The 57323-nt window shown below is 43.2% G+C and overlaps 1 protein-coding gene across 1 annotated transcript; it reads left to right on the forward strand.

Annotated features, from left to right (window-relative positions):
- Window positions 1-8178: 8178 nt before the first annotated feature.
- LOC310924323 (poliovirus receptor homolog) lies at window positions 8179-52813 on the forward strand (the record flags this gene model as incomplete). The annotated part of the gene is made up of 7 exons (XM_083886028.1): window positions 8179-8272; window positions 41336-41445; window positions 42308-42557; window positions 43403-43696; window positions 43807-43924; window positions 44419-44567; window positions 52227-52813. Exons 1-7 carry the CDS (start codon window positions 8209-8211, stop codon window positions 52811-52813), a joined length of 1572 nt encoding a protein of 523 aa, XP_083742154.1. The 5' UTR covers window positions 8179-8208.
- Between the last annotated feature and the right edge of the window lie 4510 nt (window positions 52814-57323).

The raw sequence follows: 57323 nt of genomic DNA on the forward strand, positions 1-57323 counted from the left end.
GACGGAGACTGTTGATGAGAAAGGACAAAGGACATCAGTGGATCGGTAGATAAGCGCTAAACGGAGGAAGGAAGGTAAAGTTGGGGTGAATTCCAATTCCTCGCTTAACCCTCAATCTCAAAAAGTGCTGTCCCGATTCTCAGAAAGTTGAGGGGCAAGTTTAAGGGCTGTATCGCCCTCAAGGTTGAGATTTTCCGAGACCACCCTTGGAAGCAAGGGCTACCCAGAATGCATTGCGTGTTTTGACATAACAAAGATGGCGCCTAAAGCAGCGGAACGAGTACGAAACTAAAATAATACATTGTATTATCTTAGTTTAGGCCCATATTATGGATTACTGACGTCATTGTTGCGTAACATTTATTTTTATTTTAACATCTTTTGTCAATAGTCGGCCGGTGCGGACAAGCGATGGTTTGCTATGGTTTACTTTTCAATAAGTCGTGGTGTGTGGTAACTGTCAGCTGAATATTTGTATGAGTATCATCTTATAACTAACTGACAACCTAATAACTTGACTGACAAACGGATCGTAATAAATAATCCTGACGTAAATGTGTTCTTCTTCTTCTTCTTTTTTGGAGTTGACAGACTGGACGCAGCTTTCGCGTTATTCTGCCCCCTACAGTCTGAAGACGTATCTGCATTTAAGGGGTGTCCCATTTCTAAGTGACAAAATAACCCTCAACACTTGGTTTTGAGGGCCAGTTAAGATTAAGTGTTGAGCTTGAGGGTTAAGATAGGAATTGGAGTTGGTCCTATATTTTCTACCTGTAAGGATCGCTAGGAGGATAATCCTCTCTTTCAGTTTCCTCTCCTGCTGCTTGATCAAACACGAGTAGAGACCTCCGTCCTCCATTTTGGGGGAAAACATCAGCGAGAAAACCCCAGTGTCCTGAAAGTTTGGGTCAGTCAGTCGCATGGATGCCTTCGAGGCGCCACCAGAGAACTCCTTCCTTTCATCAGCTGAGAGAACCAATTTCCATTCGCTGGCACCATGAAGTGACTTTACCATCCAGTTTATGGACACAGCTCCTCTCACTGTTGTATCAGCACAGACCAAGGTAACGGGCAAAGCCTCTCGAACCACCACAACATCATTCCATTCTAAAGTAGAGAGAACACAAAAGTTATGGATTCTAGAATGTGAAGTATTTTGTTGAGAAGAATTGTATTGCTTCACAGGGTCTGTTTTCAAATGAAGGATGCGTTAACGCCATCTCTGTTCACGAAGGCCAAACAGGGGCAGACTAATAATGTGACTGTTAGAGCAGCATTGAATCCTCTTCAAGCGATATTCACATGCTCATGTGGACATTACAAGAGTTATCTGGCGTCATAATTGTTCCCTTTCATTTGCACAGGCCACAAAAAGATCCCTCCTTTGAGCAGTTTTGATATGAATGATGTGAGACAAAAACACAGTCCTGTATTTATGTAAAAAATGTCTTCTGGAGTTCAGCTGAGGCTCATTTTTTGGCCTTTAACATTCAAAGTGAGTGTTATCAGATATCTTATTCCTGTTTTTTGCCAAATTCCATTTTTATTTCCCTGGACAGCCTTTTCATGCTAAGATGCACCAGATGGACAAGTAACAGAGAGTGAAGCATTCGCAAGGATGTAACTGTAAGCACTTGATTTATCTAACAAAAAACATATATATGTGTGTACATATATATGTATATATATATATATATATTAACTTTTGCTCTCTTTTTTCACGTGTTTACATTAAAGTCCATCCATCTTCTACCACTTTATCCTCCACATGAGGGTCCATGGTCAATCTAGAGCAGGGGTGTCAAATAAATGTTCTCTGAGGGCCACGTCAGTGTAATAGTTGCCCTCAAAGGGCCAGATGTAAGTGTAAGACAGAATAAATGTAACTAAATGTAAACACACCCTCAGAAAAAGACTTTTGAAGCACGGGTGATTTCTTCAGCCACAATAAAGGCTTTTGTGAACACATTCTGCTGCGATCGCAGTTTGCCTTTTAAAGAGACACTGTGTAGTATTTATGGGTTTATATGACACAAAATCCACTTTTTTATACATATTATTTGCTCCTGCATTGTCTAGTCGCTGTATAATAGTTTTTGTTTCATTTTCGTAGTGTTTCAAAAAGTCATGTAAAATAACATGGTCGCGGGCCGCGGTTGCATAGCCACTGTTAGCAGCGAGACGCCATGTTTCTACCGGAGCCTGTAAGGACAAACGCGAGAGAACAAATCAAGCGTCTCTTTACTTGTAGCTGAAGTCCCGCCTCCACTCTCTCCGCTTCGTCTGCTACGGCCGCGGTAGCTCCGCCCTCTCCCTCAACTCACGAACCTCATCTGCTGACACGGAGAAAGACGACGAGGACGACATTTGACCAGCTGAGGATACCGTAGCGCTCAGGGAAGGGAGGGGGTGAGCAGAGGAGCAGTTCTTTGTTGTAAATTTTAGCCTCTCCTCTAGATGGCACTATAAACTACTTACTTCACCTTGAATTCTTTGACAATTTGCTGTTTTTCTTGAAGGCTAACTTTGCCATACTTGGCTCCTTGTTTGGTGTCAAACCGCCCGACGTAGATCGTACTCTTTGACGACCCACGCCTCATAACACAAAAGACATACCAACATACCGACATGCCGGGATGCCGTCGCTTCACGGGTACCACAATCGCCATGTGTTGTGGGAAATGTAAGTTTATGGTCAACACACGCCTTAAAGCAGCATAGACCCTGCGGGCCACATAAAATGATGTGGCGGGCCACATCTGGCCCCCGGGCCTCGAGTTTGACACGTGATCTAGAGCAGGGCTCTCAAACTCAAATGACCTGGGGGCCAATGCACATCTATTGTGGTCAAGAGGGGGCCGGCCTAGACAACAAAAAGTGGGAAAACTGGACTGTGTGGACAACTGTAATTAAAATTCGTACCAGGAGCCGTCTCGGCCAATGCCATTCCTAATTATGACCAAATGTCTTATTATTACTGTTATAAAAAAAATTGCTAGCTAACAATGTGATAGAATATAATATATTATATTAAAGAATATAATATATTCTATTCTATTCTATACACCTCACTGGCAGCTGTGCCTCAGTTGTTTAAAAGACGGTGAAGTTGTGGGCCATGTTTTCATAATAACATGATATTAATAAGTGGGGGGGGGCCGTTTGTAATCGAATGGGGGGCCGCATGTGGCCCCCGGGCCGCCAGTTTGAGACCCCTGATCTAGAGTGTCCAATTTACTTTATCCTCATTGTTTCAGAAAGGCCTGCATTAAAGTCATTAAAGAAAAAAAAACAGGAAAAGGTCTTTGCAGAGAAGAATAAAAATCACTAACCGTTTTCTTTAGCTTCCTCCATAAAATGATGTAAATGTTCGTGTTTGATCGTTTGAATCTGAGAAACGGGTTCATTCATGCTTGCTAATCTAAACCTGCCATTAGCTGCGCAATTATCCCCCCCTTTTCCCGTAATAGCAGTAAAAATAAAATTACAGAACGCATTTCATACCTGTGTCGCCGACACGAGAGGAATGCACCACGTAAGAAGAAGAAGAAACGAGGATAAAGGTGAGAAACCCAGTCTCCATCACACATTTAGACCAGCACCAGCTGTCTCTCCAGCACTGTGACCTTTCTAACATCTCTCCAGTGAACAAAGTATTGTTAATTTTCCTACAGTATTACCACTGTCCTTGACTGACGCGTTAACACATTTGTCGCACTTTCAGCCCAACAGGATGTGACTCGACAGACACTGGGATAATCAGCAGGAAAAGCCTGTTGGTTTTGTTGCCGTGAGTGTGTGAGTGAGGCTGATAAACTACATCTACCAAACGCTTCACAGATGAAATTCTGGACGATTTGCTACCGAAACGTCTGACCCTGACGTTTATTCTCACAAAAGCACGGGGCATGTATTCCTGTATATGACACTGTGAGAGTGAAATTGAGAAAAGGATGTGATTAGTAGAAAGACGAGGATTGAAGGGAGATGAAAAGCCGAGAAATAAAGACTTTGGGTTAGTGTGGGTGCACAGTAACCCCTAGGCAACTTGTCTTTACATCCCATAAACGTCTTTAATTAAGCTAAAGGTATTATCAGCTCCTCTGAGCATCATTACAGATTTTTCCATAATTACCATTGGGTGAATGGAGGCGGTGAAGAGGGACAACGAAGGGAAGATAGAGAGAGAGAGAGAGCAGCTATGTACAGTGGGTGTCTAATGACAGGGAAAGGGAAAAAAAAAAATGGAGAGCAGAGATGTGAAGGGAGAGGTGCTCACACAGATGAGAAAACCCAAGGAAAGGGGAAAAAGTAGGATTTAGTATTGCAGGGGAACAGACGAGGAGGGAGGGCGACTTCAAAGAAGCCTGTGGCTGGTGACACGGAGTGCGGCGCTGATCTCTGCGGCCCCTCCTCCACGGGTAAATAATCACCATAAGCCCTGGCTCTGCCTAATGAATCCACTGCCAATGAGCTAATATCTGTTAACTGTGTGCTTCATTATCACTGCCACAGACCCCCCCGGAGAGCACGAGGATGGAGGACAGGATGAATAGCAGTGAGGAGTGAAGGACAACTGGACAAAGGAAATCGAATGACACGGGTAGAAGGATGGAGGGAGGGCTGAGGGAAGGAAGGAAGGAAGGAAGGAAAGTGAAGTGTAAATGAAGGAAAAGTCTAAAGAGTGTGATGTGCTTTAAGTTAAGTGGGTGGTAGGTGGAAAGTGGAAGGTGTGAAGGTCGATTTGCTATGGCTATGAAAAATGGATGAAGGAAAAGGAATGAAATTCTCTTTTTTTTGGTGTTCCACTTTTATTTAAAGCTCCTTATTCTGCCATGAACATACCATGGTACAGTTTAGTTCAGTGCAGGGGTGTCAAACTCATTCCACATCAGCATCATGGTTACCCTCAAAGGGCCAGATGTAACTGTCATACAGAATAAATGTAACTAAATGTAACCAAATATAATGTATAAAAAAGGTAACTCCTGTGTAACATGTTGCTAAATAACTTTCTGTATTTATTACTTATTCAATTTCACTCGTCGCATCGACAATACACTAGTCTAGATCTAGTGGCGGTGCCGTCACTTTGCTGGTAACGCAATCGCAATGCATTGTGGGAAATGTAGTTTATGGTCAACGCACGCCTTAAAGCAGCATAGACCTATTTAAACACAGATTTTTAAGACCAATTAATCACTCGCGGGGCCACATAAAATGACGTGGCGGGCCACATCCGGCCCCCGGGCCTTGAGTTTGACACGTGTGGTTTAGTGTGTATGGGTGGTCCCTCCCTGCACATTCATTGCGGCTGCAAATTAAGATGTGGCGACGTCAAGCGCTGATGGAATCTGAAGTTTTATTTGCAATGCAGATTCACGCAGGGAATATATATATATATATATATATATAAAAAACACACACACACACACACAGCCTACGCATTTCATTTAATTTGACTCTGATCGTCATTGTGTTTCCAGCTCTTCAGAATTGTACAGTGTTAGAAAGAGACATTTGCATGTGGAAACAGAGCTGAGGGAACGCAGTTTAAACTGTGGATGTAATTACACTGGCTGTAAAACACTTGGGTGCAGGGATTAGACCTCTAAACCAGATAACGCCTCAGCCGCGTTTACACCCCACGTTCCAGTAAATGTGGCAAAAATGAATTGCATTTTGCAAAACAAATCTTATCTGAAGAATCTTATCACCAGCGAGTCTGCAAATAGACCTGACGTTAATGACGGTATAGAGGACGGACCTGTACAGCACTTTGCTTCTTCAGTCACTGCTGTTTGTTTGTTTTCATCCATGCTGTTTGTATTTGTGTGAAATCTACTACTAGGCTACTGATGGAGAATCATTGGGAATTAGAGGTCAGTCTTTCCAACTATAGTGTTCCTGTTATTATTATTTTTTATTAGTAGTAGAATCGTGATTATTGATTCATTATTATTCAACCATTCATCTCCAATTTCATCTCGTGATGGCGGCAACACATTTGGCTTATTCTTTCTGATTTTGTATCCTGTTTCAATACATACATATTATATTATAATGTGATATTTAACATTTTCATATCATAGGAAATGAATGGAGATCCCCAACAGGAAAGCTGAATCAAGCACAGATCCCAGCAAGAAAATGTGAGTGAGCTCATCTCTTTTCAGTGTACACAAACCAACAGCAGAGGGCGCAAGACTCATCTGTTTCCACGTAATATACCCACCAGAGACTGTGGCTTTATTTATTTTTTTACTGTGAGTTAGATTAATTGGATATAACCTATATATGTATTGATTTTTCTTTCTTTCTCTCTCTTTTTTTTAATGTTCGATTCTGCTTTTTTTGTAGAGACTACACTGACTTTATTACTATACACCTGTTCAGCTCCTAGTTGAATGCACACAGGCACGTACAGTATAGACGAGGCACAGACGAGCTGCGGAAGTTCAAACCAAACCACCAGAATGGGGAAGCTTATTTTATAAGTCTGGGTATTTCACAGAAACTGCTGATCCTCTTGTTTTTCAACAAATACACAAATACAGGATCTCCAGGGTTTACAAGGAATAATCTGAAAAAGAGAAATCTCTGAGAGTGGGCAAACATATATATATATATATATATATATATATATATATATATATATATATATATATATATATATATATATATATATATCAGAGGTGGAAAAAGTACAAAAAATATTGTAGTCAAGTAAAAGTACCAATATTTTGATGAAATATTACTCAAGTAGAAGTAAAAAGTAGTTCATTTGAAATGTACTTTAAGTAAAAGTTACTTATTTACTTTGCGCAAAACTATTTTGGAGCTAATCACATCATCATTTGTCTGGTTCTGGTGTATATTTTTTTATTTTTTACTCAGTAACGGATGGGATTTATAAAGTAAAGTAAAGTACAATACTTGAGTCAATACGTACTCAAGTAAAATACAAAATCCTGATTTCAAAGGTGCCATATGTAAGAATGTGGCCAAAAACAGTTACTACACTCAAATTCAAAACACCGAGGTCTTTTAGGTTTCGTTTTCTGACGTGCCTGGCAACCCGTGGTTGCTCGGCAGCTGGGACTCTACTGACTGCAATGATTGGTAGACGGCGGTAGGTGGCGCCACATGACGCCAAAACATGATTTCAATAAAACATAAACATGATTTGCAGTCTGCAAAATATTTTTTTTTTAATGCAAATATTTTGTCTGTACTGTTGTTGTTGGTGAGTTCAGTTTGTTATATGAACATTATTCCTGAGTCTCTGTGACATATTAGGTGACATAAAGGTGCATATTACATAATGCACCTTTAAATTGTACTTAAAAAATACAAAATACACACAAAAAAAAGTATTCAATACAGTAACTTGAGTAAATGTATTTCGTTACTATCCACCTCTGACAGTTATAGATTTATAAAGATGACTTCAAGGTGTTACTGGCATTAATTCCCCCCCACCCCCTCACTGCTGTAAGTGGATGGGGGACTAAAACTGGGTCACGTGAGGACTTTCCTGAATATGAAGTCATTCCTCTTGAAATATATTTGTTTATTTTTAAATTCATGAAATAAATCTAGAATCAAAGTTAAAAAAACAAACAAACCTGCTGAGCGCTTCAACAAGTTGTTCCCGGCGAAACCCCCCTCTATTCAAATAACTGTTTTTTCTAGGTGGTGGGGGGGGGGGGGTTGTGACGCCTCTCACCCTGATGACGTCACGCTCTCTATCTTTCTCGCGCGCACACACACACACACACACACAAGTCGGGCTGCCTCGCGCTCACAGGAACTAGTTGGAGCAGAGTGAGAGAGGCAACAGCAGCACACACACACACACACTCACACACTCACAGAGCAGCAGCAGCAGCAGCAGCGCGAGGTAGTTGGTTTACACCTGTGCGCCGCCGGAAACACTTCAACAGGATTTTCTTTTTTAAAAAATCCACTTGAGTCCGCGTTAAAGGCGCAGTGTGGGACAGTTGAAGCAAAAAAAGAGGCTGTGTCGGACCCCTGTTTTGACACACAAGTTATTGTTTTGCCTGGTAAGACTATAAGTTTTTTTTATTTTTTTTGTTGTTTTTTACAACGGAGCTGAGAAGGCACCTGAAGCCGTTGTTTGAATCTCGCGTCGGTATCAGAGGACACAGACGGACGGTGGTTCCAACCGGAGCAGCGGAGTCAACCATGGCGAGACATGACGCCCGGAATCGGATCTTTGGACTGCTCTGCCTGGTGTCGTCGATTCTCGGTAAGACAACGTCACCGGTCATCATTTAAGTGTTCAGTAAAAAAAAAAAAAACTAAAAACAACTTCCAGCCAATTATTTGTGGTTAATTTTAAGCCCTGAGCTTTAATAATTCACGAGGTGACTCATTTAAATCTTCGTCGCCACCACCTGTCAGGGCGGCGACAGGAGCAGGAAACGCAGCAGGTGACTGACACGGTGCTCTATGTGTTTTTTTTACTCTTTAAATGTGACAGAAAGACGTTTTTTGTGAGTAATTTTCACAACATAGAGTGAGTTTTGGTCTCACACTCCCGATATTCTTCCCCACTCCAGCCTTATCGATGTTTAGTCCGAGTTTCGGTCGGTGACTCAACAACGCCTTTAGCCTAGCTAAGGTGTGGCTCTGCTCTGGAGCTAGGTGTCTTTTTTTCCCCCAGGTGTTTTGGTTTCAGTGTGCTGACTGTTCCAGAGTGTATTCTCTGCTGTTTCCCCCTCAAAGCCTCTCCTCTCCTCCTCCTCCTCCTCCTCCTCCTCCTCCTCCTCCTCCTCACTCCCTGCTCCTTTTCTATCCTCTGTCCTCACATCATCCTTTATTAGTTACACTTCACTTGACAAAAATGGGTCTTGAGAGACTGTTAATGCGCATAGAGAGCAACGAGGGGGCGTTTCTCACATTTAATAACTTCGTTATATTTTCAATTCAGTTAACCCACGACCACGTACACCTGTACTGTCAATTAAGGGTGAATTCCAATTCCTCGCTTAACCCTCAATCTCAAAAATGTGCGCTCCCTCTAGTGCAAGTGCTGTCCTGATTCTCAGAAAAATTAAGTTGAGGGCCAAGTTTAAGGGCTGTATCGCCCTCAATATTGAGATTTTCCGAGGGCTACCCAGAATGCATTGCACGTTTTCACATAACAAAGATGGCGCCGAAAGCAGCGAAACGAGTAGGCTACAAATTTAGTATTTTCTTTGTTAATAGAGATATAAAAATGATGAAAACCATTGTATTATCTTAGTTTAGGCCCATATTATGGATTACTGACGTCATTGTTGCGTAACATTTATTTTTATTTTACCATCTTTTGTCAATAGTCGGCCGGTGCGGACAAGCGATCGTTTGCTATGGTTTACTTTTCAATAAGTCGTGGTGTGTGGTAACTGTCAGCTGAATATGTCCGTGCTTGTGGTATTTGTATGAGTACCAGCAACTGACAACCTAATAACTTGACTGACAAACGGATCGTGATAAATAATGTGTTCTTCTTCTTTTTGGAGTTGACAGACTGGACGCAGCATTTGCGTTATTCTGCCCCCTACAGTCTGAAGACGTATCTGCATTTAAGGGGTGTCCCATTTCTAAGTGACAAAATAACCCTCAACACTTGGTTTTGGGGGCCAGTTAAGATTAAGGGTTGAGCTTGAGGGTTAAGACAGGAATTGGAATTGGCCCTAATACTTTAAACAGGGGTAACATCCCCACCTGTTTCCTTGGCAACAAGTGTTAACACAAGTTAATTATTCAAGTGTTTTCCAGTCCACTTGAGGTCAGGTTGCTTATACAGGAACTAAAGTCACACTAGGTCAGTTTCCCATCAATGCATATATTTGATTTACTCTAAAATAAGACCTTAATAAATGAATTCAAGTTTTTTTTTCAACCCTTTAACAGGGTATCTGCGGGGTATTTATTTTATTTATATTACTATACACCTGTTCAGCTCCTAGTTGAATGCAGTATGCTGTATTTGTGTATGTAGCAGTTTCTGTGAAATACCCAGACTTATAAAAAAAGCTTCCCCATTCTGGTGGTTTGGTTTGAACTTCCGCAGCTCGTCTGTGCCTTGTCTACGTGCATGTTTATATTTGAAATCATGTTTTGGCATGTGGCGTCACCTACTGCCGTCATCAGAAAACGGAACCTCAGTATTTTCAATTTGAATGTAGTTACCGTTTTTGGCCACATTCTTACATATGGCACATTTAAATACAATTTTGAAAGGTCTTAAAAAATCTATTAACATTACTTTTATTTAAAACATCCATCCGTCTCGCTTTGAAATGTTTCTATTTTTGAGGATGCGATAACATAACTACAACATGGAACTAAAGTAGTGCAAACGGCATAAAAGTCCAATCACTACTGGAACCTTTTGTCATCAAAAAGTGCCTTCCTCAGGCCTTTGCACATCACCTCACGGTGATAAATGGTCCCAAATTTCAAATAATTCTGCTGTGCATTGTGACCACACCCTCACTTTTGACTTTTGACTGTGAAGCAAATTAAAGTATCTGAACTAGAAAATAAATGCATGGGTGGTTTATTTAGTGTCCGTGAGCTGGTTTTCAGTCATTTTTACTGAAAAGAAGAAAAAGTAACGGTACAGTCAACACTGTAGAAGAGAGGATCATTTGCTTGGTTCAGAAGCTTCCACTTTATCACTTCACTGCTTCAGATGGATTTTGGGATGTCTGCCAGACAGTTTGGAGAATTGAGAATGGTCCGTCCTGCCTGTATGCAAACAGTCCCACTTCTGTGGTTTGCTTATTTTAATATTTTTAAATGTCATCAGTATCTCAGTATGAAAAAAATAAATAAAGCTGCAATACAACCCAGGTGCTGCGGAGAGAGCTCACATTGGCTTAATAGAGCTTTGAAAAATGTAAACGCAACAAAAAGTGTCTGGTGTGTAAAGGCCTTTATCCTTGTTCTGTGTTGACCCAGACTTTACATTTCGCATCACATCCTGTGTGAACTATCTAACCAATATTCTCAATATTCTGGTTGGAAACGCACAGCAACGTGCAAAGGGAACCAGGTTGGTGAGAAGGCCCAGAAATGGCAGAAATATGTCTGGCATGCAGTTAACCTATTAACATATGAATGTGTGTGGCATGAAACCAGTTCAACATCACCCCCCCCCCTCCGGTTCTGTGATAGGACAGCTATTTGTTTTGTGCTGGAATTGGGGCAAAAATGTAGGACTAGATCTAACACTCCAGTGCAGCTACAGTAAGATAAAAAAATGTTTTCAATCGTGCGCCGTAATGTAGTCAGCTGTGGTGGTGTTTTAATCACGACTTATGAGCACAGTCACTCTTGTGACTTATTCATGCATTTGACAGAGCATGAAGTGCTCTCAAGGGATGGAGAAAAGTGGGGAGAAAAAAACAGAATGAAAGATTTCACATATTTATGAGTGAGGAAAAAGGACTAGTCTTTAATTTGAGCATTTTGTTTTTTTATTTTACTAAACATTTGCCCCTTGTTTGGGGGGAGCTAATAGTTAAGGTATGTAACTAATGCTGCAACCACTGCAGGAACAAAAGTTTTCTACATGTTTCCCATTACCAGTCAGGCGTTGACAGCACTTGCCTCGACCTCCCGTCCTCATTCTCATTCTCGGAGTGAAATTACTTGTGTAACGCTGCAAAGTTTTCAATTTACTATGCCCTAGCTTTAATGTAAAAATAATCGATATTGAGATTGATGGGGATTTTAATCAAGGCAGATGTCTTCAATTACACATGTATCTTAACAGAGGACGGCCAAAGGGGGTCTAATTTAATCTCCGAACATACACTGTGTAACCAACCCCCCACCCACAAGTTAGGTTTGTGGGAGACCATAGATGTGGGTCAGGAAGGCTTGGCCCATTACCATGGAGATGTTTTTTATTAGAGGAAGGGTGGGCTTATGTGCGGGGGAGTTTGGGTGGGGGTACGAGGCGGTGCAGTATTGTCTTCATGGCTGAGAATGCAGTGAGTGTGCAGGGGGTGAGTCGCCGGCTGCCTGAGAAACTGTTGAGCATGCAGGGTCACAGCCGGGGGAGCGCGCTGCTGCTGCTGCTGCTGCTGCTGCTGCTTCCTTTTTGCTCACAAATAAACATTTCACAAATAAACATCTCCTTCAGATGCAGGAGCCTCTCTCGGTGGCTCTTATCAGTTTTGAGGAAACAGGTGGCTTTTCTGCTGCAGCTTACCGCAGTACGCAGGGATGTGGCTGAGTTTTGGGATTGGCTTAAAAAAACCAAACAGACAGCAACTGATTAAGACAGGCAATGCCCCACCTCCCCTCGCTCACACCACTCGACAGAACTCCGTCTCTCCCGCCAACCCTTGCTCCCTCCCCCACCTCTACTGTCGAGCACATACAGGAGTTCTTGTTCTCGTCTCTTTGTATTTTCACCTATCTTTCAATCTCCTGTCTGCACTGTTGTTTGACTGACGTACTCATTGGGTTATTCCAACGGGCTTCCTCCCCCGACACTCGGGCTCTGTTTGGACTCAAGGCTGTGGCTGCTTATGACAGAAACATCATGCAAACAGACGGGAAAATAAACCACTTGAGAACCTCACCACGGTCTGTCACCAAGGCTGTAGGATTTCTTGTCCTGGTCCTGTTGAGATGGCGTGTTTTGCATCCCCACGCGAGTTTAGAATAGCTAATGTTGTATTGATGTGAAAAGCTAGGAAATTTCCAGCATCTTTAACTCTTATACAAACACGCACATCCAAATGATTTTGCTGTTGCCATTTCCTCACAAATGATGATACCCTGCGAGAGCATTGCATTTCTGCCAAGCTGGTGGCCATTTATCACACCAGGAAAAAAAAAGCTCTTGGACTTGGTCTATAAAGAACAAAAATAGATGATGGATTATGAGTGGACTATTTTTCCGTGCTGAATAATAATAGTAAAAAAATAAAATAAAAGAAAGAGTATCTCGTTAGTCCCCTTGGTGTGAGCGGCTTCGGTGTTAGTTTAGCTTTTGCGCTAATGGCTGTCACAGTCATGTCCTATCATTATGTAAATGAGCTGTCCTCACCCCTTTTCTGTGGCCCTGTAAATGTCAGATGGATTTTGAAAAGGTCAGGTAGGCCTACGTGTTGGTAAGGACGTCTCGTTTTATGTTAGATGAGCACTATTACTTACTTACTTACTAAGAAGCCTTCCTGTTTAAATGACACATCAGTTATCTCCTCCCCTTATAATCAAGATGAAGAGTTCATTGATTCAGACAAGTATGTTCAAAATGATCGTTTAATGGGGATGTGAGCAATTCCAATCGAGGCCCAGTTATTTTTGAATAACTACACTTTTGAAGCAAATATTTAAGAACTTAAGAGATTTAAGCTTAGTAACAGCCTATTAAAGAGCAGTTCAGCAGAAGGTACTTTTGATGTCAGAAGCTACATTCACTGACCACTTTATTAGGTACACAGGACACCTAGTTGACAAGTGTGTAATCAGTGTGGTCTTTTGCCGCTGTAGTCGGCCTGCTTCAAGTTTTGACACGTTTTATGTGCATTCATAGATGGTCTTCTGCATACTTTGGTTCCTATGAGTTGTTATTTGAGCAACTGTGAACCAGTCTGGCCATTTTCTTCTGACCTCTGCTATCAACAGGGATCATTTCTGTAAACCAATAGTCTCTGAATTGATCAGACCAGCTTTTCTGGCATCAACAACCATGCCAGATTCAAAGTCACCAGAAATCACTTTCCTCTCCCATTCTGATGCTCTCTTTGAACTCGACCAGATACCTTGTTTACCATGTCTACATGCTTAACTGTATTGAGTTTAACTACTATATTTGCCTTGACAATCATTTAAACTACCGTGCCCAGTAAAGAGGGAGGGTGTTTTTTTTCTGATTAAATTCAAATGAAAGGTTTAAGATATACTAATACTACAATAGTAAATGTGTGTGTATAGTGAATACTTTGGTCCAAAAATACAAAGGATGCATTAGGCCCTTTGTGGACTTGGTAAATATTATCTGACAGTACAGATGACTCAGAGGCGAGGGGGTTGATGAGCACGAGTCACTGCATTTTATTGTGTTTTTGGCTGCAGTATTGGACCACAAATGCACACACATGCACGGCTGGTGATGAATAAGGGAAGCAGCCTAAGGCCAAGCCTTTAAGTCAGATGACATTCCAATAATAGGGAGGGATCCGTCATGTCAAGGAATGACAGCGCATGTGTGTGAGTTGCTGTTTTCTTCAGGAAGTGGTGTGTTATCATCCTTATCAGCAACCCCGTTATCTTCCACACATCACATCTGAGGACACTCTTTTTCACTCCCTGTTCATTTAACTGTCTGTGTGAGGAAGCTTTTCCCGAAAACTTGTGCATAGTGATAATGCCATTGCTATTAAAAGAGAACCAAAGCCCAGGGAAGTTGTGTGATGGTTGGTTGTGTGAAATATGCCCTGCTGCTCCTCATAGCTCCACCTACACATGCATGCTGGGTGGATGGCGGCCTGTGTTGAGGTCACACAGAGAGCCCCCCATAGAGATGTTTGTGTTTCACTTTCAGGGTTACCAGACTCCCGGAGTCGCTGCCATCTGATCTGAAAGAAAATGAATAGCGACCCTCCTCTAAGAAGAAACGCCAAATATAATTAATATAAATATTGCAGTAGAGGGGTTTCCAAAAAACACAACTCCACTGGGGTTGATGATATTCTTGGCAGAGTTGTTGGGTTAAACTTTATCTGCATTACATCAAATCTCCGTGCTTTAGCTCATACGTTTATATCAGTTCACTGCAAGAGGCCGTTCCATAATGTTCTGTAACCACCCACATGCTCCTCCATAATGGAGAGTTTTAAGACTGTACTTTTGCTGGCATCTTTCATATGAATGCTAAAAGGCACGTTGTCACACACATTTCCACGCCATTAGACAAGATGCCTTTTGCCAAATCTGCATTTCTCTATGTCTAACGAACCCCAGATGGAATTCAAGTAAAATGCAGGTCATACCCATTCCAGCTCAGTCAGTGTGGAGAATGAGTGGTAGCTCCAATTGAGGAGCCATTGAAAGGCAGCCAAACTCTTTAAAACAGAAATCCCCTTAATTAACAGGACTTGGAAGATGGGTGTCTCTGTGACCCCCCTCTGCAGTAAAGTCACTGAGGAGGAGCAGAGGACTGAATGGGGGCACATATGCCCGACAATTTCAAATTCCACACAGAGGCACCTTGGCAGAATGGATGAAAGAGAATTTTTCAGAAAATTGTTAGGGAGTGAACCGGCAAGGCCAAGAATTATCAGCTCATTTGTAATTAAGTTGCACCTCCCTCCTCCTCGTCTTCTAGCGCTCTTCAAGCATGACGCACATATTTAACAGTCAAAGATCCTCCCACTGTGGTCCATAGAAGAACTGCTTACACTAGCCCTTTTCTTTTGCTTTTACTTATATGACCTGTACCCTTTCTCTTTGTCATCTTTTGCCCTCCTTCTTTGTCACCATCTCTTCATTTCACAAATTCTCCTCTTGTTGCACTTAGCAGATCTGAGCACATAAACACTGAGGCCCTTGACGGTGCCCCCCCCCCACCCCCCCATCCTCACCACACATGCACACAGCCGTTCATTAGCAGTCACCTTAATGTGTCTAAATGTAGTTTGCGAGGTGGAAGGTGGTTTGCGTTATTGATCCGTTATTGAATGGTGGATGATGCAGTGCCCTTATGTGATATTGAAAACATTTAGGCCTTGCTCTGTCGGCATGACAGCACCATGAAACATTGCTCTCTCCCCTCCTCCTCTGCTAATCCCAGCCTGTGTCCTCTCTGCTGACCCATTACTAGCATTGCTGTCTCTTTTCATGCATGTTTGTCCTTCTTTTATCAATATGTGTAGCCCTGCAACGCCTTGGCTGTTTTTCCTGCCTGTAAACATTTACTTCCCCACATGCTGTAGATGTGCTGCATCTTCATCGCGTCCGACTTTATCAAGGTCATGTCAAATTCACACTTATCAGCGGCGGTGGACCGGCTAGCTACAGGAGGAAATTGAATTTGGTGTGACGGGGTCTTGTGAGAACCCCGGAGTCGAGCTCCTCAAAAAACCTTCTGCTCACCAACTGCTTTCAATTCAGCCAGCTTTCCCTCTCTGTCTCAGGAGATTTATCTGATGAGAGGGTGAAATTACATACTGTAATGAAACGAGAACAAACTGAAACCATAGAAATAAGAAAACATACTACGCCATCACTGAGATGATGTACGACAGGTTTATTTGTCAGTCAAGCACACAGATCATGTTCACGCGTTTCACAGGACCGTCTGTGTTGTTTTGATCCGAGAACTCTTATCGTGTCCCTGATATCAGCACTTCTTGTCGTTTCGCTTGTTTGTTTAAAAATGTGCTGCCATGCTACGCCGATAAACGAGCGGCACAGTCGTCATTAGTCCCAAGAGCCTTGAAATGGCAGGAGCAGATAAATCCTCCCTAGAAGCAAAAGGTATGTTGAGGTCAAACGGAGGCAGCGGGTTTATTCAGTTATCAGCTCGGTGTTTAGTCAACAGGGTGTGCAAGAGTTTGTTTGGTGTTGCTCCTCAGGGAGAGCAGCTCCTCCTCTGTTGGAGCAATTTGTCTCATTCATCTGCCTAACTGATTGCCTTCTCTTTAATCGGCCACTTGCTCCTCACTGCCCCGTCACATTTGTGGCTTCACTTCCACTTCTCCAACTTCATCCATTCTTCCTTTGCTCTCTCCGTCTTTCTCCTTCTCCTTCCTTTACTAATGCTTCCAACTCTTCCTCTTCTCTGCAATTTGCTGCCCATAATTGATCCATCTGTTCAGTAAACCACTACATCTCTTTTCCTCTTCTCATCCCGCTCTTTGTTCCCCCATCGCTCTTTCCCCCCCCCCCCCCAACCACGAATCCCTCGTTTCTGCTTCTGTAATTGGATCGTCTTACTCGCTCTTTTCTCCCAATCTCCTTCCCTGTCTTTTTCCTTATTCAACCTTCTTCTTCTCCCCCGTCCCACCATCCAATTCTCCAGTTGTCTCTTCCACCCACGTCAGTCCCAGAGTTTCACTTTAAGCCTATCCAAACTGCCTGTGTTACTTTTGTTACTCTTATTTGCTCCCCGTCCCTCACTTTACTTATTACCTCATACCTCCTTTACAGCCTCCACCCTCTCTATAGACATGTTGACTGCAGGCGTCTGAGCTCCCTACCTCCCATAATTAGGTCTTCTGTTTGTTTCTTCTTCCACACATCATTCATTCTCTCTCTCACGTCGCTCCTGCCTTCAACCTCTTTCTTTTTTTAATGGCAAAGAACACCTCCCACTCCAGCCTGGTGGGCATCTTTTGAAGGTTAAGTTGGTGTGACACTTTTACTGTGTTTCACCCCACCTTACCCCCTCCCCCAATTATCTCACCCTCGCCCAGCCTGTGAGAATGACACACATCACTGTCACTCTTTTGCACGCTATAACAAAAAAAAAAAAAAACATAGACGAGGAGAACAAATTGTACACATGTTGTGGACGGCACGTACAAAGTTCTCAGGGACGTTTGGCTGATTTGATGGTTGAATCACTTGATTACTGTACAGAGTACAGGAAAGGGGAAGTGACAGAGCAAAGTAAGTAAGCGAGAGTGGAAAGACTGGCGAAATGAAAACAGATGCAGGATTTTTTTCCCCCCTCTCAGCAGAGCTAACCTGTCATGCAGTCGTGGGATCAGGCTGATGATGTCCACTCCCCTGCTGTTAGATGCTGTCACACACCCGTCTCCCCTGCAGGTACTGACGAGGCCAATAATAAAGCTCCGCTCGTCTAACAAGAATTTCACACTGAAGTAGAAAAGGGATTACATTTGATGAGTTGATTCTTAGTGTACAGTGTAATACAATCCAATAGTGCTGCTGATGCATGTATAGAATCAACATAACATCATGTTACTAACTAAATAACTGTAAAAATAATTATTATAAAATTCAGCCTGTATATGCCAATCAGCGTTGTTTGAGTTAAAGGTGCATGATGTAATAAATCTAAAGCTACTCGCCATAAAATCCTCCTAATATGTCACGAGACTCACCAACAACAACAGTACAGCCAAGATATTTACATTAAAAAAATCTTTTGCAGACTGCAAATCATGTTTATGTTTCGAAATCATGTTTTGGCATGTGGCGCCACCTCCCGCCGTCTACCAATCATTGCAGTCAGCAGAGTTTTAGCTGCCGAGCAACCACGGGTTGCCAGTTATGTCAGAAAACGAAACCTAAAAGACCTCGGTATTTTGAATTTGAATGTAGTAACCGTTTTTGGCCACATTCTCAAACCCAGGAACCCGGGTCTTCTTGCTGCAAAGGCAAGAGTGCTAACCACTACACCAACCGTGGGCCCTTAGTTCTAATCGATAACTTAATTTAAAGAAACTTAAACATCTGTTAAAGAAAATTTAAATAAATAAATAACCTCTTATTTTTGACTCTGAAGTCTAAGTTACTCATTTTATAGCACTTCTGCAGCCAAATACCCTTCAAGAAGCACACTATGGCAGTAAAACACGCATTCAGCCGCACCTCTCTCACTGGAGCAAACGGTGCACCCACGTTATTTTGATCTGGACGTCTGTTTTCACTTCTCTGTACATTGCAAGTGTGCAGAGAACGTGGGACTGCAGCAACCTTGGGATGTTGTGTTAGGTCAGTCAGTAAGGCGGTCAGCTGGCTGCTGCTAGACAAAATGATGCACTTGGTGTCACTGAACACAGAGACACTATTGTTCTCCGCCTGAGTTTAGAGACCCTCCTCCTCCCTTCCTTCCCCCAGACTCTTCCTCATAATCCAGGTGAGCCGAGGGAGACCACTGAAAAGGACATCTATTGTGCTCCCTCCCCCTTCCCTTTCGCCCCCCCCCCCCCCCTGCACCACACCTGTATCAATGGACAGGCCTGCCTTTCAGTAGTGGCCCCAGAGGAAAGTGTCCCTGTAATAAGAGATGATTTGATACTTTGCCTTGAAATGGAAGCTGGTGGAGAGGCTTTTTTGTTGTTATGTGGATGGACCAGTGCTGTGGTGCCGTTTTAAAATGTTTTACTGCCATGGTGTGCTTCTTGAAGGGTATTTGGCTGCAGAAGGTTTGCATTTTGCATTGTGATGTTAATGTGTCACCGTTTAGTTAATTGCTGTTAAGGATTTAACAGTTTAAGAATTTATTCATTCATTAACTGACATCTGTTTTCTTTCTCCTGTGTCATTTTTCTGGACCTCACATATTCTTTACTGATGACCTATAGCAGACATCGAGGCACACATCAACCCAGAACACTGATGTAAAAAGTTCTGCTCAGATAACTCGTGAGCATGTGCAGTTAATGTGCAATGTTTTAAATTCAAACTAAGAAAGGTTTCTATCATTTATTGTTGACCATCAATCTTATTATTAATTTAACTAAGGAAAATGCACAAAATTTTCAACCCCAAATTTTGCATGACCTATGCAATATGTATGTTTTCTTGCATACGTGTGTGGCTACTTGCCATTTTGTCCTTCTATCTTGGCCTGTTAAAGAAGAGCCAGGAGGGAGGAGAATCAGAGAGGGAGTGATAAGTGAGTTAAGAAGAGTGAGACGGACCATCTTCTCTGCTGACTAGCACTTGTCACCGAGGCTCTCGGGTTGTGGGCTCGCTCCCTCGGGTAGCTGGGTGCCATCTCCTGAATCCTCCTTTTAAAAAAAAAAAAAAAAAAGCTTTTAAAGGACACACTTTAACCGCATACTTCTGTCCTTTTACTCCGTTCATATTCTTTCCTCTTCACACATCAAGCTGGCGGCTGATTTGTGCACCAGTGATTCATGAATTTATCTCTGGCACGGCACAGTCACGCAGGGTGCACACATGAGTGTGAATAAGTGTGTGTGTGTGTGTGTGCGTGCGTGTGTGTGTGTGTGTGTTTTGGGTGTGTGAATTCTGAGCAACAGAAGAAGGCAGGATGCTGGAGGGAAAGGTAGAAAGGGAGAAGGGAGAGGGAATGTGCCGTGATGCCAGCCTTGATTAGAGCAGCAACACTTGCCGTTTAAACACACATTTAAATAGACACAGCCTTAGGAAGATTGGGGGGTGGGAGACTGAGGTGAGGAAAAGGATGTGGTTCCTCTCAAGCAAGTGCTTTCAGTTGTTCCGGTTTTAAATAGAAGTCCCTCAGGCTCCACCTTTTAACTTTCCCTTGTTCGTTTGTTTATCTTTTTTTGTCTTCTTCTCCATTTTGTTCTCAACTTTTGACATGAAATTGCTCTATCTGGCATAGATTATTGATGTCTGCCGTAGATGTTTTTCTTCTCTTTCCTTCTTCCATGAATTCTTCTTCACAACCCTGCTTGTTTGGCTGTCATCCCTGTGCCAGTCAGTTCCCTTCCTCTCATCCAATATATCTCCCCTCCTCATTCTTTCCAGATGACTCTGTTCCCTCTGTCTCTCCCGTCATCACACCAGCCCCCCCCCCTCACCCCCAGTCCTCCTTTTCCTCTCTGAACCTGATTTGGCCTGTTTGTCTCAGTTTTGAGTGACCTGCTTTGATTTTCCTCTTCGTCTTCTCCTTGTCCTTTGCTCCTCCTCTGTTCTTTTTCTTGTTTATTTACATGGAAAGAGATGGCGGTTGAGCTGTCAGGGTAGATTGATGGATGGGGAGAGGCCATGGGTGAGGGGATCTGGGTTGCTGATGGACGCTCCTGTCAATCAGGATACTACTTAAAGTATTGGCTGTTTCATTATTGTAAAAAGGTCCTTCCCTGGAGGACTTGTCAGTTACATTAAGGCACTCACCTCGGAGTGCCCATTTTTCTCACTGTTGGTGTCCTTTTGGTAGCCATAGATCTGACATTATTTCCGTGATGCAGCTATCGAGCTAAAAGTAAAACATTCTTTCAACGCACATTTCAGAACATACTACAGCCAGCAGAGACGATACCAAATTGCATCTCTGCCCTTGAAAAAAGCTCGTCCCTTGTTGATGACATAATTGAGCAATGTCAACATGTGACAAACCGAGCTTAGCTTCATCACATGAATTAATATGATCTGTGTAGGAGGGGAGCCTATTCATGATTTTCAAGTGCTTGTAGCCACTCTGTCGTTTTTTGCTCATCTTGGGAAGCAATCACACGATGGAGAAGCCATGAAGACTAATGTTAACTTGTCTTTTTCTGCCAGTAGTTAAGACTCCATTGGCATCATATTCTTTTGTCAAGTATAATGAATACACTTGCGTTTTTACATGGCCATTTAAAGGTGACCCTGCCTTAATTGCCCTAAAAAAATATTCAGATACCAGCATTGATACCATACTTGCACTGTATTCCATTCTAAGTATATATTTAATTGTTAATTCTCTATTAGGTTAGATTGTAGCGGATTTTAATGTCACATTGGTTTGAATATCATAAAAAAATATATGTTTAACATATTTTTCTTGTACTGTATATTATGTGTAAATGTATTGGATCTAATTTCTAACTTTTAAACATGAACAAATGTCCATTTCAAGCCAGTACCAAATGAGGACACATAATACTGATTAGGCTTATAAGCTCTACTTGACTGTCTCAGTATAGCAGTGTTTTGTTCTCGTGTTGCATATGACATTCCTGCGCTGCACACTGGAAATTATTAATTTTTTGGGATTTCTTTTTTTGAGTTGGAATATGGCTCAAAAACATCAAGAAACGCCCATTAAGAAGTGGATTCTATGGCTACAAACACCTGTGTGTTGAGCAGTTTGATGAAATAAATGCTTATTGCACCTGTGTAGTGAAGGAGAGGGGCATCATTTAGGCATAGATCTTTGGCAGAGATTCTGATAATTACTCAATTCTTTAGGGTGGGTTGGCAGACATCACACACTGGAGCTTTGAATCTTAAGTTCCTGTCCATCTAAGATCTGGTAATGGAACATGTGTTCTTGAAAACTAAAAAGGAAATTAATAACAAAATGTAATTATTTTTTTGTTGTGTAAAACAAGAATACAATCCATGACTGTTAACAAAGCCACTTCAGTTTTAAATACATTCTCCCGGTAGTACTTTTACTTTCTTTTGAGTTAATATTGAAGTAAAGAGTGGAGTGTGAGTTCGGCAGTGCTGCCTCCAGCTGTGCTATACATCATCAACACCAAAGCTATGTCAACACACCCAGTTTTTAACCTAAGATGATTACAGAACATACATCTTGGAAAAGTACAGCAGCACTTCCAAGGTGATAAAAGAGTGAAAAAAAGTTAACGTCAGCTCCAGTTATTTTTCACATCTCAATTTGAGCCAATAAACACAAGATGCTTTTTGCAAAGCAGTGGCATCGCACCTTTTTTTCCTCAGTTTATTTTTGCCATAAGGAGGTAACAAAACCAGCCATGCACTAAGCCGTACAATATTTGTGCCATGTCCTTATATTATTATATATTATATGTGTCAGAAATACCAATAGCTGACTTCAAGTCAATGTGCCAAATCAAAGTTTCTGTGTTTGCTCTGTCGATGCGATACAACAGGAAAAGTAAGGAGCTTTCTTTTGACACGAGTACATTTTGCAAGACATGATTCACATTATTTCAACAGTTTGTAGAATAAGCTGCGAATCATTTGATTCTAAAGTCAAAGGAAGTGATGATGAAAATAATCATTAAATGAAGCCTGAGACTGTAAATGTTTTCATAATGTATGTATTGAAATTGTATACATTCCGATAGTGGAGTCACCCGACCGAACATTGAGAGGAATGTAAGTGGAGCGTTGTGCTGTCATAGTGACTGCTACTCGGAGGGACTTCCTGATAAATTGGAGGCAGTGGCTGGTTTAACACAAAATCATTAGATGAACCCATTTGTGCTTAGCCTGTAATGGCAGGAGTGACACTAGAAAGGATTTGTCCAAGATCATCTGAATGGCGTGCAGTTTGATGAGCAAGAGGAAGAGGCAGAGTGCAGACCATGCTGTTAGAAGTAAATATATGTTGGCAGTAGCTAAAGGGTGAGAGTGCAATGTCGAGGAGAGAAGCCTCAGTGGCGATAATGAGACACAGGTACGGCTCATGGAACTGCATCCCCTATCAGAGAAGACGGGAAGGCTGGAAAGTAGTCACAGATACTGTAGCGTGACAAAATGGAAGATATGCGATGCAACATTTCCCTCTGATAGGACATTATTATTTATTAGCATGCACACCCTCACAGGAGTTCTTGAACAATCACCCGAAAAACAGTGGGCACCCTTGGGACATGTCATTACTCTGGGCGCTGAGGCTTTTTCTGACTCTCCATTAATTTGCATCTATTTTGAGTGCCTAGTTAAAAAATCATAAGTGCAGCACATTAAAAGCAAGCACGGAATGCAGTCACACAAAAGCACTAATTCGGGGTCTTTGTTTGTAGTTCATCATCTCTGATCACTTTGGTTAGGCTTGTGTTTCAAAAATATGCAAATGAAAGAGAAACCAAAGCTTTGCAACGCTGCAACTGATGTCTGTACCTGATTGTTAATGAATTTAAATTTGTGTTTGCCCTTGTGCTGGGCTGTTTTTTTATTTTTTTAATGGTATTCATTTTTCATAGAGCAAAACACTGTTTGACGGGGGGACCCTTTTCACTGCTGCACCGCACATGCTAAGGGCTTAGCTGTAGTAGCTTAGAAGTAAAGGCCACAGTATACTTCTCCGACTGCGTAATGCGTTATCCGACTGCGCAACCACGGAGTGCCGGATACGCACTGCAATTTCCCGCCTGATCAGTAGAGGTCGCTACGCAAGGTTGTTGTGCTTCTGGCTACAGTGAGCAATGGCGTCCGAGAGAGAAAGACTGTTGTTGTTGTTTCTCGCCTGAAATAAATATTTTTCTGTGTCCCGGTAATGCAGTTGAAGATAATTTGAGGCGAGAAATTAGCCATTTAGAGTCTAAACATGGTTTGTGTATTAAGATGCGACGTATTTATAGTTTGCCAGAGACGTTTTCGGCGGTGATCAGCTCGGCCTCTGTTGTCCCTTCACGGAGTGACGGACACTTAAAAAATATTTTGTGCAGCCGGAGACGACGGAGAGACTTTCCGACAGCCTCTCCGGTGACGTAGAGGGGTCTCCGTAACCTACGTAGAGCACTTTGCACAGGAGTATACTGTGGCCTTAACTGTGATGGTAACTGCATCAATGAGCACTTTACTTCACCAACTTAGCAGAAAACACATATTGGAGAACCAATAATATATGCAGTTACACGTGCACACACTCAATAGCATTGCGCACACTCATTCAACTGCACCTCTCTCACTGGAGCAAAAAAAAAACAGTTGTATACGCCGAAACTGTAGAAATTTAATTTTTGGTCATACCGCCCATGCACTGGTTTGCCCACTAAAACAGAGATGTTGGATTAGTTAAATGGAATCGGTGAGAAAATGATTAGAGGGGCCGAGGGGAGAATGAAAGGTGACAGATTGAGATAGGAGAGGGAGGGAAACAGAGGAGACACAAGAGGAAAGAAGTGCACAAGCTGCACAGGAAAATGTGTTGAGACACACTGTCGAGGATATTGAATCAGAGCGGTGTGAGCAGAAGTCACACACTCCCTGCCACAGGCAAGGTGGGGCTACTCCCCGTTGCTGCTCGACTTGTTTTCCTCCACAAAACTTTGAGATCAGTCAAAGGCATGAACCAGATGGAGTGTTCAGGAAGGCAGGGATCCCCACAGTAAACAGTGTGTGCGGGCATGCACGGTGTTGAGAGAGGAATGTGACCCAGAGCAGGTGCTGTCAGCGTGGGCCTGCGAGTCCATGGTTTGTTTGAGTGTGAGACATCAGAGAGAGTAAAAGAATGGCCTTTGTATTCAGCCAATACTGAGTGAGTAAATATTTTGGAAGGGGCTTGCTGTGTCAGTAGATTGTTCCTTTAGGCATCAAGGGGTGGCAAGAGGAGGGGGGGGGGGACATGAGAGGAAATGAGACGACGATCTAAAGGAAACTGTGAAGCAGCAGCAGCTACGTTTATTCCACCATGTAGAGACGTGGACACACATTGAGCTTTGTCCTGCACTCGGGCCAGGCAAACGTTAGCGCTCGCTGTGAGACCTGGAGTCGACGCTAGCACAAACCGCTGTGATCTTTCCCCTTCATTTGCTGCCAAATGACATTGCTCACTCTGCTACGGGGGTTGCCCCTCGCTGCCAGTGGCTGTTATCATGAATGAACAATGTGTACTTCTCAGAGTTCTTACCTCTCCTCAGGAAGCCTCTTCTCCGCAGGCTGAAGGTGTAGACTGCAGGAAGCTGGGCAGAAGACAATGTTCATGCTGAGGCTGCCTTGTTGGACCAATGTTTGATGCGTCTCATTTTCTACAGCGGGAACATTGTGTGAACAGAAGTGGAAACGTAAAGGCACACGTACACACCGAACACACATGCCACAGCGTGACCTTCACACCGACCCGTTGTGTCGGATGTATGTTTCTTATTTTTTTTTTTTGCTATTGTGTTAGGGCACGACAGCTCCAGTGGGGATGAGGGATAAGAGGGGTCATTCATTCATCTCTCTCGCGCCCTCACACACACACACACACCCTCAACCCATGCACACACCTCCCTCACAGGCCTTTCATCTTTACTCTCACAGGCTTCTCTTGTTCTGTCAGTCTCGCTGAAAAGAAAGAAGGCGAGAGAGATGGAGGAAGGGTATTGGAGAAGTGGGAAAGGATGTAAATAAAAGGACAACAAGCGAGTGGAGATTTACTGTTCATGCAAAGCCACCTTCCAACCTGCCCCGCCCTATTCCATCACCTCCATTTGCTGAAACAGTAACAGGTTGCACAGGATGCTCTTTCTTTCTGCTTCTGTGCCCTGCCATCTCTGGTTTTCACTTCCTTTCCCTCCACCATCTATCTCTTTAATTGTATCGCTCTCGTATCACCCCCCCCCCCCCCACCCCTTCCTCCCTTTCTACACTTCCTCTGTCCATCTTTGGCTCTCCCTGGGGCTTGCCTCAGTGGGTCGGTTCCAGTCTGTCTGTTTGCTGATGACTCCACTTGGAGCAGATGTGATGCTCAGCAGCTGTTGCTCTGCAGCCCAACCTCCCACTCATATCGCTCTCTTTGCCACCTCTCCAATGTTTTTATGTTTTTATTTATCTACACGTCTTTTTTGCTGCCTGCTCATTGCTTAACCGTAAATTGGTGAGCATATTTTTTATTGTTGGATCTCTTGTCATCTCTGGCCAGCCTCACCAATTTGTTGAAACCATATAGAGATTTTTGTCTGTAGCCTGTGCATATTATGCGCTCACAAATGCAATGTTGTCACACTGTAATCATGTATAACAAATTCTGGCCATTGATGGTAGTTAGTGAGAGGGCAGAGGGAGGGCATTGTTCCTCCATAAATCTGGGCAAATGGCAGAAATGCGAAACGATGTATTTGCGTCTTTCATTACAAATACATGTTTGCATGGGTTATTGTTTATCCTCCGTGGTTACATGCTGTCATTCAGAGTCGGGGCCCTGAGCGTGAATAAGATGTTCGGAGACAAAATGTGACTTGGGCACATGAAGGATGATTAAGTGGGTTTTATTTAGGCTAATTCCCATCAGTGGCCTGCACTTCTTCAGATAGCCTTGTTAGAATCATTATTGCTCTCTCCCTCTCTATGTGCATTTGCTCGCTCAGTATCTCTCTCTCTCTCCATCTCTGTGAGGGTTGGCTGGTAAACTGAGCATCCTCTGACAGGTGCCCTCTCGTCTCAGATTAGAGGAGAAGTGGGATACGAGTTGGAGTAGGAGGGGAGGGTTCACGTCATTGTGATGACTTCAGTCTAGAGAAATTCGTTTCTGGACAGGCGTGTGGTTGCGTTTGTGTGGCACGCTGCCAAATGCGCGCGTGTGCGCGTCACATCTGTAATTGGTTGCTGCTGCTGTGCTCACAGCTCGCCCTCTGATCTCGTGGAAATCTGGGATCAGCATGGTAGATACGCCTGTTAATCAGCAGTCGGTGCCCGTGCACAGAAACGTCAACCCTGCGCTCTGCTCTGAATCCCGGAATATCACTGCGCTTGGGATTTAAGCACAGAAATCCCTTAATGGGAAACGTTATGAGCAGTCTAATTTGAGGATGTGGAGATAAAACTTTGCGGTGTGTGTCTGTGTGCGTGTTTGTGCCACCGACGGTGTTTGTGTGTCTCTTGTGCTCATGAGTGAAACACTGATAACACGGATATTGAACGCCACTTTGCCCCTGCACTTTGAGATGATAAGATTACAACAAGGCCAGATCAGTGGTGGTGCTCTATGCACTTTACCCTCTCTGGTTTCTCCTTTCTGAGACCGGTACGTTTTCATGGTGGCATTAAAGTACAGCGTGGTTGGGAAATTCACAAGAGGGAATCATCACTCTTTCCCGGGTTCTCCTTTGAGGACTCTGCTAATTAGCTGGTGTCTGTGATTAGTTGGTTTGTGTTTGATCTGCCTCGCTCCTCTCCCTCGTTGTCAAGAAAAGGCTGCCTGTGCCGCGATTTAGCTGCGAGTTGCACCAAACACACACACACACACACACACACACACACACACACACACGGACTGAAAAAGCGGCAGATTATTCCCTGGCTTTTCAGAGGAGCTGCAGGTGGCTTCAGAGACGTGCTGTGTCATGCACAAGCAGACGGCGTCATAAACACTCGTGAGCTGCACAGTTCAAAACCAAAGAATGCAGCACTTCAGTGGAAAGATTGCAGCTGTTAATATGTCACTACTGCATACCAGGAACGTTGTTTACTTTCACTTAGAGAGGTTCACTCTGTCATTGGAATTCCCCGGGAAAAACCAGATGTTGCAGTCCTTACTACAGCAACACTGGGTGTGGTAGGTTAGCTGAGAAGGGGATTTACTTAACTTAAACCTGATTGATTACGGCTAAAGATGCGCAAATTATGAATGTAATTAAATTTCAGCAGATCACCCCTTTGCTACCCTTTTTACATTACGTCTCAGTGGCCAAGCACAGTGGGGAATATTCATGCTGCGTGTAATATGACACAAATAAGAGCAATTCTTTGGTGCATGACGGAGCACTGTCTAATTACACGGAGGCTGATATTGAAGGGCCTGTCTGTCCTTGAAGCTGGCCACTGGAGCATGTGTGTTCATACCGTCATCTATCTATCCATCCCTCACTTCCCAATCCTCTCTCTGTCACTCTGCCTTAAGGGAGTAGATGGTAAACAAAGGCGGCGCCAAACCCGTGTAATGACGACTTGACGGGGGACAGCACCAGCAACTTGTGTGTGTGTGTGTGGGTTTGTGTTTGTTGTTGTGCTCTTACTCATGATCTGTGGGAAGCGGCTTCAATCTTCTGAGAGTCAGATCAATTGTAGCATCATTGTCACCGCCGAGCCTTTACAGTCTGAAAAAAAAAAAAAACCCTTCACAAGGTTCAGACTGATTGAGGTGAAACTCGATCCACCGCTTTTATCCTCTCTGACAGATAAAGGTGCTTCAAACATTTGCTCTTGTTTATCAAGGGTTTATCAAACGGCGAGATAAGACACTTTCTTCTATTCTTCATGTGCACCTTTATCTTAAAAAAGAAAGGTGGTTAAATGAAGGTAAAAAAGCCCAAATATGAACATAAACCTGTTCTTAAAAAGTGAGATTGCATCAGAGATGAAGACGAGGGGTTGAGACGGCTGCAGAATAACACGGTTAATGATTCAGGTGTTACGTCTTATTGTCACACCCACAAGGATGACAACACTTCATTTGTGTATTTTATTTTGTCTCGGCAAGTAATGTCATTGTTTGTTTCTATTATTTTTCTTCAATGACTAATTGAAAACAGAGTTTCAGTTTTTCATCATGTATGTTGACATCTGTGGCTGCTGTGTTGTTTTTTTGTGTTTTTTTAAATCAATACTTCAATGTTATAACGTCAAAGAAGATACAGAACTTTACCACGGTTGTTTTCCGTCATTGATTAAACAGTTTATTATTTATTTCTGTAGTGGAAATACCCCAAAGTAGGGCTGAACGATACTGAATAAATATCTAATTGCGATTGTTTTGACAGGAAATGCGACTGCGATGTGATTGGAGATATCACAGGGAATGGTAGTTTTTACATCATTATTCTCATTGTCATTCAACAAACATATTTAAAAGGATTAATGTGTGATATGTGTGCAGCTCTGTAAGAAACAAAGATGCTCTCTTCAGACTGTAGAATAAGACGTGTTATAATAATTCATCTAAAATGATATTTTCACACACATATTGCGCCTCCTGTGATTTGAAAAATTCCAATAAGCTGTATTGCACTTTTGATTAAATCGGTTAATTGTTTTGTCTACTCCAAAACCAAGTGTACTGTCTTTAAATTAAATGTTCTGTCAAAATAATGCACCGAAAAAAACTAAAAGTTCGGATCACACAACTAAATTCAGAATATGCTATCGTCATAGTTTACAAGCCAGGATTAACAAGTGTTTGGCGTTTGGGAGCAATCAATATAGTTAATTGGCAATTAAAATAAACAACATTTTCTGTAGATAAATCATCCAAAGCTAAACAACAGATTACAAAAACCCCACAAATGATTGGATGTTTTGACAGTGTTTGATAATTAAATAAAGTAAATGTGGGTGTAACTGTAATGGATTGACATTGACAATTAAGAGTGTATTTATTGCGAATGGATCAGCACAGCTATTCTTAGTCATCTTTCTCAATCTCTTCTGAAGTCCTCTTGACCTTGTGTTTTTTAATTTGCAGGTTTCCTAGCTTAATCACTAAAGGAGTGAACAGCCTGTGTATTGTTCACACTTTTTTTTTATTGAAGTTTATTGTCATGTAGTCTCACTCTGTTAATGCCGGGGAATCTTGTTAATTGGACTGAAACGCACAGGGACTTGGATTCCTATGTGACCAGCAAATTCTAAGGAAAATGGTGCATATAATGAGTCTCTTTATGTGAGGGATTTTTTTTTTTTAACTGCTGCTTCTGGTTTTTATGCTTTCCCTCCTTTTTTAAGAATGTATTTTTCTATGCTTTTCAAATCCTCTGTCCTTATGGTGCTTCTTTCATTTATTTATTGTTAAGCTGTGATGTTTAGCTTTGTTTTTTTGTTCTGAGGAAATATCCAGTTATGCGACCCTCGTCTCCTGGAGCATTACGCGAGTTCGCTTGGTTGTTGTTCATCCATCAAAACAATACAAAAATATTCTTAAGGCAAGCTGTCACAGTGACTGTCCTCCACAGAATAATCAAAGATGATCTTAACATTTTAGTATAAAAGGACAAAATAGAAAAATAGCAGAGAATGTCCCTGAGTGCCAACTCCTCATACGACCTTGTAATTTATGACTGTTCCATTGTACACTAAAGTGACTGCAGTCCTCTCCATCTTCCTTTTCTCCTTTTTTTTGGCTCTATTCATATTCTGCCACCTCGGTATCACTTTTACCCTTGTCCCTTATGGACACATGATAGAAGGCATGTGTTGAAGCACCAAGTTTCATCTTACCTGCTTCCTGTTGAGGCTGGAAGACAATGGACTGCTCCCTCCCTCCCAGCTCCTAGCACCCATACGGGAATAGAACTCTGATGCATACAATGCGGTTGGTCTTATAGACAAAGCACGCTTTTGTGCTGCCTTAATTGCTTCAGTTATCTATTGTCTTCCATTCCTACGGTTTTGTTCTGTTTTGCCACATCTTACTTATCTAATGTTTAGTAATTGTTGCACCTTTCCTGTCACAGTGGGCCTCATTCGTCTTTATGTGTGTTAAGATTAAATTCAAAAGCTGTAGCATGCCCTAATTGTATTTTCAAAAATACAGGGAGACTTATCAGTTACAGACCTTTCCTTGTCTGATGGTAGTGCACTTATTATTTTAAAGCTCACATAGAGTGGTCCTGTTGCACATATATGTTAGTTATGGAGGTCTACTTACATACATTAACTTGTTTTTATGCTCAAAAATCTCCTTGTTGCTAAACGAGCCGATAGAAATCTGTCTTTTCTGACGCTCTCCTCAGCCTCGATATTTCAGACATAAATCTCACACCCAGCAGACAGAGTGTGTTGTGATTGGCCAGCCAGCGTAGAGCCTTCCCAACTGTCTTGTGATTGGCCAATACATGGAAGTGACATATTCAGCACACTCGCTCTCAGAAGCGCAGCTCCCCCCTCTGGAACGGTGACTGCACTGCTACTCATTATCAAAACATTGTTTTAACAATGTTTAAAAAAATAGCTTCTTCACGACTCCCCGCCGCAGTCCATTTGACGACCTTTGACCCAGAGTCAGACCCAGAGTCAGAAGACACTGTCGCTCGTGAAACACCTCCACAACGGACGTTATTCTTCTTCTGCGGTTCAATGTACGCAACAGGATGTGCCCGGACTAGTGCCCGGAGCAGGAGGATCTGCTGTTCAGGAGAAATGCTGTTTACGTAACCGGACCGGGATTTTTCAGAGATCTCGCTGAGCCCGAGATTACAATAAAACACAGCGTTCTCAGTAATGGCTGAACTGTCTGTTTTGAAACTTCAGGGCTTCGTAAATGAGGTAATGACGCAGATACACACTTAACAACAGCGTTAATTTAAACTTCCGGTCTAGGTCCGCTTTAATTATAAGTGTGGTGTTGAATTTTACAATCAAACGTTCTGTCCTCTCAAATCTTTCCCTGCAGACTACCTGCAATAATGACTTCCCATCAGTAATTCAATCCAGCTGGATGTTGTCGATGATTGTGTTGTGATGAACACAGTCATTGGTTCATCATAATATTGGTGTACTCCTCCTTGTTTGTTTGCCTGTGGTGCCTGACCTTCTGTCTTCCATATGGCTGGCATTGATTTGGTAGCATGCTGTGTGATCCTCCTGACAGACTAACCGCGCTAATAGCCGTCTCCCTCGTATCACGGCGCTACATTTTAATCCTTTTAATGTGCAGCATAAATTGGATCGGGCTCTCGCCTTCTCAGCTGTGAATGAGGTGCATGTTGAAAATGTTGTTGACCAATGGGCTTGTCTGTAGTAGGAAGAGCAGCTGGGAAATTGAGCCCTCCCCAAGGTGACATTAAGGTGAACGCTGGCCAGAAACATAGCACCGGAAAAAACGCAGCTGTGTTTGGGTCTGAGGGTGGGGTTGCCATGGAATTCCTCTCACTTTTACAGGCTTTTCAGTTTTTAATTCTGGGAAAGGATCACACCCAGCCTGAAATATCTTCTCTGACACCTTGGTAGACACTCACATCCAAGTGTTGTTCAGGAGGTGAAAATAGGACGCATAATCACATTATGTTAACAACTGACTCGGTGTGAGGCGGCTGTGTACACACAAATTGATGCATAAAGAGATTGACAAACACACACATTCCGTGTTGGGTACTTGCAGATGTACCTTGCACTTTGGCTCCATCCTCCAAAAATCTCGGATATTTCCGAAGTGAGATGCTGCCAGACGGGGGATGTGCCTGCCTGCACGCTCACACAGTTACAGACGCACTTCCATTCTGACACAAGTCATTCAGAGAATGGTGTCTGGGATTTTTTTTGGGACAAGCATCCTGCTAGACCTGATAACGAGGTGAACGTCTTTGTCTGCATAATATTTGATAGTGTAAATCAAGATGTTTCTGTGACACTGACCCGAATACCTGTCTCAAAAATGCCCTAAAACCCTCAGATTTACATTTTATGCACTGAATGCAGAAAAGTGAGTAGTGATATTACACGCAGGGCTGAAATAGCATGCCCTTTACAACTCCCATGAGGAGTGATGGCACACAGGGCTGGAACATAGAAGTCGGACAGAAAAAAACAACTAGCACAGTAAAAGTAGTCGAGGAAAAGCAGAGTGAGCTCCAGGGATGAAAAGGATTTATTCCAAAATGAAAAGACAGGACAGGACTATGTCATGGAGTGGGGAGGGGGGGGGGGTGAGCTATGCTGAGAGTCGGCAAGAGCATTGGAGGTAGAATGATGTGCAGTACCCGAGCCAGGAGCCGCAGGGAAGCTCGGTGTCTGTCTGCCATCCAACCAGTAAGTTATTCAGTCACTTATTCAGTGGGTTGGAGCGATAGCAGTAGGAAGGGAGGTATAGAAGCAGCAGTTATTTGTTTGGCTCTGGAGAGCCGTGTCCACTCTGGCCACAATAAACCAACTCTTACAAGTGAGACTTTACTGAGCCTAACAGACCTGATCCTAGAATGATACTTGCTATGCCATCAAACTGCACTTGTGCCTTATAGCCTTGGTTGTTTTCTTTTTGTGTTTGGTGCTTTATACACGTCTCGTTTACACGGCGGCTGTATTTCTTCATGTCGTCGGCCACACTTTGTTGCCGTCTCTTTTGTGTCTCCTTCCCACATTCGCTCTCTTTGCTCCCTTTCTCCTGGGTCAGGTACAGTGTAGATGTTGGTGTCTATCAATAATGAAGAGATGAGAGGAGGAGGAAAAGGAGTGCTCACCGCTGTCTTTCTTACCCGGGGATGAATTATTCACCCACTGGAGAAAAGTGTACCTCTTCATCCTATGCGTGTACAATCCTGTGTTTCTGTGACTGACTGCCTTAATGTGGTTATGCTTTAGCTAACAGCTGTACATTTGCAGATGTTTTGTTTCTACGCATGCTTTTCCCTTTGCTTGGCAGATACTAAATGATTAAGTGTGTTTTGCATGTTGTGAGGGTGTTGGTTTCATCATGTTGAGAGGTACAGCAAAACAGAAAAAGCTCCATGCCTGATGGATCACTTGCACTTTTCCAGTTCCTCTCAGACAAACATGATTTTGATGTTTTCTTACGCGTTTGACCAGCAGAGCTCACTAAACTGGCAGTATTCTGTATGTGCTTTGTACATAACTGGGAATGGAAGCTAGATAGAGGAGGAAAGAGCAAGAGAGGTCCACAGAGAGCTGTATGCATAGCTACTGTGAAGGTAATTTCATGTCAGGGCTGTGGCCGTTAAATGGCTGGCAGATTCCATTGTGAGTAGACATGGTCTGAGGTTTCTCAAAGTCAGACTATCGAAACCATTAAAATGTTCTGTCATATCGCGCCTTAGGTCTGAGCTGATCAGAAACGGAGTGCAGGAATTACTCAAGTTGTGTGCAGGGTTGAGTAAAGTGACCCCAATCACGTAGATTGTATTTGATGGTGTGTCTAAAAAGGGTGAGATATTTTTGAGCTGTAAACACGATAGTTTAATACTGTGATATTGTTTCTTAATGTTATCATACCACCTAATCGCATACTGTACCATGCCTAGTTGGGACTTCGCCTGTTTCATCACACAGCGTCATGTTTCATGTCACGGCACGGCTGAGGTTGTGACCCAGATTTGGATGCAAGGGGTCGTGGCATTTCCAGCTAATGGGCACACGTTTATTTATATGAAAGTCTGAAATGTCATATTTGAACACCCCCCCCCCCCATGTTTTTATTAAGATGCTACACTTAATTGAATTGGCAAATGTTTATTTTTCTAAATGATAATCACTTAGGTCCTAGGGCTTGTTTGTTATAAACCAGCAAATAAATAGGAATATGCATCGGTGTACAGATGCATACACAAACACACACATTTATTAAACACACACACACAGACCTCCCTGTGCAGATTTCTCCTCCAGCTGTTCACTTCTTCCTGCCTTCTTTGAAGCCTCCGTGTCCCTCCTTTTCTCCCTCGCTCCCCTTCTGTTGCATTTCATTTCTGCTTTCTGCCCGTGTGTCTATCCCCCCTTTCTTTCCACACTGTCTTCAGAGTCAGTTATCATATATTTCATCATGTCACTGTGAACAAAGTGAAATATAACACCCCCTTTTTCTGGCACCTTTTTTTTTTTCATCTGCTCCTGTTGCATCACAGGATTGTGATTTTTACCTGCCGTCTGCTACATGCAACTTGGCTGTAACACCAACCACTGTGTTTCTTTGTCACATTTCTCAGTGAATTAAACACCCATGGTGATTTTTGTTGGAGTGCATGTATCATGTGATGGCTTTGAAGTCTTTGGACTGCACTGCTTTAGCAAACCCATGTGCTTTTGACCCAGTTGCATCCGTTAGTAAAGCTTACAGCATGAAAGGATTATAATAGAATGTCACAGGAGAAGTCCATAATGGACAGTAGCTATTTCTAAATGTAGCTTTCTCGTGTCCTATCGATTAGGTCTCATTGAGAGTCCAGTGAAAAGGCCAATGTGAAGACAACACATCTCAAGTCTTCATTTCCTAGTTTTATTCTTAGCTCGTCAAAGTGCCTCGCCTGTCAAAGCTAAGCTGCATTCCCACTCTGCACCCTGCATACCTAAGTATCCACGTCTAGATGTGTGTATGCATGCACAGCGTGTGCACGTTCATTGTAGGAGTGTGTGTCCAAGTGTGTGTGTGTGTGTGTGTGTGTGTCAAGGTCAGAGAAACCAGTGCTGAAACGGTGTCAGGTAGCAGAAGCAGACAGCAGGTTCAGGTTGATGCTGTTCCAGACTCCAGCTGATAACTGCTAATAGTACAGACCAGAGGCACTTTAACATGACGTGCAGCTGCAGTAATGTCACTGTTTTGGTTCAGTCACAATAATGGTAACGTCACACTCTCGGGCTCTTTGAAATGCTTGCAAGCTTTGACTCTTGTCATGGTAATCGAGTTCCAAATCAGTATTCAAATGCTGCATTCGTTTTTTTTTTTTTTTTTTGAATTATCATAAATGCATTACCATGAAAATCACCCATGAAATAAAAATATTATTCCAGTGTTATGTATTATGCGCCAACATCCATTATTGTTAGCTCTTTTCAGACAAGTGAATTTAATCTTAATTAAAGTTTGTTGTGTGTCACTACTTAAAAAATGTGTTACAGAAGCAGAACTTTAGGTAACTTCCACGTCAGGTAATCATTTCAAATGCTGCATGCTAACAAATTATTATGCCTAAGTCCAAGTCCAAAATGTGTCTTTCCCACCTGTTGTTAGGGGACGTGTCATGATGGAGCACCCTGTTGTCATCACGCCACAGTTCAGGTCATTTGCAGCCAATGTCATCCCTCAGTTTCCCCAAAACGGTGCAATATGAGACAGTCTGACCCTGGGGGACAAATTTACTGTGCACAACCCGGTGAAAATTACAGTTACATCAGTCACAAAAGCTGCAGTATTACAGTATCGAGAGCCATAAAGGGAACGTATTAAAGATTTAAAGAAAAGGAAAGAGCTTTTGCTCTCCAAGAGGCATTAACAATTTAACAATAAATGATTGCCTTAAGTTTTTTGTTATGATGGCTCTTTATACTAGGACAATGAATTTAAATTTATTATGAGGGTGAAATCCTCACTGCCAGCTTCAATTTGGTGTTCGTATTCATATTAGTTAGTAGACGGTGTGGGAATTGTAACCCCATCATTGTTCTGACTCACAATTCCTGCTGTTAATATTAAATGATTGTGTAAAAAGGCATACGAGTCACACACCTGCGGCGAGCAGTATCACTGCAAGTGCTCTCTAACACTAAACGCTAAAAGTCAGCACCTTTTTGTTTCATTTAACTCCATTTGCTTGAGCAGACAGTGACACAACAAGGGTCTTCGACGACCTGTGTGTGTGTGTGCATGTTTGTTGTTCATATTCGTTTTTATCCTATTTTATTCATCTTACCTGCCCAGTGACTGCAGATGGAAATTTGCTTTTAGCTATAATCTGGTACGGCCATCTTTTTACCCCACGTAATGAATGGTACATGGTCCCTGTCTCAAATAAATCAATAAACTAAACTAAACAAGGTCCATTGAACAAAAATATTTGCAGAGTTGCAGAGTTTTTTTTCCAACACTCAGGTTCTTGTTTAATAGAAGTTTAGTAATGCCAAAAACATGCAGATTAGAGATAAGGTTAATTTGACTCTAAATTGTCCATAAGCGTGAATGTGAGAGTGAATAGTGGTTCGTCTCTCTATATATATATATATATATATAGTTCAGTGCGTACCCTGCCTTTTGCCTCGTGTCACCTGGGATTGGAGAATAAAGCAGTAGAAAATTAATGAATGAATGAATGACCTTGTGATAACAAATGCTATCATGGCAGCTTGCAGTCCAAAGTGGACTTGAACAACTGTGAGGGTCGGGCGGTTGCAATATATTTTTCTTCCTTACTGCACACATTTGTTAAACCATTCTGCTGTGATATTAACCACCATGCAGTTAAAGATAAACTGCACTTTTATCCGTGATGGGCTATTGCTCGGCCTAATACAAAAAAAGCCCAGCCTACATGACATAATCGATCTAAAACATTATCATTTCAAAAATAAACTACTTCTATTCCATCTGTGATGCGCCGTTCTGATTGTGTGACAATGCACACTTTTATATTTCAGAGCAGGGGGAAAGAAAGAAAAAATAAAACCTCACTTAACTGCATCATGTTTTTAGCACTCAAATGCTCTTGAACTGAGAAAACAGTCCAGAATGTGCTTTTTCCTGTGGGGGGAAAAAAAAAACACACCTCAAGTGCAGCCCTTGGGTCCAGATTGCGGTATGTCAAGTCTGGGAGGTTGAAAAGCAGACTGGGAATCATTAAAATTCTCCTGAAAGAAAAGAATGTCCAAGTCAGAGAAGTCGCAGAAAAAAAAGAATACGAGACAGATTCCATCAGGACAAAATAGTGACGCTCCATTCAGCACCGTGTTACAGCCTCTATCAAAGCTATTATTCTTTAGGAGTGAAGAGGGTGGGCACAACAATAACAACAACAAGGCGGTAATGGAAATGGTGGAATTCTCGCAGACTTGGAAGAATAATAAAAGTGCAGAATGCTTATTTAGACAGCAGTGTGTGTTGGAAAGGCCAAAGCAGAAACACACCCACATATTTTCTCTCTTACACACACACACACAATATGGACTACAAGGAGGCGAGCTTGAAGAATGTGGAGAATGAGGGCTCAGCTTCATTCTGGACCACCTGACAGTACGTCTACCTCGTGTGCGATGACATTGCAGACTCGGTGAGCTCTGAAGGCTATTAGATATTTTAGGTGATGGCCTGCACTCCTCGTGTTCTCCTGACACGCTTTTTCTCCACCGTACATAGTGGGGATCAGGCAGAGGACATGACTGTCATCAGGTGTCGGAGTCGGCCATCGATGCAGCGAGGCCGTTAGACACAGGTTGATGAGCGTGTGTTCATTTTTTAAGCTGCTTCTGCTGCTGCTGCTGGCGCAAATGGTCTGTAGAGAAAATTAGGATTTTGAGTCTTTTTTTTCCTCTTGTTCCTCTTCACTCATTCATGCTCTTTTACTGTGCTTCTGTCTCTCTCTCTCTCTCTCTCTCTCTCTCTCTCTCTCTCTCTCTCTCTCTCGCCATCCCTCTGTTAACACACTCACTGTTTCTCACTAGGTCAGGTGTGGAGACTACCCTGCGTCTCGCTGCTCCAAGCCTCCCTCCTCTCGTCTGCCTCTCCTCGCTCTGTTTCTCGCTACCTGTTCCCACCTCCCCCCCCCCCACCTCTCCATTTTTAGTTTCTCCCGTTGTGTCTCTCTCTTGGCCCTCCCCCCCCCCCCCACACCACTCACGTCCTCTACTTACTGTAACATCCCTTTCTCACATGCGTCTCTTTTGTCCCTCAGCTGTCTTCTGTTAGCGTTGTTTATAGCTCAGACTGTCTCCCCTTCAAAATCCTCCTCCTCTCGCCTCTTTTCTCATCACTTTGTCTTTTTGTTCCCCCCCTTCATTCTCTATTCTTGGCACCGAGTTCTCTTCACACCCTTTCATCCCCACTTTCTTTGCACTTCACCTCCCCTACCCCTCATCCTCTGCACTCGTCCTCTATCACTTTAGCATTCCTAGGCTCTCTCTAGTGTCCTTCCTTCCTTCCTTCCTTCCTTCCATTTTAATTTTTCTCTTCACAGATGAATGGTGGAAAGTATGGAAATGTCAGTGTGACCAGGCAGGGTATCAGAGAGGACTTTGTTAATATGGCAGGGCTGTCGCAGTGCCATCAGTATTGCATGCGTGCATGTGTTAGTGTGTGTGTGTGTGTGTGTGTGTGTGTGTTTGCACATCACGTGGGTGGTAAAGATGTAACCATAGGTGACAGGACTTAGGATGGTGACATTTGACTACTTGACAGTGTTAAAGAGGGCAGTAATGTTGTGCATGCCGTTGTCGTTTCGTGTGCCTTTTAGGTTTGGTGGTGTTTCTTGTATGTTAACTGCAGGCAGCAGAGCTAAAGTAGAGCAGCAGTGACACCAGGCTTCTGTTCTCACTCTCCTCCCCTCCGACCTTCTCTCTCTCTCTCTCCCTCTCTCTCTCTCTCTCTCTCTCTCTCGGACGCTCCTCCCTTCTTCTCACTTCTACCCTTGAACTGTCTTCTCCCTCTCAAACTCCCTTAGCTCCTGATTTTCTCCAACTGCCACCTCGCTCTCCCCTGCTCAATGTCCACAACACTCTCTAAATATTTATGATGACAGTTACTATTTCAAATTCAACAGTGCTATTGTGTATGACTTTCCATTCTCTGGCTAATAACCCGGAATCTGAGAGACTGCAGAGCAGGGTTTTTAGGGGCTATGATGGAGGATGAGGGCGTGCACGTCTCTATACGTCTTGTGTGAAATATTCATTTCCCTGGGGCTGCATGGTGTCTCATAAGCCCCGGTCAGTCTCTCATCTGAGCTCTGGCAGGAGTTTGACCTGCCTTGCTCTTCTCTTATTGCCTCAGAATGACAGACAACTGTGTATGACTTGGCTCTGATCCCCGCATTATGTTGGGCACACAACAGCTGTGCGTGTGTTAGTGTGTGAAATCTGAAGTGCAACACCAGCGTCGCGTTGAGCAACAGCCCTGACGTGTCGAGCTGACTGACTCCATCCGTGCACCCCAACTAAGTCAAGTTATGAACGGTTTCACTAACCGTTTATCTGCTCGTCTTCAGCTCCAGTTCCCAAAGCTAATTTTTACTTTATCAGACGAGTTCAGGTGGTCGTTGGCTCAACGACAAAGACTCAAAGATAAATACATCAAGAGCTTGACAAATTGAATTTGTTTTCATACATATGTGAGCACATTTTGTCTCTACTCGCACAGATATGGTAATTTATGCTGTGTATCTAAGAGAGGTAGGGAACGAGCTGTTCCCGTTTCCTGCCATATACGTCTCTCTGCTGCTCCCACAGGCAGCTTAGTGGTTGTCCAGAGGTTCCTCTGTGGCTACAAGGGGGTTGTTTTGTGGTTGTAAATTGGGCTGGTCCTGAGAGAACCAGTGTTATTCTAGGAAAGCCTTTTTTCCTCGACTTGCCCTCTCTGTCTTTCGCTCAGTCTTCTCTTCTTCTGTAATGATATCTCACATCGCCCCTGAGAGCCCAAGGTGTGGTGTTTATTGCTGATCAAAAGGTAGAGACGACACTGCCCTTTGGTCTTATCTCCTTTCATATTGGTTTCGTGTGTGTGTTTGTGTGTGTGTGTGTGTGTGTTCCATCAGCCCTCCAGATCATATTAGCTTCAACACAACAGCTTTGGCTCAGACTGGTGGAACTAGTTCCGCAAGTAATTGTTTGTCTTTAGGGGAAACGGTGTTTCATTGGTACACTTGTATGTGTGTAACCTGTGTGCGTGCATGCGCATACATACACTCACTTCTGCACCTGCAGCAGTGGCTGCAGACATTTGAAGTCCCACAGGTAATCCCCTCTCACTTAAAACAGGAACCATCTTGCTGACATACACTAATGCACGCTTACTCATACAAGTAATTACATTTTCGTGGATACCTGGATTACACACACACACACACACACACACACACAAACATTCAGACGGATTGCTGTTCCTAAATCTCCCTTTGCACTTTATGTTTCTCACACACCCACTGACATAACGCACTAAGAAAAGCGTATTTATTTTGACTCTTAACTGTTACACAGGAATGTGTTGGCACAGCAAATGGCAGGCTACTGAACAGCATAACCAATCCTGATGATTTATGATCTGTGTGCAAAAGAGGACTGGTTTTTCTCTTTTTTTTTTGTAGTTCAGCACACATTCCTTTTTATTTTTTTTTGTTATCAGCCACTCCATCCACACATGCACAGTCATGGAGAGTTACCAGACTCTTTGGCCTACTTGCCTGGGTTCACTAATGTCGTCCTCTGTTGAGCCTGACACTTCTATACTGTCCTCATTTATCATCAGCAGGCTCTGCACATATGCTCTGCTTGCTTTCTGTGTCTCTTCTCCTGCTAATTGGTAAATAAATTTAATAAAATGAGATGTTAATGATTATTTCTTTCTTTTTTCTTCTAGGAACGATGGGTCAGCGAGTAAAGGTGGAGCCGGAGGTTTTGTCGTATCCTGGCCAGACCGTGAACCTACGCTGTGCCTTCAGTGATGCCACTGGGATTCAGCTCACAATGGTCAGATACACACACACCCATAATACTGTTGTTTTTTTTTGTTAATATTTGTTTTTTTCTTAATACCACCATACTCTTAACTGGGTTTGTGATATGAAATCCCAATAAAAATGTCAGTTTCATCTTCAAACTGCAGCTCACTATAGTGATATAAACATGAAATAATGTGTTGAAATTGCTTTGGACTCCAATTTTCTTTCACATTTGAGGTGAACAGACATCGACCCTTAAGCCAATTCACAGTTTATTATTTTACTAAACAAATGGGTGTATTCAGTATTTGTCAACCATGCATCGTCATGATTCTGCAGGTGTATGAAACTGATGAATAAGAACAAATAAAATGATAATACAAGTCCATGTGCCTTGTTTGTTTGGCACATTAAAACTTTAATCTAACAAATCATAGTCCACAGAAATAATCCTAAGGCTACTAATGGTTTTTTCTTTCTTCTTCTTCTTTTTTTTTATATCACATTTAGGCTTAATGTTTTACTTTGCCAAACAAACAATACTAAGCTTCCTTTTGCTTAAGGGGATTAAATATGGTAATAGAAGCACTTCTTAGCTGCATTTCAATGAAGTCTGGAGTGCACAATTCTACTTGTTTCTGTGACAAGCAGTGGAGAGAGAGCACTGACTCTAAAAAAAATAAAATAAATTGCATCCATATTCATACCTTAAACCATATTCAATTATTTAATTGTAATGTTGTTTACACTGCCCTGTGGAGTTTATGGCAAAATGTGCACATCTCAAAATGTTTCCATTTATGCATTTATTAATGCATGGCCCATGAGGCGCATTTCTCAGTCACTTCCTGCACCTTTGCCTCTGACCCCCCGTGTCTACTGCGCCACAGGTCACATGGATCTATGAGCCCAAGGAAGGAGAAAGGATCAACATCGCTGTGTTGCACCCCAAATTTGAACCCAACTACCCTGATTCACCAATGAAGGGCAGGGTCAGCTTCTCAACCAACCCCGCACTCCTGACCAGCCCTTCCATCCAGATAAACGATGTTAGGATGACCGATGAGGGGAAGTATGTCTGTGAATATGCTACCTACCCGATTGGCAATGAGCAGGGCATCACCAATCTCATTATGCTTGGTAAGTCAGCAATATCATCTGTCATCTGTTCATAGTTTGTGCAAATGCAAAGTACTACATTATGCCCACATATCTTCTTAACTCTCTCCCTCCCCCATAGGCAATATCCAGGTTAAAAGCGTGTCCATCTGGGCTTAATTGCTGTTTTAAGTGTTATTGTCAGATCAATTGTGTCCCTGTTAATGCAATGGAACCATTGGTCTAACCTTGGCCTGCCACCAGTGCCTCTGGTGCGTTCTCTTTTCTCTCAACGCATCATGCCTCCCTGCCTCCCCTCAGGCTCTATATTGATCTAGCTGCTTGTCATGCCTGCCATCAGCCCCTGTCCAGCCTGCTCTCCTCTGATCCCACACAGAGGGCAGTTGAGGAGATATAAGGAGTGAGATGGAGGGGAGAGGAAGGGGGGGTTGACAGAAACCGTTAAGTGAATTCTAGAATTTGTTTATGGGATTGCTCTATACCAGTCAGAGACATAGTGTTTCATTGGTCAGTGTTCAAGATAGAGAATAAGTAGACAAAAGAAACGGAGGGGAAGTGAAAAACAATTTGGTGTTTGGGTACGTTTGTTCAATAATTGTTTATCAAGTTAGGCTTTGGAGAGAGAAAAGTCAGAATGGGATGAGTGGGGGACAGAGGATGTTTGGAGATTGAGCCTTTGGATTTGTTTTTGGCAGACTGCTGACTCAAATTGTTTATCAGTAATGGTGCACATTATCTTTTCTCTCAGCTGTCTTATTTCCATTTTGTGTATTGCTACATCCTTTAATCTTCTCTTTGCCACTTTGTGTCCCTTTCTCTCCCATCCACGGTCCGTCCTTACATCAATCTGTCCACCTATCCATCAGCTAAGCCTCAGAACTCGGCCTCCATCGTAACAGTGGAAGCAGGCACTAAGCAGGTCGTTGTAGCACGCTGCGAGTCCATGGACGGCCGCCCTGCTGCCAAGATCTCCTGGGTGACTGCAGCCAGTGGCAATGGAACAGTGGTGTCGAAGGCTGGTAGCGACAACACGGTGACGATCAGCGGCGAGTACCGCATGATTCCCACTCCAGCAGACAACGGGAAAGATATCAGCTGCGTGGTGGCACACAGGACCCAGACCAAACCAGAAAGCTTCCCACTGAAACTAGCAGTTCAATGTAAGTCTGAATGCACACAAACATGTTTTCTAACTGTGGAGTGACGAATTGAACTCATTGCTTTTTTTTTTCCCCTCCTGCCTTCTGCCATTCATTTGTCCTCCTCTCAGATGCCCCTCAGGTGACAATTGTGGGTTATGACAATAATTGGTACGTGGGTCGTACAAATGTGGTGCTCACTTGCCAAGCAACTGGAAACCCTGTCCCAATTTCCATCCTGTGGAACACGTGAGTATTAACACATCCTTGTGTTCTCTTGTTTTCTCATCGTCGTTTCCCTTTGTCTGTCATTTTGCCTTCCACGCCCTTCATTCAGGTCCACAGTGTTTTTAGAGCTGCGATAGGTACTTTTATTATTACCACTTCCACCCCGTACTCTGATCGTAGAGATAGGTGCATAATTTCTCATAATAGACTCTGTGACTTCCAATTTACCCGGGGCATAATGAGAAATACAAATCTCTCAATCTTTTTCTATTTCTGTTTCTTCTATTTTTCAAGTTTTATCAGCCACTAACATAACTGTGACAAAATACAGACAAAAAAGACCAACTTTTAAAAAGAGAAGGATGTGATTTTTGGACTTGATTCAGCAGTTTCCTTCATATCCCCCCTCCGCCCCATTCTATGATAATAAATTGCCTTTGAGAAAAGGGGAAACTGATTTTTTGTATTTTGCCTTCTCTCTTTTCTTCTCTCTCCTGGCAAATATGTTACTGCAGAATGTCAGGAGTGATGCCAGACACGGTGCAGATCAAAGGCAACGAGCTGAAGGTACTGAAGGTGGACGAGGCCGTCAACACCACTTTTGTTTGTGAGGTCAAGAACCGCATAGGGACCAGCCGGGATCAGGTCACAGCCATAGTCAGAGGTGAGTTGAAAGATCACGCAGAAGAAGAGAGTTACAACACATACACTCAACAATTACATGGTTCCAGAGATGTAGGTCAGATAACATTCATAACCATGTTCAAAACACAACATGTGTAATGTTAGTCACACGAGAAAAAAATGATTAGAAACAGATGTCTTTCTGAACTTGGACCTGGATATGCAAGTACTGTTGCTGTCATCAAGTCCAAATCTGATTTTCATGAGTTTCAAATGTCTAGATGAATTATAAAGTGTGTAGATTGTACACGGTGAATGTGAACGTTTCACATGTGAAATGAAAAACACACTTGAGGCTCACCTGGGTCTCATTCGTCATCTAAACCGTCTCCTAGCTTGTAAATGAAAACATTTTACGCCCTCTGTTCTGATGAACTGGAACCAATGGGCGTTCATCACACATGCTGCACATTTCCTCGTGTGCTATGCTCTCATATCTTTCCCCAGGGATGTACCATGTTCCACCTCACATGTCACATGATCACACAAATACACTTTGTCTTTGCTGAGGACTGTCTTGGGTCTTGTGACTGTCTAGTTCAGGGTTAGAGGTTCCAGCTGCTCTGTCCATTTTGTGTGTGTGTGTGTGTGTGACTGGCTGTCTGTGAATGCCTCAGATATATCAAGGCTGTAAGATTGCGCTTTTACACACTTATGTATTCTCCCTGTTTTCCTGTCATCTGTCTTTCTTTGTTTGGTTTTAAGAATGCAGGTAACTGCTCTGTGTGTCTTTGCATGCACTCGTTAACACTGTGTTATGAAAGTCTATTCCTCTGCAGTACCCCAAGCAGAGATTTGAACAAGGTTCTCAGTAGCTCGCATTGCAAGCATTTGCACATTGAATAAATTATCCTCTCTCAAATGTTTTGCTTTTCTCAAAAAAAGAAAAAAAAAGAAATTTCGCTTCCTCTATATTCATGATCAAAAAGGCGCCTGAGTCGTTTCTCAGCAGTATCCCTGGCCATCGCTAATGACAGGAGAGACTAAAGCAAAGCAAATGAGCAGTGTTCATTAGAGTCCCTGTCTTGAAGAGAAGCCGACAATCAGTACAAGTGATATATTCCACTCAAAATGACACCGACTTTAAAATCAAGTGGATTAAAGTGTTGCCCTGGGTTCAGCTGAGACCAGACATTATGTCTGCTTGTGTATGGGTGCTTGCAGATTCGTCTGTGTGCACTAAAGCACGCGTTTTTGACTCAAAGCGAACCTAAACCGGAAGTTCCAATTAACGCTGTTTTTTAGTGTGTATCTGCGTCATTACCTTGTTTGCATAGCCCTGATGTTTCGAAGCAAACAGTTCAGCCACTGCTGAGAACGCTGTGTTTTATTGTAATCTCGGGCTCAGCGAGATCTCTGAAAAAACTCGGTCCGGTTACGTAAACAGCGGTTCTCCTGAACAGCAGATCCTCCTGCTCCGGGCACTAGTCCGGGCACATCCGGTTGCGTACATTGAACCGCAGAAGAAGAATAACGTCCGTTGTGGAGGTGTTTCACGAGCGACAGTGTCTTCTGACTCTGGGTCAAAGTCATAAAAGGGACTGTGGCGGGGAGTCGTGAAGAAGCTATTATTAAACATTTTTTAAACAATGTTTTGATAATGAGTAGCAGTGCTGATTATGTCACTTCCGGGTGTTGGCCAATCACAAGACAGTTGGGAAGGCTCTACGGTGGCTGGCCAATCACAACACACACTGTCTTCTGGGTGTGAGAGTTCAGTCTGAGGACAGCGTCAGTAAGGAGAGATTTGTATTGGTTTCTTTACAGCAACTAGGAGGTTTTTGACCATAAAAACAAGTTAATGTATGCAAGTAGACCTCCATAACTAACATATATGTGCAACAGGACCACTCTATGTGAGCTTTAAATCATGCTGAATGATACCACAGTCCTTATTTCAGTCTCGTTTCCAGAAAATGTCTAAGCTTCCTCCTCACCAGGCCTCGCTCCTGCGTTTCATACAAAATACATGCCTTTCCACTCCACTGCCACATGGCTGCACCTAACTGGAAGTTATTTTATGCTGACATAGGGAAGCCATGCTCATAATGGGGGGAAAGTGTATATCTGTGGTGGCTCCATCTTAAAAGCCACTCCGCTCTTACTTGCCCTAATTTACTTTTTATTTCCCCTGAGCTTGGTCTCTCTTTATTTCTTTATTTCTTTTTTCTCCACATTTTTCATCAACTCCCTTAGCTGCTTATAGTGCCACAGCTTACGTCACTGCTCCTCTGGGGCCACTGTGTACTGCTGCGTTGTGCTGTTGCTGGCTTCTGATGCTCAAAGGATGCCACCATCTCCTGCTGCGTATAACACGCAACAAGCGGGGCAATCCAAAGATCCAGAGAGCGGAAGGAGGGTGGTGGAGGCTGCTGCTTTTAGATGATAAGCTGATAAATGTGCACCTGGATAAAATCTTGCTAGTGAATTTGTGGATGTAGAGTGCAGATGCTGACGGCATTTGAAATTCCCATGGGAATTTTGTGCCACAGTATCCTATCTCCACAGCTACTGGCCTCCACTATCTCTCAGGAAAGCGTGTGTGTCCATCTATCTCCAAGCCTCTCAGAGCGGATCAGTCACCCATTGCTGCTTCAGCTTCTGGCTGCTGCTCTCCTCCATTTACTCTTTCACCCTGTCTTCTATCCTACATTTACACTCCTTGTATCCTTGTATTCTTCATCCTCTTTCTCCATTTTTTTTTTTTTTTCCCTTTCATCTCCTCTTTTTCTGGTCATCGCTCTTGTCTCCTCCCGTCTCACTGTTTCCTTCTACTGTCATCGCCCTCCTCCATCTGGTCTTGTTCTCTCGATAGCCGACTACCTCCTCCCTCCCTCCTGCCGTCCTACTCCACTCTTACACACCGTCAGAGGAAGACAAGATGTGAGCAAAATTCACTGGCAGATAAGAGGGTGAACAAGGCAACCAGTAAAGTGTTGGGGGTTGAAGGGTGTTTGTGGAAAGTAGAGAAATGGGAGAGTGAGTCTGGGTTTAAGTGAACCGAAAGAGGCCGCAATAATCGTAACGTAGTTCGAAAAAGACGTAGACTGGCTCCAGATGGAGGTTCAGTGGAAGCTAATGTGAATGTGTGTAGACAAACGGGGCTAAGAAGGGACGACAGGCGTGAAATGGTCAGCACCTGCTACATAGCAGGTCCCCCACTCCCCTCTACCCCACAGCTGCATGACACACACGGACACACACACATCCATGCACTGGTGTGTGTGGGTGGGTGTTTGTGAGTGTCCTCTGCCCTCAGTCTTGTCCTGTGCACCTGGAGGCAGAGAGAGATGGATGTCCTCTCTTCTCCTTGCCTCCCCGCCTCTCATCTTCGATCCTGCTGCTTAGTCGCACACAAATGTATCCCTAAATTGCTCTCCCTTTCTCCCCCCGTTCCATTTATCTCTCTCTCGCTATCTATTGCCGCAGTTTGCCCTCTTTTATTGCATCACTCATCCTCTCAGTTAGCATATGCTCTCTCCTCATACTCCTTATCTCTCACAGGTTGTCTTTCAGCCTCTGCAAGTCTGGCGCTGATCTCCCGACTCAGAGAAGAGACTCCTGCCCCCAGCATTCTCTCTCACTCTCCCTTTCTCTCATGTCCATGCCATCTCACTCTCCCTCTCTCTCTCTCCAAGCTAAACACTTAAATACCAGTAGCTCTTCCTTAATCACAGCTTAGTAGTCTCTATCCGTCCCATCCATGCCTTCATTCCAGGCTTCTCTCAAGGGGCGGTTCCTGTGTAGCTAACCCAGATTTCTTCCATCCCCTGGCCCATCCTTCCGTACAAGGTTGTCTCTGCAGAACCTGAAAATGTAAAATGTTCCTCTTTGAATCCCCCACATGGTCTGAAGTGCTGTTCAGTTCAACAGAAAATAGTAAATAGAATAATACATTTTAAAAACTCATCTTAGGACAGAGGTTTAGAACAAGTGATTTGGGCCCTTTCCCGATGAAGTCAAGTCTCCCTCCAGCCTGCCACTGGCCCCCTGCCCACCCCTCATTAGCGAGGGCATGCAGGGTTAGCACACACACTTGAACACATGCATACACACATCCCAGTTCAATATCTTAAAATGCTGACACAGAACACACTGCATAGATTAGCTTGTGTTGCAGCCCAACTCTACAGTAATGTCTTTGTGAGTTTGCTTCAGTGACATGTCCATGTTTTCTGGGGTTTTTTGTTGTCTTTTTGGGGACAACGACTGTAAAGCTTACATTAGTCCACATTACTTCTGCTCCATCTCCCTCGTTACTTGCGGTCACTTGGAGCTTACAGTTACGCAGGACGTGACTTCATCAGAACATGCTTTTTCATGTCTTTCACAGCATGGTGTTTCTGCTAAGGGAGGGGTGTGTCTGTGCGTGTAGTTATTCATGTTTGTTTTCAGTTTTTTTATTCTCCCCTTATCCACAAAGCATGCATATTGCATTTTTTCTGCTGGCTCATCCAACAGTTTATGGGTTGTCCTTTTTTTTACATCCATGGAAGCAAATTCCACTGGTGCTTCGTAAGGATGTCTGTACACCCAAGTACTGAGAGTCAGTGGTGGCTCCTTTTCATCTCTCTGTTGAGAGAGTGTAGAACAGTGTGTAGAATAACACATGAATAACACGTGAATCATCATTCGCAAATGGGTTTCGAGCACTGTCTTTGAGAAAAGACACTTAAGCACAGTCTTGAGCAAAATATTCAAAATAAGTGTGTGGAATTAGGCAGAATTTGCATTTAAATTTGAGTTTAATTCCATTTGATGCGATGCCTATGTGTGGCATTATCCATCTCCAAGTTTGCAAAGAGATTGAAGCCTGAGCCAGAGCTCCAAGGAGCCAGAGATGATAATGCATTTCTTGTGTTCCTGTTACAAGTGGTCACCAAGGGCTGGTCACCACTCTCATGTGTGAACAGTGGTGATTATCGCTGCTCCGGGGAAAATCCGAGGGTAGAGAGGCAGCGCACACGGGAGACTGGTGGAAGAAATTGAAAGAAAGAAAGAGGAAAATATACCCACATGAAATTATTAATTTTTTCTCTAGGCACACGTTCAAAGTGAAGCAGAACGCGGGAGAGGAGAGAGAAGTAACATATGACAGAAATACAAATGACAAAGGAAATGGATTTAGTGGAGATGGAGTGAACGCAACCAACAGCTGGTGGCAGAGATGGAGAAAAGGCGTTCGTAAATGAGTAGAGAGGCAGAAATAAAGCGAGGAGCAGAAGAGCGCAGGTGTAGACGGCAATAGACTACCTTATTCTGTCTTACAAGAATCAGCGTTACCAGAGTATTTCTGTCAGCTCTCTGTACACTTAACACGAGGGGCTGGATTTCAGATTGGAATGGCAATACAGCTGGGCTGAACTGCTACTTTCACATTTAGGCAGGGATTTGAACTGCTGCTCCTACTGGTTAATCCTCTGCAGCAGCTCGTGAATGTGCAGTGAGTGGAAAGGAAAGCAGAAGCAACTGAGAGGACGTTCAGCTTAGTGAAGGTTCATGATCACTATTAACCAGGGACAGACGTAAAAAAACATTTGCTCACCACCACCTCTTTATTTAGTTTTATTGTGAAGTTCACGCACTCATATGTGAGACTCTTTGTTTTATTCCATGATGTTTCTGCAAAATCTAACACAAAGTCCAAGTACAAGATTATCCAAATAGAATAAAGAGTTGCATGAATTTAAAAAAATTTTTTTTATGCCAGCTATAGAAATTGCTGCACTTGAATGCTGTAAACCTTGTAAAAGTGGTCAAAGTCTCTCTTCTAAAAGTAACCGTACTCATTTAATCTCTTCAGAATATACATTTCAAAACACCTACAGTCTAAATCAAACTTAAGTGCACCCATCCTCCTTTCTATTTAAACAAATGTACTTGATCTTCAATGCATTTTCTTGCTATTCTAATGCCAGGGTGTAGAAGGATGTATTTAGAGACGCTCACTCGTGATTGGATCTTTTAGGACAGGTGTTTACTCCAGGCTCGGAGATGATGACAACCTGGGTGAAACGGTCACAGGAACTGTGTGGAGCTATTACCCCTGATTATTAAAAACCCTTCCAAAGCAGAAGTGCAGTTCTACGAGTACTGTACTGACAGCTGTCATTCAATCTGTGGTTGATTTCATTATGATCGGATGCAGATTTTTGACTGTATTTTATGTTTTTGAGAAGTCTTATAATGACATACTGAAGAAAAATATGTGGTTTCGAAATCCAGAAGAAAATGCTTAACTTGATTATATTCCTTAGAATGGTACTGAAAATAATTGCCACGATGAATTTAAAACATTTCAGCAAAACAAAACCCGAGTCTTAACTATTGTTTGCCATCTCTACAAAGATAGTTTTATCTTTTGGAGTTCAAATACCTGCTTTGAAATACTGCTCTAATATTGCTGCAGAAAGATGTTAAGGGAGTGGGAAGTGTGCGTTCAGAGTAAGCACTATATGGCTGACTAGTCCTGTGGGATGCTTTTCCAACCCTGATTTAGACACTACTACCTCTCTCCAGGCTTTTTTTTTAAACACCTTAACAGAAATTGTGTGTCACATGGAGGAGCCCTAGTTTTGTGTTCACTCCCTCCTTAGCCGGTTTGCATTGTCTAATTTACAATAAAGTTAAAACGGGATCTTTGAATGCGCGTGCAGTTGTGCTGCAGTGCAAATGGTCACACATGTTGGACTGACATGTGCTCAAACGGTCGCCTGTGGTTCACAGAAGCAAAGAGTGGTGTTCACTCCCTCCTTAGTTTGCATTGTCTAATTTAAAAATAAAGCTAAAATGGGATCTTTGAATGCGTGTGCTGCAGTGCAAATGGTCACACACGTTGGACTGGCATGTGCTCAAACGGCGCCTGTGGTTCACAGAAGCAAAGAGTGGTGCCGTTCTCTCCCGCTGCTCTTTGTTCATTGCTTCCAGGAGGAGTTCGTCACTCGGCTGTGTCACACTGTCACTCACTCAACCCCCTGCCTCCTCCTCCTCCTCCTCCTCCTCCTCCTGCTGCTACTTCTCCTCTTCATCATCCAATTTCCACCCTCCCTTCCACAATCCATCATTATTCTCCTCCCCAGCATGGCCTCCACCTGTTTTGCCCTGCACACACCATTTTCCACTCCTTCAGAACGCCCGTGTGCATGCGTGTGCGTCCTACAACTTTTCTCCACCCCCCCCCCCCCCCCCCCCCCCCCCGGTCTACCCCTGTGATTTGCTGCGATCCTTTGACAGACCTTCGCTGTTCAAGGACAACGCAAGGGTCAATGTGGCCGAGACCTGAGACTTTGTTGTGCTGTGGCTGTGGGAATGGGGACAGGAGCAGCTCTGAGGGAAGAGGAGGAAATGCCAATGTAGACATATAAACACATACATGTACATAGACACACTCACACCTGATCACTTAAACACAATGAATTAACTACAGTTCAGACCAGCACCACTGATATCATCCAACTCCTATCTTATCTCTGTGTTCCTCTCCCCCTCTTGTTTTCCCCCTTTCCTGTGTCTCGTTTTTATGCTGTCTCTGTTTTTCTCCTTGTTTCACACTGATCTCTTTTTTTCCACTTTTCTCAACCGTATTCCTTTTTTTCCCCCCTCCCTTTTCTCTCTCCCTTCCCTCTCCTCCCTCCTACAGAGCCCTCAGTGAACCCATCCAATGCTGGTGTGGTGGCGGGAGCTGTGATTGGCTCCCTGCTGGCCCTCCTTTTGGTCGCCGCCCTCATCTGCGTCCTTGTCACCCGTAGCCGCAGGCAACAGCAGGGCTACCGCGCCAATGGCGGCAGCGACATGAAGACTCGCATATTTGGCGGTGGCAAGAAGGCGAGCAAGAACGGCACAAGCGGAGGTGCGGGGAGTGGAGGAGTTGGAGGCGGCAACAACAATGGGCCCATCTATGTTTACAACGAGAGCTCATCCCACCAGGGCGTTGGAGAGAAAAACAACCATCACCAGCCGCTCACCATGGGAGGTCGGCCTGAAGTTGTCACCACTACACCCACTGCCCAAGACATCCTGTTAAGCAGTGAGTTAGACGAGGCAGAGAGGAGGAAGTTTGATTTGCTGGAGGAGGAGGAGAGGTATGACCACTTCGGTGGAGGCGGCCCCATCCTTCAGCTTCGCCCACACAATGAGCAGGACGATATGATCGGAGACTACCTGGATGATGACATGGAGTCTCATCGGGATGGCTCCGTCATCTCACGAACTGAAGTTTATGTATAAAGGAGGAGGAGGAGGAGGAGGAGAACGAAGGAGGAGGAAAAAGGAGTGAAAGGGGAAACCCTCCCAAGGATTGTGTGATTTCAGAAGAGAAAATTGTACCACTTTTATTTTTTAGATATTGATTTTAAATATAGCCTATTATTAATCACAGTGCAGCCCCAAAATTAACTGAATGAACAGAAGGGTGAGGTGGGATACTATGGTCCCCGAGAGTGGAAAATCAAACAGAAAAGAAACAACCTCTCTCACCACTTCTGTTCATGCTATCGCTATCACCAGGACCATGACAAGGACTCTTGACAGACTAAAAGAGAGAAACAATGTAGTGTAGAAGACAGGAAATGGAATCATGATGCAAACTTGGCTATAAAGGAGGCGATGCACATCATCACCAAAACCTTAGAAGTGGTTGAGGTTGTCAAGCAGTTTTGTTTAGCCTGTTATTCTTAATCCTCTGGTGGGAAACGTCTTGTTTTGGTAATGCATTGTGCTCTGACAGCTGGTAAGTTAGTATATAGTGGAGTCGGGGGGGATTCTAAAGGTGTATATACGGTAACCATCAGCAGATTTAGAGAAGAGAAACATTTACTTTTCTCACGTTCTCCTTTCCGCTCTCTCTGCCTGTCTCTCAAACTTAAAAAAAACGTCTTCACAGGCCACAGTAGACACTTGAATTTAGCCAACTTAAATTGAAAATGTGGTCCTTATTTACTGTACAAATGCTGCACAGCTCATTTTAACCAAGTTTCTTTGTGGAGTTTGAACCATTTTCTTAAAGGGGACATATTATGCAAAATCAACTTTTTAATCATGTAAATCCTTATATTTGGGACTCTGGAGGTCCTATCAGTCGCCAGTACAAGTGTGAAAAAAGATGACTCACTCATGTTTTTGTGATTCTCAGTCTAAGTACAGGAGATAAAACACGCAATGTTGACTTAAGCTCCTTGGGACGTCACAATGCGCTAAATTCCTGGAATTGTCTCGCGGAGCTCTGCTTTGTCCGTAAAACGCGCTAGCGACGTGTCGAGTGCAACGATATCCGAAAATCGGAAGTCCGCGAAAAGTTCTATTCTTGTCTCCACAGTGCAGCACAGAGTCCTACACACACTTCCAGCCTCAGAGGATTTATCTGTTCAGTCGATACATGTTATATATGACGGCAACGTGCCTGCTAGAGCCTGCAAATGATCACTTTTCCAAATGCTAACTTCTAGTAGCTCCCAGTAGCCTCTGTGGCTGATGTCATTTCCTGTCCCTTAAGTTTCGTTTTACTTTTTTTTTAAGGTGGATCTAAAGAGATACTACTAAACATAGCGTTCTGAACAGGCCTGTTTTGGCAGGTGATTGAACTGCTGTGGTGCTTCATCCTTATGGTATGTTGACCAAAGCATGTCACAGACATGTTCATTAGGACACCAGGGAACTAGGTTAACTTGGAGAAACAGGGTATAATATGTCCCCTTTAAGGTATTCTGGTGCAAATATCGATGCTGTGCCTGGAGGTAAGAGACGGTAAACAAAGAGAGAGGAGAGAATGAGATGTAGTCAATGTGACGGGGTCGAGGGATGGAGAGAGAGCAATGCAGGAGAACGAGAGAAGAGCATGTCTCTTCTTCTCTCTTCCTCTTCATCCCAGTCTCTTCAGAGCGCTCCTGACAGGAGGAGCTTGAGTGCTAATGAGCCGTGAAGTTGCTCGCTTAGCCAAGACCCACAGATTGCCACCACTTATTGTTTAAGATGTGGCAACCCCCCCCCCTCACCACCACCACCACCACCACTATCTCCCTATCATCCCTCCATCTCTCTCTCTCTCTTCCTCTCTTTTATCCCTCACTCCCAGGGTTTATGGGGAGTTCATGATTTATCCCAGGCAGTGTTGAGGTCAGGGCCACAGAGACCAGGCAAGTATTTTACTGCTCCTGATATGTCAAACGCCCCACTTACTCTATTCCTGCCCAGCTTGCCCTGACATGCCAGGACTGAATAAGTCACCTGGAGCGGCCATGTTCTCTCCAGCACACGGTCACTGCACCTCCAGCTCCTGTACTGAAGGGAACGGGCTGGTTTGAGCAGAACTTCGCCTCAAAGCCCCGTCTTTGGTTAGATCGATTTTCAGTGAGATCATATAATATTTCATTCCATTAGCGGATGTTTTTTAAATGTTTAGCGAATTGATTGTTGCGTCCGCAGTTAAGCAATGGGAGGCATATTGACTAACTGGCAACATGCAGTGAAACGGCCCTTTATGATGCAGCTTCAGGGCCGACAGTCCCCTGACTGTGAATTTATCCTTATAACGAGCCACCAGAGGCCAACTCAAAGACAGTATTCCATGGTGACTGTACACTGCTGTCTGTGAGGCTCGGTGTACACGTGTGCATATGTCATTTGTATCTATGCAGTCACTGGATGACTGTGATGGACAATCTTAGAGAGAAGCTTGATTCTAGCGTCTCTAATCATGCCTTTTCTGAACTTTTAATCATCTCCCCTTTGATCCGCTGAAAAACGTGGGGAGCACAGTCTTAGAGATGAGTTTACTGACCTTTTAGTAGACTCGGCAAAGATCTGGGTTGTTCAGCTCGCTGCAGGTCATGAAGTCAAATGCAGGATGACCCGTTGCCATCAGCAAGGATGACTGCGTTCCTTACCATGACTGTTTTTACCCTTGAACTATAGATGTGGGACACACTCGCGCACAAGTATTCGTATAGAATCAGACGGCTCTTGTTTGCCATTATTGTGGTGGCTGTTAACCTTCAGAGAGGTGGAGAGAGAAAAAGAGAGCAGCACAGTCGGCAGATGACAGAAATAGAGGCGGTGTTTTATGTTTGAGCACCGTCTGGCATATTGTAAGGCGGCGTGTTCAATAGGATTATTGTGTAATGGGCCTCGGTTTATTCATAAATGCAACTCCTGTCAAAGCCGGGTAAAGTACATTTACTCAGCTGATTTGTCACAACCACTCAAAATAAAAATTCATCACTTATTTTTGCACTTGTGTGTGTGTGTCACCACTACAAAGCAAACTATGAGTGTTATGAGTGATATTTCTTTCATGGGGTTAAAAAAAAAAAAAAAATAGCATTAAGAGACAAAACTGCTTTATGTACATTTTGGTGTGAGGTATCCGTGGACTATATATGTAAGCCTTTTTATTTTTCTTGTGAAAATGTGGATATTTATGAAAATGTAAATATCAGCTAATCAGTGGAGATAGTGTTGTGGAAATAAACATGAAGGAGTTCTGGGTTGGCTAACCCTAAAGTTCAGAGGGCATTTAGAATGTAATTAAATATACCGTGGTTGTTTGGGTTTACTGAACCAACTGAGCCTAGTTTACCTGAAGCCTAAGCATTTTTGTTAATGTTAGCATTGCCTGCATTTCCACATAATAAGCACACAGTATTTTCTTCTCTTTTCTTTTTTTTTGCACAATTGGCTTATTCTCCTCCTTGACAGACGTGCTGCACAATGCAAAAATACACACAATGCACACTGTATAATTTATCAGGTAGACTGTAACTACACAAGAGATGCTCTGTGTCGTTTGCTTAGTGTGAGAATATAATTGTCACTGTGTGTTTTCATGACACTTTGAGCCTTTGGGACATTTCTCTCCACATCATGGGGGGCTATAAACCCAAGTAGCCACCCTTTGTCACCACAGGAAAACTGGCAAATTAAAGATATTATTGTGCACGTCTGAGACATGCACACATACTGTACATATACATGGACAGAATGCAGAGAAAACATTCACCCACACACAAACACCCCTCAGTCACTCTCATTATGCTCACTCCCACAGCCAAACTGTGCAGAAGACACCTCATACCTGACAACTCTGCCGTCTCCTGACACAAGCCCACACAAATTCATTTGCACAGCCATGCACACAGATACACAACACACACACACACACACAGACAGAGACAGACAACTTTTTTTTCCCCTCTCTTCTTGCTCAGTTGCTCCATCAGGACATATACTGTGTCTTGCTAGACTGTAAAGAGTCGCAGTATGACATGTCCCCTTGCTCCGCTGCTTTCCATCCCCCAAAACTCGTTCCCAAACCAGTGACCGTATACAACGTCGACAGGTATTATGTTCATAAATGTGCACTTTCACCCGGCGTCGCAGGAATAGACTTTTAAAGAAACGCTTCGTCTGTTCCCCATGTGTTCTACATGGAACAGAAAGCTTTCATAACAAAGCCACGTTGCAGGATTTCTTTTAATGCTTTTACATCGTCACAACTTCCTTTTAGACTTGTGTCTAAAATGCTTTTCTCACTCGCACCTCTGACAAACACACGCACGTATTTGCCACCACAATTCCCCAATGCCCCAGGCAGGCTTGTCACAGATCAACAAAATGCTTTCAGAGAAATCAACAAATCCTGTTCTAGGTCTAGCACAAGGTTAGATAACAATGCCCAGTATCATATCTTCAGAAATCCACATCCTGTTGCTATTTCTCCAGCTTCACACGTGTAGTGATAACT

This window comes from Microchirus variegatus (genome assembly GCF_963457635.1).
Source record: "Microchirus variegatus genome assembly, chromosome: 1".
In the NCBI taxonomy this organism is placed as follows: domain Eukaryota; kingdom Metazoa; phylum Chordata; class Actinopteri; order Pleuronectiformes; family Soleidae; genus Microchirus; species Microchirus variegatus.